At 38.1% G+C, this 60,948-nt stretch overlaps 3 protein-coding genes across 3 annotated transcripts; all 3 read left to right on the top strand.

Moving 5' to 3' along the window:
- Positions 1 to 1,894: 1,894 nt before the first annotated feature.
- LOC110201884 (olfactory receptor 6K3-like) lies at positions 1,895 to 2,827 on the top strand. Its single transcript, XM_020977754.1, has one exon. It carries the CDS (start codon positions 1,895 to 1,897, stop codon positions 2,825 to 2,827), a length of 933 nt encoding a protein of 310 aa, XP_020833413.1.
- Positions 2,828 to 24,130: 21,303 nt separating this feature from the next.
- On the top strand, positions 24,131 to 25,243 carry LOC110201885 (olfactory receptor 6K2-like). The gene is given in 3 exon segments (XM_020977755.2): positions 24,131 to 24,762; positions 24,764 to 24,885; positions 24,888 to 25,243. Coding segments are annotated over 3 exon segments (1,110 nt in total).
- A 17,934-nt stretch (positions 25,244 to 43,177) lies between these two features.
- On the top strand, positions 43,178 to 44,134 carry LOC110201888 (olfactory receptor 6K2-like). Its single transcript, XM_020977758.2, has one exon. It carries the CDS (start codon positions 43,178 to 43,180, stop codon positions 44,132 to 44,134), a length of 957 nt encoding a protein of 318 aa, XP_020833417.1.
- The last annotated feature ends 16,814 nt before the right edge of the window (positions 44,135 to 60,948 follow it).

Here is a 60,948-nt window from a genome sequence, read left to right as displayed (position 1 = left end):
TGCTAATCAAGTTCTAGGATTAGAAGACCCCTTCTAAGGGTGATTAGAAAGGGCATGATATAGGAAGTAACATTTTAGTTCAGTCTTTATGGACAGACAAGAAGGGTTGTCATGTAGGGGACAGTGAGTGAGAAAGACAGAGCCAGAAACCACCAAAAAAAAATCTTTGGTTTGGATGTTTACTCTTGTTTATTCTCCTGACTTCGTTGAGAACTGGGGATGTAATAAAAGGAAAGCCTACCTCTGTGCAAATAGACATCCTAATAGACTCCATGTGAGACGAGAACTGTTTTTCTTTGCAACTGTAGTCATCAGGGAAAAAATCCCCAATAGAGACAATTTTCTTAATCCTACTGTTTTCTGATAAAGTGCTATAATCCTCCACTGTCAGTGGGATACAAAGACATCAGCCATGCAAGGAAGCAGGAGAGGAGAAAGTGCTCATGCTACCTGGCAGAGGTGAATGTGAGTAGAACTACTGGTGAGTTTTGTCTTTAGAGGGATAGTCAGAGCCATTGGAGAGAGCTACTGTGTCAGAAAATGAAGTTTTCCTGAAGGGAGGATATTACTTGTGGGGCTAAGGTATAGAAAGCTTTAAGAAGACACAGATCAGATTATGTGGGTGGTTACAGTTAGGAGGCAATATCCTAGGTCTCTGGCTTTGGTTGATTCTGTGATTGTAAAACATATCCAGCCAAAGGACCCTTGGAGCCGAAAGAAGTTCTCTGATCAGGTTGGGGAAAGCCTTGTGAGTCATCTTGAACCTCCTATGACTAACATCTGTTCTCATTGAAAAAGCTTTGTGGCAAATGATCTCTCTGCTCTGCAGCTCATATAATTATTGGATTATTGAGATAGATGCTTACCTGTTTAACTTCCCCGGAAATTCTGCTTTTATGAATGTTTATAAATACTGATTATATTTAGAAAGTTTTCCTAAGTGTCTTGATTTCTACACCAATGCAGGTCTCAACCTCTCTACCATGCCTTTATTAAATGGTTTGATGATTGTCATTGGCCAAAAAAAATCATCAGCTGGGAATCAGCCTTCCCCATTGAGCTTCCAGCCTTAAGGATTCTTACTACCAGACAGAAGACAAGACAGTGCCCTAACAGGCCTGAATTTAATACCTCTTTTTGGTTTGTAGGACTTGCCAGGCCTTATAGTTTTCTTAGGATGTCAAGTTAAATGGACCCTTAGGAATGGTTCACCTCACCCCTTTGAGAAAGAAACTAGTGTACGGGGGAAAGAGAGCCGGACTGGGTGTTAGAAGGTATCTGAACTGATAAATCCTGCCTCTGATACTTACTAGCAGACATTTTACTTACTTGTAAACATTTCCTCATTTTCCTTATCTGTAAGCAAGGAGAGAGGGAGGAGAAATAGGAAGGGAATTAACATTTATTGTCTACTATGCTCCAGGTATTGTGGGCTAAGCACTCTACAGTAATTATTTCACTGGGTTGTAATGAGGAACAAAATGGACAATGAATAAAAAGCACTTTGTGAACCTTAAAGTGATCACAGGATCACAGGCAGCGAGGTGGCTTGGTGGATAGAGCACTGGACTTGGAGTCAGGAGCACCTGAGTTCAAATCTGACTTCAGACACTTGACACTTACTAGCTGTGTGGCTCTGGGCAAGTCACTTAATCCCGATTGCCTCACAAACAAACAAACAAACGAAAAGCAAAAGATGGAAGGGCTCATGATAATTTCTGAGATCCCTCCTAAACTCTAATTCATATGAATTTAAAGCACTGAGCAAATTGGAGGTGGGGAAGAGAAGAGGATGGCATTAATTTGTGTTTTAAGATAGACCCAAAGACTGGCATTCTGATGTGGGGAGCCATATTTGTTCTTTCTTCCCCTCACAGGTGATTCTGCCAGTGATATGGAGAAGAAGAACCAGTCAATGGTGACGGAGTTTATCTTCTCTGTATTCCCTCGGTTTCAGGAAAGGGGCTTCCTCTTCTTCATCCCTTTGCTCCTCATCTACCTGTTCATTGTCACCGGGAACCTCATGATTTTCATTGCTATCAGGCTGGATGCCCGCCTCCATAACCCCATGTACAATTTCATCAGCATCTTCTCCTTCCTAGAGATCTGGTACACCACAGCCACAATCCCTAAGATGCTCTCAAACCTGGTCAGTGACCAGAAGACCATCTCCTTCACTGGTTGCCTCCTACAGATGTATTTCTTCCATTCACTTGGAAACACTGAGGGTATCCTGCTGATGCTTATGGCCATCGACAGGTACATTGCTATCTGTAATCCCCTCAGATACCCAACCATAATGACGCCCAGGCTCTGCACTCTGTTGAACATTGGTTCTTGTGTCTTTGGCTTCCTTATCTTACTCCCTGAGATTGCATGGATCTCCACCCTACCCTTCTGTGGCTCCAATCAGATTCATCAGATCTTCTGTGACTTTGCCCCTATACTGAACTTAGCTTGCAAAGATACCTCCATGGTCCTGGTGCAAGATATAATTCATGCTATTGCCATCCTTTCTACTGCCCTAATCATCTCCCACTCCTACATTCGAATTATCACTGTGATCCTAAGGATACCCTCAACAGAGGGTCGCCAAAAGGCTTTCTCCACCTGTGCCAGCCACCTTTCTGTCTTTCTGTTGTTCTTTGGCAGCGTGGGACTCATGTATCTACGTTTTTCAGCTACTTACCCTCCATTCTGGGACACAGCCATTGCAGTGATGTTTGCTGTCTTTTCTCCCTTTTTTAACCCTATTATCTATAGTTTGAGGAACAAGGACATGAAGGAAGCCATCAAGAGACTTCTCTGCACAAAAGAAGCACAATAACATACATACATACATGCACACATGTGTACTGTCACACACATATACACACATATATAAAATGTCCACCTATATTTCATATACATGTAAATGTGTATGTGTATTTACTTATGTAGTATGTGTATGTATATATAATATATATATATATACATGTGTGTGTGTACAGACTTTTATGTACATATATACACATTCCAATTAAATCATATCTAATGCTTTACAGTTTACCAAGAACTTTATGTACCTTTTCTCTGTTGATGCTCCCTACATCCCCATAAGTTGGGTGCTTTTAAAAAATTTAAAAAGCCCAATATAATGTATATTTTTGCCCTTAATCCTGTAACTGAGGTGAGATAAGTGGAACTTTGGCCCTGGGCACTGATATTTAAGGGGCAAAAATATAGGATGATTTTTTTAAATAGGGTGCATTAAAAAAATTATGCTTTCATTTTGACTATATTTTCACCTTTTCAGCAAGTTAGAAATAACCTAGTTGCAAGTTAGCCAGAATAATTTAAACCCAGAAGCTACAAGATGGCTTCTTTTTATTTTATTATCTTATTTATTAATTGTGTTTATTTACTTTTATTTCATATGACTGGCTAAATTTCTCCTTCAGTACCCCTTGCCTTTTTCACTTTTCTAATGGCAGCTTTCCCAGTAGTGGCTTTATTCTTTCCCTCGGGGTGGAGGGATGGGGGAGGTAACTTATGAGGTCCAGTATATCAGGGTTTCTATCTTTCATTCAAAAACATTATCTTGATATATCTTATCCTGCTCAATAAAATTAATTTAAGCTGCTTTCGTATTATTTTCACAGGATAAATCACCAAATTCCTTTAAAGGCAGGTTTAAATTTGCTTGACCCTGTTACCAAAATGGCTCATTATGACTACTTTGCAAAAATGTATTTTTTTCTTCTTACTGAGTCAAATGAAAATTGACTTTCAGTATTCAGAATTTTACCCTACAACCAACTTGGTGTTGTCCATTCTGTAATCAAACAATTAATCAATTAGGAAGCATTTATTAGGTACTTAGTATGAGCTTAGAATAGTACAGACTAGGTGAGGGGACTCTGCAGCCTCAAGGCCACATGTGGTCCTCTAGGTCCTCAAGTGAAGCCCTTTGACTGGATCCCAACTTCACAGAACAAATCCCCTTAATAAAAGGATTTGTTCAGTAAAACCTGTCCTTGAGTTTGACTCTTTGACTGAGTCCAAGTTTTACAGAATAAATCCTTTTATTAAGGAGATTTGTTCTGTGAAGTTTGGATTCAGTCAAAGGGCTCCACTTGAGGACCTAGAGGACTACATGTGGTCCTCCAGGCAGCAGGTTCCCCACCCCTGGTATAGGCACTTAGGGCTACAATTACAAAAGTGAGATGTCCTTACCCTCAAAGTGCTTACATTATAGTATTTTCAGTGTGAATTATTAATATTCCAAGTTTTTGTAGCAAAATGTAAAAAAAATGGTTTTTATTCAGAGCTTATGCTGACTCAAGCAATTAAAAACAAAACAAAACAGTGCTGAGTTTCTTAAATTTACGTATGCTCTCTAGACTAACTTGAAATTTAATTATTGTTGTTGTTCAGTAGTTTAAGTCATGTTGGGGTTTCCTTGGCAAAGATACTAGAGTGGTTCACCATTTGCTTCTCTAGCTCATTTTACACAAGGCAAACAGGGTTAAGTGACTTGCCCAGGATCACACTGCTGATTAGCATCCTAGGCCAGATTTGAACTCAAGAAGACATCTTCCTAACTCCAGGCCCAGCACCCTCTCCACTCTCCACAACGACCTGATATAAAGTGTATTCCTTACCTCTCTCCCTAGGATTCAGGGGATACTTGTGAATAGGTGCATGTCATGATATTCGGAATCTGCACGATGAGCTCCTTCACACACTCACCCAGGTCCTCTATCCTTTGTTTTGGTTCCATAAAGTACACCTTTTTTTGGAGTGCAAATTATGTTTCATTCTCAAATCTCAAATGCATGGCAACACTTTGGTGTGGTGTGTTGTTTAAAAAATTAATTTCTAGTGTAGACTGTTGTCATCTTTCATTCCAAGCTCCTTTATAAACATTCCAACAAAAACACAAGTCTGTGTGAAAAGGTCAAGGCATTTCAAAGGAGTTTTAGTGTGTCACAGGGAAGTTTTTAATGAGTAATTTTAAAGCATGTTATGTAGATGCAAATAAATTAATCTTTAAAAAACCTAGTAGCCAAATATTAACCTGATTAATGGATCTGGAGTATTACAGTATGGGACTACCGAGAAGCTTACCAGTTGAACAACAGCAGGCAATCATAGGTTTCCTGTGGACTAGAGGCTATCCTCTACTGGGTATTGTCCCTTTTATTTCTGCTTTGCCATAAAATGAGAAAAGATACAGTAGCGGGACAGAGAACAAGACAGAAATTCTCATACTCGGAGCTAGTTGAGAAAGAATTAAGAAAATCAGCTGCCTTCTTTTTTTATTAAGTTGAATGCTGCCAGGTCTCTTGATAGAAATCAAAGTTCACCTTGTGTATGAAGCTATTGAAAATCTAAGAGGTATAGACAACTCTAGGACTACTCAAATTAAGGAAAGGCTTGAAGGGAATGAGAAAAATCTATATCCAATCTTAAGGGAAACTTGGGTTCTATTAAGCAATTTTGGGTTTTTTTTTTTGAACAAACAGCAAAATGGTACAGTTACAGCACTAATTATATTTAGGTGTTGTTAGGCATTCTAAATTTTTTTTCTTTAGGGAGCTAGGTGATACAGTAGATAGAGCACCAGCCCTGAAGTCAGGAGGACCAGAGTTCAAATTCAACCTCAGACCAAACACTTGACTCTTACGAGCTGTGTGACCCTGGGCAAGTCACTTAACCCCAATTGCCTAAAAATAAATTAAAAAATTAAAAAAATTTTTTTCTTTGAATCAAATACTGATTCGTAGCTTCCTCAAATACCCACATAGCATTAGAACCTCTTCTTGGGTTTGGTATGCTATTTTGGGACATGTTCTATACAAATTCCAGCTTTAAGTATCCATTCCAATGAATTTCTATGACAGATCAGATCAAATAACAATCAAAGCTTTATAGCAGGATAAATAACATGGATATAAAGCAAGCAGAAGAATTTTCAGTACCCATATCTAAATAGGAAGGGTATACATACTTATTAAGTCCTTACTATGTGCCAGACACTGCGCTAAGCACTTTACAATTTTATTTGCTCCTCATAACAACCCTGCACGGTAGATGCTACTATTTTACCTGTTTTACAGTCGAGGAAACTGAAACAGGTGGAAGTAAAGTGACTTGCCCAGGGTCACACAGCTAATTAGTGTAATATAAGCCTGATTTGAACTTGGGTCTTCCTGACTTCTGGCCCAGTATATATCTACCGTGCCACCTTGCTGCCTTAAATGACTACAAACTGATTTGCTTGATGGCTTCTTTCAATCTCAGCACTGTAGTCTAGCGAATATTTACTTTTCTGAATGCTAGCAATGGCTGAGTTAGGGGTGGTGAACCTGCAGCCTAGAGGTCATATGTGGCCCTCTAGGTCCTCAGGTGTGGTCTTTTGACCGAATCCACATTTTACGGAACAAAACCTTTTATGAAAGGGATTTGTTCTGGAAAGTTTGGATTCAGTCAAAGGGCCACACTTGAGGACTTAGAGGGCCACATGTGACCTCTAGGCTGCAGGTTCCCCACACCTGTAATATTTTCTCCTCTTGGCACTGAAGTCTGCTACTCTTGTTTGTTTGTTTGTTTCTTTGTGTTGCCATCTAGGGAACACCATTAACCTATCTTGGGAACTAGAGAAGATTTTCAGCTGTCTGTCTGTTCTGTCTGTCTCTTTCTGTCTCTCCGCCTTTCTCCCTCTCTCCTTCTCTCCCTCTCTCTGTCTTTATGTCTCTGTATCTCTGTCTCTGTCTCTATCTCTCTCTGCCTCTCTCCCTCTCTCCCTCTCTCCTTTCCTCCCTCTCTCTCTGTCTCTCATCTCTCCTCCCTCTTCCACTTTGACTCTTTTGTCTTTCTCCCCAGTAATCTTCTTGCTGTTTCTTGTCTCACCAAACCCGAGAAGAATCCAAATGCATTTTGAAACTACTTTGGATTGATACCTACAAAATCAGAGTCTGTACTGGTGAAATTAAACTCCCATATAACTTATTAGACAACATAGACATGACACTCACGTATTTTTAGTTACAAATACAAATGAGATTCTTTTTAATCTTTATGTGGAAAGCTATGGCCAAAAATTCATCACCTACTAGTCAACTTTGTATTGATGAGCCTCTCAGTACTTAGGTTTATTGATCCTCAGATGACAAATACTCTCTGTAGTTCACTTGTACTTGAACCTTTCCCAGTAATGTAATATATAATGTTTATATATTATGTATAATGATACATTTATCATATATACACATATATGATAAATTAGAGATAATCAGCAGAGAGAAATAAGGGGGATTAGGAAAAACTTCCTATAGAACATAGGATTTTAGTTGGGGCCTAAAGGAAGCCAGGAGGTACAGATGAGGAGGGAGAGCTTTCCAGGTATATCTGAGAATTAATGAAAATGTCTAGAGTCAGTAGATGAGGGGTCTTGTTTGAGGAGCAGCAAGGAAGCCAGGATCACTATATCATAGAGTATATGGTAGGGGGCTGTATTTCATGTAAAATTAGGCTTTCAACAAATGAAATTGGAAATAATGCTCTGGATTAAGCAATTCCCCTGATGAAAGAGAGTACCTTCTTGCCAGGAGATTATGAGGAATTCAAGGGAAAATTTTTAATGGAAGGAATTCAGATTTTCTCGTCAGAAATATATAGTTGCAATAATATTAGGATTTCGTTAAGATAGTCATTTGGATCAATGAGCTTAGAAACTCTTGGAGATTACAGACTTGCATAAAGCAGTGTTGGTGGACATATTCAGTATAGGGTTGAAGGAAATGAAAGCATCCATTAAGGAGGTATTTAGTTCTTACAAGATTGGATAGAGTGATAGACTTGTAATTCAACTCTGTGGTTGACTAGATGAAAGCCAAGATTTGGAATGTTGGGAAGAATCATATGTGAGGCAAGGGAGGTAGGAAATGAAGGACAGATGACTGACCTCATGTGATTAGCAATAATTAGGGATCCACATCCCTCATCTACGATAGTTCCAGGGCTAACATAGTTGAGATGAAAGACTATCAGAATTGCAAGAGGTTTTAAAAGTCATCTGATGTAACGAGTAACTAAATAAGAATGGCAAAAACAAATCAAAACAAAAAAATTGCCATGAAGATAGTAGCAGATAGTATGATATGATAATGATATGAATATAACATGATAATATCACTTGTGGAAGATGAGAACACAGAAATTCTAAAGGAATGCATTAATATTCATGATTTCAATGCAAAGTTGGGCCTAGCAGAAGATGGTAAAAGTATCTTGCGAATATGGCTCATGCGTAAGGAATGAGGTAGCACAAGGCTTATAGAAGCTTTCCACTGTATATTATGATGATTTTCTTTGTGAGAAAACTTGAGAAATTGTGGCAGGTCCATATCAAGCATCAAAGTACATCACAAAAAGTTGATTATTTTTTAATGGGCAGCAAATGACTTCTTACTGATGAGAATATTCCTGAATAAACTATCAATCACTATGCAATTAGATCACTGACTTATTAGAGTAAATATAAAAAGCAACACAAAATTAAAAGAATAAAAATGAGAAAAAGATACATATATATAATGAAAACAATGTAATCTGATTGATTTAAATAAGTCATCAGCACTAAAAATGGGAACTTATAGAAGAATGGGCACAGACATTGATTCTAATAATTTCATGTGGAAGTTTAAATCATATAAAATAATTTCTGTAATGAGGTGACCAAAAAATACTGAAATTCACATTATCCATCAAATACTTAATCTCTGCCAAGCAGAGAGAAGTGGCCACCAACGGTGATAGGAGCATAGGTTTACAAGACATTTGAAAAATCTTGTGGAGAAGGATGATGGAAGATTAAGAAAAAATATTATTTCATAAAAGAAAGAGAAAAAAGAAAAAAAGTTTTAAGAAAGTGTGTCGAGATCTAATAAAACAAAGTCATTCCAAGTGCACTTAATGGAAGAAACTGGATGGAGGACTGGACAAAAAAAGACAAAAAATTTGAGCAATCGATAAAGATTTTTGCAATAAACTCTATTTACAGCAAATCCTGCAAAGCCAACATACTGTGATTATAACATTGCAGTCCCTAATGTACTTCCTGGTATGAATGAGTAGAACTGAATAAAATAAAAATGATAAAAGCAGTCATAATAGATCAAATACTTACCCAATAAGTCCACCCTGGAAGTGGCACAAATTTGAAAGCACTGAAAAACTAATTCTTAAAACATCAGAAGCAGAGTAAGGTAAGGTATGGGAAGGAAAGGGAATAAACTTTTTTTAAAGCTCCTATTATGTGCCAGGCATGTGCTAAGCACTTTACAAGTATTATCTCATTTGATCCTCACAACCATGTGAGGTACCTACTATTATGATATCCATTTTATGGTTGAAGAAACTAAGACAGACAGAGATCAAGTAATTTGTCCAGGTTTACACAGCTAGTAGATGTCTGAGGCTGGATTTGAACTCAGGTCTTCCTGACTGTAGGTCTTGTGCTCTATTTACAACAGCAACTAGCTGCTTTAAGATAAAGTATAGGGGAAATCTCAGTCTTTATTTTGGAAAGAATGCTTTGGATCCTGACTCTACTACATATTGTTTGTGTGACTTGACCTCTCAGCTTGTTATCTATAACATGATGAGGTTGGATTAATTGACCTTTAAGGTCCTTTTTAATTCTAAATAGATAATCTTATTTTCTTATTACCAGATGACAGAGAGGTTATCAACAGCTACCAACTAATATAGGAAGTTTCCTATTTATATAATTTTATGAAAATAATCTGCAAATCCATAAGGCCGTCCTCAATGAGTAGATTAGAAAAGGAAAGGCTGCACATCACATATGAAGACAAGCTCCACGTGGATAATGGCCTAGATATAAATTGTCACATCTTAAACAAGTTAAATGAGCAGGGAAGAAATTAGCTTTTCTGTCTATGGATATAATCATCTAATTATGCAAATAAATCTAATATTGTCAAAATTAAAAGGGAAATAGGTAGCTGGTAAAAGATATTCATAATAAATTTCTCTGATAAGATATTATATCCCAGATATAAAAGTAACTGATTCAAATTTATAAGACAGTCACTAGTCAACAAATACAAGTAATCAGCTTTCAAAGGAAGATATACAAACTCCAAAAAAAATAAGAAAAATTCTCTAAGTTATTAATAATTAGAGAAAGGAACTATTAAACTAACTCTGAGGTTCTACCTCACACCTATCAGATTGACAAAGGTGATTATAAAAGAAAATGGCAAATGTTAGATGGACTGTGGAGCGGGGGAAAGGAATTATTGATGGAGCTGTGAATTGGTCTAGCCATTCTGCAAAGCAATTCGGAGCTATGGTTTAGAAGCTACTAAAACACACATAACCTTTGATTCAGCTATGAGTCCTATACCCCAAAGAAAAAGGAAAATGATCAATGTATACAAAAATATGTACAGCATAGATAGCTCTTTTCACTATAGCCCAAAAATGGAGGCTGAGGTTTCATCTCCTACAGCAAATTGAGGCTTAGCCATTATGTAATGTGATAAAATATTATTGTGCCATAAGAAATGATTAAATGGACAGTTTCATAGGAAACTGGGAAGACCTCTTTGAACTGATGTAGAGCGAAGTGAGAACATAGAGAAAAAAATCATACAATGATAAAAGCATCATAAAGAAATAAAACAATTGAAAGACTTCAGAAATCTAATTAATGATTAACTAACTAATGATAAACCACAAATCCAAAAGAATGAAGATAAAACACACCACTCACCTCCTGACATAAAGCTGATGAAGTTTAAATGCAGAAAGAGACTTGCATTTTTGGACATGTCAATGAGGGAATTGTTCGCATGACTATGCAACTGTGTACCGAAAGATTGATTATGTTTTGTTTTTTAAAATGCTCAATTGGAGGGCTAGGGGAAGAGAGAGATTAATTTTCATGGATGATAAGAAATACATAAAGGTGCTATTAAAAGTAGAACTTTTAAAAAATGTAACCAACTTTTAATTGCCCAACAGCAAGAAAATAAAACTAATGATTTTTTATTTAAATGTAACCATGCAAAGTCCTCATCTTCACCCATAATCAGAATCTCCAATATTATCCCAAAGTGAAACCCAGGATTTTGGAAAATATTGTAGAAATTTTAAATGAGTTTTAGACCTCCTTGAGGTAAGAGGAGAATAGCAAGATTACCATGGCTAAAGAGCTGTGTATACCATTCAGAATAATGTTTATTTCCCCCTCAAGAACTTAAGTTTAGTTTTGAGATTTCTCATGATTTCCAAGCTTAATTTCACAGGTTTTTGATATTGTTGTAGATGTGGAAAAGTAGCTGGTGTTCTATAGAAAGTTTTAAAATTAAGCAATTTACAATTTAGGTTTGTATTGAGTTTGATAAATTAGTTGGAGGAAAGCATTATTCAGTTAGTGTTGATCTGTGCTCTGTATGTAACTGCTGATGCTACATCTTTATAGCTGTAAGAGATAACTGATCTACCAGTTTCTGAGTTCAACTATATAGATACCAAAATTGGTGAATAAACAGAATGGTTGATTTGTAGATGTATTTAACTGGATTAATGTTATTTGACTGGTGATAAATTTTGTTTTCATATTTCACATTTTGAGCCTGTGATATTGTTTTATGTTAGTGTAATGTTTATTGCTTCTGGAATTGTGAATTCAGAAAATATTGTATAGAAGTGGTGTTGGAACAATAACTATAGTGTGATGGGTGTTTAATTCATCATTTCATATGGATATTATGATTTTAAAAATTTGAGCCATTATTTCATAAAGATTTTTGCATGGAAAAATGTGATTAAAAAGGTAAATATTCTGTGAAAAGGAATAATATAATATATTTCAAAGCAAAAAAAAGTATGTGTGGGGGGTGGGGGGAGGGGGGAGAGCAGGCAGGCTACTACTAGTAAGATTGCACATTAAACAACAGTTTTGCGATCTCTCAGTTGAGTGATAGGTATAGATAATACAAGATCATGCTTTGGTTTTGTTGTTGTTTCTGGAAGGGGGAAAAATGATTTGGCTAAGCATAATGGGCCATTTAAGACTTTTCTTCAATAGTGTGTCTTCCATCTCCTTGCCTTCTTCAATAGTTTCTCAGTCCTACCCAATTTTTTGCGATCCTATTTGGGGTTTTCTTGGCAAAGATAGTAGAGTGGTTTGTAATTTCCTTCTCCAGTTCATTTTACATATGAGTAACTAAGGCAATCAGGGTTAAGTAACTTGCCCAGGGTCACATAGCTAGAAAGTATCTGAAACCAGATTTGAACACATAAAGATGAGTCTTCCTGATTCCCCAAGCCCGGTGCTTTATCCACTGTGTCAATTAACTGCCCTGTCTTGCATACATATGTCAAAGTTATATGACTCCTTGTAAATGTGGTGGATATATAATAATAATAATGGAGGCATCAGTCTGAGCTATACAATTTATTAGTAAAACAAGCATAATAAATGGGTCAATAGACTTCCTAGTCAGTCCAGAGACCATGACTGAATACAGAGACAGCTTTTGTGTATTTAAAAAAAATCCAATAAGACTAATTAATTTAAATAAAACAATAAACCAGGATACAAAATTAGGTAATCTGATTTCTAACTGGAGAAAAGATTAGGTACTTTCCAAGTTGGGAGAGGGAGAGTGAACAGGGTCATTTACCTGAAATTCCCCTCACGTGTCTATATTCAGTCAAAGGAACACAGAAACAATAATTAATTGGCCAGTACAGAGCCAGTTTTCAGATACGGCATATTGGTTGATTGAGATGCATAATTGTGAGAAAACTCCTTGCCTCAATCTTCAGATCTGACTGGTTTTCTGATTAGCATAACCCCTAAGTCCTCAGTTAAGGGTCTCTAAGCAGCTGATGGAGGTGGTCCAGCTTCCCAGCCAAGCAGGGCTAAGTTCAAACACTGCAATAAAGTTTTCTTGTAATTCCCATAACTGAATAAAATTTTCTCACCAGACAGAAATGGGACAAGACCCATAATTGGAAAAAAAAGGGAACTGAGCTAAATCCACATTGAGCCAAAAGATGGAGTCAGTGGGATTCACTCAATTCCCACAAAAGAAATAACAACAGATATCTTTATTCATCAAACTTCTTGTTATAGTTTTTGTTTTGTTTTCATTTTTACAAATGGTTCTACTACCAACCATATCTTATAGTCACACAACTGAATGAAGGATGTAGAGAATATAAAATCCCAATGTGCTTAATGATAGAGCAAGGTACTACTTTGAAGGCTTTTCTCCAGCAATGTATCTTTCACACATATGTAAAAAGCGTATCAGATTTTTGAAAGATGTAACAACTGAGATAACTTTGTTCAATGGTTTCCTGATTATTAATACTGAGCAAGATACAAAATACAGAGCTATGTCCTTGCTAAAGATGTTTTCATAGACACAAAAGATAACTATTGTAATATCTAAATGGAATAGATTTCATATATTAATAATGTTTCATATAATAAGCCCCGTAAATTCTTAAATGGGACCCACAGTCACACAAAATAGTTTGATCTAACTACCCACACAAGTAAAACCAAATGGATGAAGAATAACTGCTGACCAAAATATGATACAATTACACAGACTTAAGAACTGCTACATCAGTTAAAAATAGCTTATATAGACACTAACTATGAAAAATGAACTGGGCTTATTTCTCAATTGATAAATGGTTGAAGACTACGAACAGATGGTTCTCAAGGGAAGAAATAAAGCTGTCTATATTCATATGAAAAATGCTCCAAATCACCAATAGAGAAAAGCAAATTAGTGTGACTTGACTCTGAAGTTCCACTTCACACTCATCAAATTGTCAAAGCAGACAAAGGGGAAATGAGAAATTTGGAAGTACTGTGGGAAAACAATCACATGAATGCATTGTTGGTGGAGCTGTGAATTGGTCTAGCCAATCTCCAAAGCAATTTGAACTCTGCCTGAAAGCTGCTAAATTCCTGCCTTGGGGGAAGGGAAGAAACCCGATTCTTTTAGCTTCCAGCACTTCTCACCTCCAGAACTCCCTAAGCACCCCTCCCAGAGCTACACCCTGAGGACAAACCTCTAAGGAAAGTGAAAACCTATCTAATCTCATTCCTCCATGATAAACAAATTCCCCAGGCATAATCTCCCCAACCCGGGGATTCTGAACTCCAAGCCATTATCATTCAAACAAGGTTCTCCAGTCCTCTCTGCCTGACCTCTTATTTCTATTTCTTTCAACTCAATCACCCCAATGTGCCACTCTAAAGCTACCCACCCTTTCCACTGTGCTTTCTAGAAAGCTTTCCAGACAGACAACAAATTTGCCTTTATCTTCATTCTTTTCCTTTCCAACTGCCTCCATCTTCTGGCATTCACCAAGACCTGCTTCTTTCCTGATGACACAACCTCTTTGGCCTCCCTTTCCAACACCTGCTTCACTTTAATTCATTCCCCACCTCACTTATTCTTCCAAAGTTTTTCTCATCTATTTGTAGTAGTTATCCTCTTTATGATTCATTTGGCACTTTGCCTATATTGCTTTCTAGCCTTATTGGTGTTTTCGTAGTCAATTCCTTTATTCTATCATTCAACTAACGTTTATGAAGCATCAACTGATTATACAACATTTTTCTTAGTATTGGGAAAGATACAATGTTGTTGTTGTTGTCGTTGTTGTTGTTATTGAGTCATTTCGGTTGTATCTGACTCTCCATGACCCCATTTGGGGTTTTCTTGGCAATGATACTGGAATATTTTCCATTTCCTTCTCCAGCTTATTTTACAGATGAGGAAACTGAGGCAAACAGGGTTAAGTGACTTGCCTAAGGTATGATGTTAGGTAATACATAATATCATCCTTCATGTAGTCTAGAAGAGAATGAGACATAAACCTCTATAACCATAGTTCTTATTGATAAATGATCACTACCATAAAGAGGTATGGAGCAAAGAAAAGAATGTCACTACCCCATCTAATATTCAGGTTCCTACCTTTTCTAAGCCCCAGTCAGTGGGGTTACCCTGCTTGCTAATCCACCCTCAGTCAGAGTTCTTTTTTCCTAGGTTACTCTACAAAGTTTCATGGAGCAGCTAACATTTGAGTTGAGCCTTAAAGGATGAGTAGACCTCTAATAGGCAAAGAGGGAGAAGAGACCTCCAGGCACAGTTGCTTGAGGTTGGGGAGGAGATGCAGTTGTGTTATCCAACTTTAAGACTGGGGCAACTTCTGAGTCACTCAGATCCTTCATCATGCGTCTTACCTACTAGATACTAAACCTGTTTGTGAATTAGAAAACTTATTTTTTGGTCAGTCTTCAAGCCTAGTTTGCCCACCAAATTTATTCCAACAGTGTCTCTTATCCGGTCAGAATAAGGACACTATGCTTCCTTTCCAAAGATCTGGGGTTGACTTAAAAGGTCTGAGAGTCTGAGAAGATAGAAACAGGGAACTGAAGTTGGGAAGCTTCTAATTACAAGGTAGAACACTTTTTTCCCCAATTAGTATCCTCATGGGAGGGATTGTTTTTCTTTGATCTTTTCACCTGAGAAGATCCCATAGGAAAGACAGCTTTTCCCTTCCCAAACCTCTTCCTCATGTCCCAACAGGAATAGCAATCATATCTACGTTTTCCTGACTGGTGGAGAAAAGAGATAATTTGGATGGAAGGACAAAGTCTAACCACTGCAGAGGAAGTGGGAAGGTGAGGCACCCTAATGTCTAAGTGTGTTTAAAGATAAAGAGGGGACACTGAAGGGTGGGAACAAGGGAAATCTCTTCTTCCAGGTCCTCTCCAACTCCTGAACCAAGGTCAATGGGTCTTGGTGAGGATGATTGCTTCACTTGGGGGAAGGCAGCTGTAGAGACTTTGCACAGAATTTGGGTTCAGTGAGTGGATAGAGGTGAGAGTGGCTTCTAGGTAAGTACTGGGCAAATAAGCCTGGACAGAGGAACCAGTGTGAGAAATGTTGACTGGGAGAACAGCTTTAGTTCCTGAGGTAAACCAAGGACATATGGGTCATTCTTCTGGGTTCAGATCTGAGGAACTTTATTTTTTCTAAGAGTCAGAGATGAGATCAGAAATTCAGACCAGTAAACAATTATTAAGCAGCTCCTATGCACAATGTACTGTCTTAAGCTAGGGAACACTTAAAGACTAAATTAGGGACTGGGAAGCAGACCTGAATGAATGAATGTTGGTTGTTGAAAGGCCACTTGGCCTACTAGGGCACTCTTTCATTTAGACAGCTCTTCAAGGGACCAAGGTGCCAGACTGATCATTTATTCAGTCAATATAGTAGAAACAAGCACTTTCTGGAGTTAGAGGTCCTGGATTTAAATCCTGTCTCTGATACTTACTATGTGTGTGGGGGTGGGGGAGGTGGGAGGGTGGCAAGTCACAAACTCCCTGGGCCTCAGTTTTCTTATCTATGCAATGAAATGGTTGAGCTTAGAAGATCTCTACTATGCCCTCAAGCTCTAGGTCTATAATTTTATAATTCTATGACTTTGGACTGAGTTTGCCATATTCTGAGTCCTGTATTGGGAATGGTAGGGAAGTACTAAAGAGGGAGAAAATTGTATGTAGGAAGATCTTCATCCAACAGGAAGTAAAAAATGCACAAAAGGAAAAGAATTATGTAAAAACTTAAAGAAAGATGATTATAGTTTAATAAATTGTACATCTATGTGTGGGCTACTTAGAAAGATGTTTACTAAGATCAGGTGGTATTAACCATAGAAAAGGTGAATATTGAGCATGGTTAGGAAGGAAGGGATGGGGTTCAATAACAAGTATGAAGAAGGAAATTTTGGGATAACAGGTTCATTAAGCTAGAAATATTGATCCATATGAGAACCATCATAATTGGTATTGGCACTTGCATAGTTAAAATTTGAAAAGTATTTCATTTGAGCCTCAATTAGAGCTGCAAGGATCATTTAGAACATTTAGTCCCAAACTTTCATTTTAAACACAAGGACATTGAGGCTTAGGAAGTTTAATGCTCAAGAGCATAGAATAGTAAATGGTAGATCCAGGCTTTGAACTCAAGACTTCACATAGAAAGAACTTCCTAGAACCACCCAGAAATGAAACAAAGCTGACTTATAAGTAATTCTTCATATCTGGAAATGTTCAGAAGAAGCTTGATATAAGGAATACAGTACAGAGGATTCAAGCTTCATGTAGGGGTTGGATTACATGACATCTGAAGCATGTCTCTGCTAACTAGGGGACTAGACAAAAGTCAGCCTGGCAGGAGTGTTCAATATATGCTCGGTTATCATAGGAGATCAACATGGTAAAATTTGGAATGAAGCAGTCTTGGAAACCAAAATAAGGATCTTAGAAATTGATACAATGAGCCAAAGGGGGCCACCATCACTTCCTGAGCAGGTTAGAACAAGATTAAGGAAATATTAGAGGAAGATAATTCTGGTGGCCAGCTAGGTGGTGGATAGAATGTGCAAGATAAAGTCAAGAGACCTGGGGATGAATTCTCTCACTCAACTTCTCTGAGTCAGTTTTCTCATCTATAAAATGGGAATACTAGCACCTACCTTTAAGGTTGTTTTGAGGATATAATAAGACAATATATGTATAAAGTTCCTTGCAAACCTTAAAGTGCTATGTAACTGTTAACTATTATCATGTGTAGCATTAAATTCAGCAAACAATGACTAAGTTCCTACTGTGCGCAAGGGATTCTTAGGCAGGAAGACAAAAATAACATAGTTCTCTACTTAAAGAGTACAGCTTGTATCCAGATTAATATAAGTGAAGGTAAAGATTGAGGAAGTCAAAGGGGATCATTCAATGTGCTCTTGAGGTACCTGAGAAGAGAGACAACTACAAAGAGAAATTAGCCCCTGAACTAAGCCTTGGACCCTTAAAGGGTGAAAGAAAGAGGCAATGAATTCCAGACATGAGGCAGGGGGATGGTTTTCCTGAATATATGAAGGCAAAAAAATGCTATGTTGAGCTCCAAAAGCATCAATAAATATAGGATTCCAAATTGGAGCAAGATTGCTGAGTGCCTTAAATAGAATAATAGCACTTACCTCACAGAGCCAGATTGCCAAGCAACTCAAACAGAATAGGGATAAGGCCTGGACCTGGGATTTCATCTCTTTCCCACTGTGGGATGTCCCCTTCTTTGTAACCTATAATCATAGTGACTTGTCTAGAGCACTGAGAGGTTAAGGAATTTACCCCAAGTCACACAGAATATGTTGGCAGCAGGACTCAAGTCTGGAGCTTCCTGACTCCAGGTCCAGCTCATTATCTACTGCAATTTGTTACTCCATTTACATGTGCCTTAAAAAGAATGAGTATAAAGACATATAGTAAAAAATATTTATTTTAGATCAAATCAGTATGTTAGACAATGAGTTACATACTCTCAAGGAATTTCCAATTCAATTGATATGATTAGTGAGATAACATTACAACAGATTAATAATACCAGGTGGTAAGAAATACTAAGAGAGATAGCAGAAAGAAACTAGACTTGGAATCAGATGACTTGTTTTTGAATCTAGACTTTGCTGTTTACAGCTGTGTGAGTCTAAGCAAGCCCTTTCAGGAGTTCAGTTTCCTCTTTGGCACAGTTAGGTTATCCCTGAAGGGTGATCTTATTAGTAAAGAGACCCTAAAAGTCCATGCAAACTGTCAGCCTGCTGTTGTTTCAAGGCTTTTGAATGACTGTATCAATTGTATCCCTTGCCCTGCTATAGTATCCTCGAGATAGATGGCTTGCACAAAACAGGTGTAATTGTTAAGGTTAGATTCTCACACCCTGAGATACTCAGTTCCTCTGGTGCCATTTCCTTAGTACTATGTTTCCTTAGTCCCCCTGTTTGGTGTCTAAAAGACTTATATCCCACTCAACCTGAATCTCCCCAGCTGGGACTGTTGGCAGTTGTTCCAGAGAGAGCTGTGTCACTGCCTATCTTTGAAAGTGATAGTTCTGGGAACTCTAGGTGACCATTATGTGGTAGAAGAAAATTCTCTCTCTCTCTCTCTTTCTCTCTCTCTCTCTCTCTCTCTCTCTCTCTTTCTTTCTCTCTCTCTTTCTCTGTCATACACACACTCACACACACACACACACACCCATATCTGTGTATGTGCATGTATGTGTATATTTTATTCATAGCTCAAAGTGTCTCTAATTATAGAAAAAAATATATGGGGTTTATGTATATGGATATATGTATACATGCATGTTTATGTATATACACATACATACATGAGTGTGTATGTTCTTTGCCTAATTGGAAAGAGCCGCTTTGAGCCATTGGTTTAAAAAAAAAGCATTCCTTCCTGCATGCTTCTTGGCTCAAACTTTTAGAACCTGAAATCCAATGTCAAGCTTGGTGGCTTGCTTTATAGATCTTGAAGCAGTCAGCACAATACTAATATCACCAGATCCACTCTTTAGAAGCTGAACCAGGGCCATGGTCTGTAAGGTCTCTTTGTAGACCTGACATGCTGTGATACTAAGAAAGAGAAACAGTGATGTGGATAAGCAGAAAGAGAAACTGAGCTCAGGGAAAAAATCACTTTCTGATAGTGCGGTCATGGAACATTCCCTAGAGGAAGCAGAATTTGAACTGAGTCATTGTGAAGGGTAATGGTTAGAGTATGGATAGGAGAGGAGATGGAAGCAGAAGAGTGCTATATTGAAAATGTTTTAGGAAGGTGGCCCTGAAGGCAAGGTGCTGGATGGACTGCAGGAGAAGCTATCATTAGACCAGTTTGGAGGCTATTGAAATAGTCTACAGGCAAGTTGATAAGGGACTGAATTAGTATGATAGCAATTCAAACAGAGAGAAAGAAACAGGGCATCAAAACATTGTAAATAAAGAAGCAGGAAGCCTTAAAATCAGGCAGATGGATTGTGGATTGATTCATGAATTTGGAGTTTGGAGGACTTGAGTTCAAGTCTTATTTTAGACACCCACTAGCTGTGTGACCATGGGGCAAGTTCCTAGACCTCTAGGTTTCCTCATCTGTAAAATGGAAGTAATGATTATATAAACTTCACAAGGTTGTTTGCTTGTTGTTGCTGTGTCTTTAAAATAAATAGCCCGTAAGAAAAGCTAATCAAATGGTAAGTGTTTAAATCAGTTGGAATACTAGTTATAGGAAGAACACGACTGGTGAGGGCTCAAGCCTGTGACAAAGAAGAGAGACTATTCATTCCCTATAAGGTACCTGAGAAGCCTGTGGGAAGAGTAAAGTATGAAGGGCCTAGCCCTCAGTTAATAAGGCCAGAGTCAACCATATCACATTATTATTAATTAGTCCCTGATTGTCAGTCAATCAGTCAATAATTATTTATTAGGCACCTACTATATGCTAAGTAATAGATATTAACATAAAGAAGAAAAAAGACAATCTCTGTTGTCAAGGAATTCACAATTTAATGGGAATGCAGGATGAAACAAAATAAGACATCTGGGAAAGGGAACCAACTTTTATTAAATGCTTCCTATGTACCAGAAACTGTGCTAAGTACTTTATAAATATTATCTTATTTGATCCTGATAGCAATTCTTTGAGGTAGATATTATTATCCCCATTTTATACACGAGTAAGTGGAGGCAAACAGAAATTAAGTAATTTCCCCAAAGTCACACAATTAGTAAGTGTCTAACACTGTATTTGAAGTCAGGTCTTTCTGATTCCAGTCCCAGAACACTATCCAATCTAGGTATCTCTGCAATTATAGGATAAATTGGAGATTAATAGAGGAAAGACAGTAACATTAAAGGGGTTTAGGAAAGGCTTCTTTTAGAAGGCGAGATTTTAGCTGGAACCTGAAGGAAGTCAAGGAAGTCAGGAGGTGGTGAGAAGAAGGAAGAGAAATCCAAGGATGGTGCTAAGCCAGTGAAAATGTCTGGAGCTGGGAGATAGGTGTTGGGTTCAAGGAATAGCCAGGAGGCCAGTGCTATTGCATCATGGAGTAGACTAGGTTGGAGTAAGGTATAAGAAGAATGGAAAGATAGAAGGAGACCAGATTGTAAAAGGCTTTGATTGCCAAACACAGAATTTTATATTTGATCCTAGAGAAGATAGAAAGCCACTGGAGTTCATTCAAAAGGGGGGCAACATGGTAAAATCTTCTCCATAGGAAATTTGGTTCAATGAGTGAGTGAAGGATGGACCATATTAGGGAGAGATTTGAGACTGGGAGACCCAACTGAAGGTTAATTGCAATAATTCCAATGTGAGGTGATGAGAGCTTGCACCAAAGATGTGGCAGTATCAGAGTAAAGAAGGTAGTAGATACCAAAGATGTTATGAAGGTAAAACTGATTGGACTTGGCAAGGGATTGGATATAGAGAGTGAGGAAGAAGGAGGAGTTGAGAATGAAATGTTAAGAGCAGATGAGTGAGTGGATGGTGCTGCCCTTAATAAAATTAGGGAAGTTCAAAATTAAGGAGAGTGAGGAATAAAAAATAAATATAAGATTTGGAATCTAGATGACTAAGAAAATGAGGTGTTATTAAAAATGAGATATTACAAAAAGAAAGAAGTCAGGATGGAAATCAAGTTTAGGCAGGCAGGATAAGTTCATTTTAAGATATATTGAGTTTATGATAAATGAGTGACCAGAATCTACAACAAATGGCTGGGATGATGGTTAAAGATGTGCAAATGGAGTTCAGGAAGATCAGGAATGAAGGTATAGATTTGGAGGTCTTCAGAGGTGATAGTTGAAGTCTAGAGGGAATGAAATCTCCCAGGAAGTGAATGTAGAGTGAGAAAATAAAGGGACTAAGAGCTGATCTGGGGGAAATTATCCACATTTCATTTCAGGAATGGAAAAGAAGGGGAGAAACAGTGAAAGGATTTGAAAAGTTGTCAAAGGGATGGCAACAGAAGTAGGACAATATAGTTTCAAGGAAGCCAAGGAAAAACACAATTTTAAGAAGACAGGGGTATCAAGAGCAGAAATGTTGTAGAGAGAGCAAGAGTAATTAAGATGGATGCAATGGATTATGATAATTAGGAATTGGTTAATGACTTTCAGTAGGATGAAAGAGTAGAAATAGACTCTAGGGATTTAAAAATAATAACAGATGTTTATGTAATGCCTTTGTTATCTCATTTCCATCTCACAAAGAACCTTGAAAGATAGGTGCCATACGTATTACCAGTTCCATTTTGCATAGGAGGAATTCAAGGTTCTGGGCTGTTAAGTGAATTAACCAATATCAAACAAAATGGTATTTGAATCCAGATCTCCCTGCCTGGAAGGCTAACACTCTATCTAGGAGGTAACACTGCCTCCTCATTAATGTCAAGGAAATGAAAACGATGACTTTACATTTCTTAGAGAAATTTGGGAGTGAAAGGAAAGAGCAAAATAAGACAGTAGCTTTATGGAACCACAGTACCAAGTAAAAATGCTCACAACAGGGAGATCTTTGTATATTTAAAGGCATATAAAAAAAGCCACTGGAGAAGGAGAAATTGAAAATTTCATAAATAGCGTGCTATAACTGATGTGACAGTGTCGGTGGATGCAAGAGAAATTGGAAGAGGATCAAAGATATAAGTGATGAGATTAACTGTTTTTTAAGAGGGACAGTTCTGATCTAGGAGGAAAGAGAGGATGTTTAGGGTTAGTGGTAAAAAGATTTTCTCAGTAAAATGGGAGTCAAATCGCCAAGAATAGAGGTACTTGGGGTGGTAATGGGAAGAGACTTAATTGATACAGTGGATAGAATTCTGGACCTTGAGTTAAGAAGATCTTAGGCCAAATTGTTCCTCTGATATTTAATAGCTGTGTGACCTCAGGCAAGTCACTTAACTCTGGAAGACACAGGGGTTCTGTTTTGGTTGGTTGGTTGATTTCTTTGAGACAGCACAACACAGAGGACAGAACATTGGACTTAGAGTTATGAAGATGAATTCAGATTCTGCCTTGGATACTTAGCGACCCTGAGCAAGTCATGTAACATGTCTATGGATCAGTTATCTCATCTGTAAAATGAAGGGACTTGACTAGATGGTGCCTAAATTCCTGCTCTACATCAATGATCCTATAACCCTAACATAGCCCTCTAAGGTTTAGAAAACACCTTACAATATTAAATCATTTTGATGTTTACAACAACTCTAGGAGGTAAGTGCTATTATTATCCTTGTTTTGTAGATGAGAAAACTGAGGCTGAGAATGATTAAGTGACTTGCCCAGAGTCAGACAGCAAGTAAGTATCTGAGGCAGAACTTGAACTCAGGTCTTTCCAACTCAAGGTCCAGCACTCTATTCACAACACCAACTACATAATATTTGAAGGTAGCAAAATGCTTTCCTTGCAGTAGCCTTTTGAAGGAAACAGGGCAAGCACTGTCAGGCTGATTTTACATGAGGAAACATGGGCTTATACAGCTCATATGACTTACTCATGGTAACACTGGTAGCAGATTTTTTTTTATTGGGGTTAAGTGACTTGCCCAGGGTCACACAGCTAGTAAATATCAAGTGTTTGGTCTGAGGCCAGATTTGAACTCAGGTCCGGTTGATTTCAGGGCCAGTGCTCTATCCACTGCACCACCTAGCCGCCCCCGGTAGCAGATTTTGTAGGAACATTTCCCACTCACTGACTTCAAATCTTGCACCCTTTCCAGCCTGCCTCACTGTCCATACAAAGAAGTTTTGGATAGAAATGGTGAATACAGCAGTAAGGAGCAATGAAACAAAGGAAAAAAGACAAGAAGATCATTGTAATCTCATCACACACGTAGACACACACACACACACACACATGCACACATACACACACAGATTTCTGGATATGGGTCTCTCAATGGTACAAGTTATGTTTTTGTTTTTAAGTTTGTTTGTTTGTTTCTTTTTTCCTCCTGTGCTTTCTCTTTGTGTGATAGTTGTTTTTTTTTTCTTTTCCCCCCTGCCCCTTCCCATTGGGAGTTTCCTCTAAACTTGTGACCTGTATCTTCTTCTTATGCATTTCTCCAAATACAGGACAAAAACCAACACTTTGAAAAAAAACAGTGTCAACTGACTACCAGCAGTCTCCTCTTAGGCAGTTCATGTGTCACTAGCAGTCACCACTCTCATGTCCTCCTTTGATGTGGAGAGCAGAAATTGGACCACTGCTCAGGAATTCATCTTTTCTGCTTTCCCCCACAACTGGGGAGATGCTGTCATCTGTTTTGTCCCATTGCTCTTCATTTATGCCTTCATCATTGTTGGAAACTTGGTCATTGTCATAGTGGTCCAGATAGATGCCCACCTCCACACCCCCATGTATTTCTTTATCAGTTCCCTCTCTTTCCTGGAGCTTTGGTATACGACATCCACTATCCCACTCATGCTTTCCAACCTGCTCAGTGAGAAAAAGAGCATTTCCTTAAATGGTTGTATGGTGCAGTTGTATTTTTTCCATTCCACAGGCATAAGTGAAGTGTGCCTTTTGACAGTTATGGCCTTTGATCGCTATTTGGCTATTTGCAGACCCCTTCATTATCCAACCATCATGACTCCCAGACTATGTGTCCAATTGACCCTGGTCTGCTGTGTCTGTGGCTTCATCACACCCCTGCCTGAGGTTGTGTGGATCTCCACACTGCCGTTCTGTGGCTCTAATCACCTGGAGCATGTCTTCTGTGATTTCCTCCCACTTCTCCGCCTGGCCTGCACAGACACCCGGGCCATTGTCATGATCCAGGTGGTTGATGTGATTCATGCTGCAGATTGTCACAGCTGTGCTCCTCATCCTCCTCTCTTATGCTGGCATTGTGGCTGTGATCTTGCGCATCCGTTCAGCTGAGGGTCGTAGAAAAGCCTTCTCCACCTGTGCTTCCCATCTCATGTCTTTGTACTGTTCTTTGGCAGTGTAGCACTCATGTACCTACGTTTCTCAGCCACATATTCCTTGTTCTGGGACACAGTAATTGCTCTGGCATTCACTGTTTTGTCCCCATTTTTCAACCCCATTATCTATAGCCTGAGGAATAAAGAGATTAAGGAGACTGTGAAAAAACACATGAGTCAGCCAAGGATCTTTTCCTGTAAAACAGATGATACATCATATTTTGATCGATGTCATCAATGTCAATATCTTTCTGTCAGAACTAATGATAACCTACCCATGTCTTCTCAACCTGTGAATCCTAACTGCAAGTCAATATCTGATTTTTTTAAAAATCAAAATTTAAACAAAACCTAAGAATCAGCAGCGTGCTGAAAAGAAATATGCTCATTTTTATAGCTTGCTTGCAGAAAGCATCTTTCACATAGATATATAAGTTCTGGCTAGGACCGCCAAAATCAAAGCTAAAAAGGAAAATAAGCAAAGAATTTTTTTTAAATGCACACTAGTAAGAAGCTCTGAATTACTTTGGTAAAAACGCCAGGTGGCTGGTCAAATATTGGCTATTTCCTTGTTGTAGATTTCACCCAGTAAGAAGTAATGTCCTGAATATAGCTGCTTTAATACTCACATGGTTTCATGACTTAATTTTAATAATAACTCACATTTACATAGTAGTTTGTGGTTTGTAAAGTGCTTTGCATACATTGATGTATTTGATACAAGCCTATGTTATTATATGACCTACTCCTACAAATTGATTTTTTCTATATGAATTATTATGATTATTTGCTGGATCCAGGATGATAATTTAGAAAGACAGAGGGTGGAAGAACATTTTTTAAAAAATGTTTATGTCATTTAAATTTCTTTTTATATTTCTCCTTTGCCCCTTTCCATCCCATATAAGAAATATTTTTTTCAAGGAGAAAAAAAAGCAGAAAAACTAATCAATACATCAAGAAACATGCTTGAAAATGTGTGTGATGTTCTAGTCTGTCAACCTTTCATTTCTGCAAAGGAAGAGAGGGATGTGTCTTCTCTTGTCTTTTTTTGGTGACTGCTCTTTCTAATTTTGTTATATTTGTTTTGATTATTAATTTTGTTCTCATTTTCATTGTTGTAGTCATTGTGTATACATACATACATACATATATATATATATATATATATATATATATATATATATATGTATGTATAGCTTTTTTTTTTGCTTAGTAGAGAATATCTGATGACCACTATGCCCTCTTTCCTTCACTGGGTGAGGAAAGCTGGCACTCACAACAGGCATCTATCCCTGCTAGAATATAAGGAAAAGATAGGGACTGTGTGTGAGGTCTCAAGTCTTGAATTCCCTATTTCTTTCAGTTGTCCTTGACACAGAGATTTCCTAGTTGTCCCTGGAAATAAGGAATAGACAATTGCCTGGATTGGAGTGAAGCTTCCTATTTGCCATAATGGTACATGGAAACTGATTCTGGGCATTAGGGAAATCTTAGTTTCGGTGACCATAAACTGACAAGGCCAAAAACTTTGTCTTTGGTGTCTGAAGCTGGAGGAGGAGGAGACAAGTCTTCCATTGCGGAGTAAATCAGACTTTGTAGCAGAGACAACCAGACACTTCATAATGGAATGTAAGGAGTGAAGAAGGTCCCAAGTATCTGTTATCATGAATTATTATTATTATTATTATTATTATTATTATTATTATTATTATTGGTGGATCCAGAGTGATAATTATGAGAGCAGCTCTAAAGATCACTATTAGATCTCAACTCCCACACTTCTTAAAACTTGTGATCTGTGGTTCAGAGCTGGCATCCTAGACACATAGGTCTTTCACATCGTTTTGTTTCTGTGATTTATAGATTAGTGGGGTTTGGAAAGTCCCTGGTCGTATCCAAAGAGCAAGGAAAGTAAGCACTGAAGGAGCTTTTTAGATATTTAGAGGTAGTGGACTCCATGAGGGAATGTTTCCCATTTTCTCTTTCATTTTTAGTATGTGCGATACATTATGGGAGCATAATATGTTGAGTGCCTATATCCTGTGAATGGCGGGGGTGTTGATTCAGATTCTGAACATAAAGGGAAGTCTCCAGATTCATCAATATCCTTTTTTGTAGTTTGGTAATATTTTTTATTATCTCCTGTTCAGAATGAGTTTATTTGCTCAGAGTTGCTGCTAAAATTGTGGCTAGGTAGACAGTAGAGTGGGGTTGGAGCAGAATAATCTAGCTATTTTGTGGCTATATGTCCTCTAGTTGCCAATGGGGATACTGCAATATTTAGCCAGCTTTATCTTGAATGAACTAGATAGGAACTGATGTAGCTATTGGCCTGGTGGTTCGACATAACAAAAATTATCAACTTCTACCAATAGGCGCATATGGCCATGAGCCATGGAAATAGCAGTGTCCCACAAGACCCTGGCCCCTGAAGCCCAAACTTTGTAGCCATCATTCTGGGGAACAAACATTAAAGAAGAGGCCAACCATACCTTACAACCACTCCTGCCATCAGCCAACCAGCTACCAGAAGGAAGCAAATAAGTCAGCCTAACTGAAGCAGCAAGGTATACTGCACGAAAAACAAGATGTGATATGTGCCCATTGAGACAAATCACCTCTACCACCTTGACCACTGTCTAATCCTAGCCTAGGACCCCAAATCTAAGCATTCCTGAAATTGTATTATCTCTTAGGCCATCAGTCCTATTTCTAGCCCAGTTCAACATCCATCTTCAGTAAAAGGAAACCTCATGGAAAATAGAACTGTCATTCTTGCCACCATTAGCACCAACTACTAATGAACTATGAACTAATGCTGATGGACAGCTAAGCCCAAAAGCCTCTGAAATAGCAATGCCCCACCCCCATCCCCAGGCCACCAGTTCTATCATCCAAAAAATAAATCTTGTTAAAATAAGACCTGGCAACTTCCTCTGCAAGTACTTCTGCTGTTTTCTCCTCAGCTATTAAAGAACTGGAAACGAAAGTTGTGGCCTCCAAAGATGGCACCTTGGCACTATTAAATAATTTAATATCAGAAGTAGATATGGCTTTATCAATTGAAATTATGTTAAAACGATTCATTACCATACGTTTTGCCACTGCACTTTAAGGACCACAACATATTTCCATGAGATTTGCAGCTAAAAATTCATTTATATTCTATCTCTCCCTATATAAGTGAATTTGAGAGTTGGAACTCTCGACTTTCTACTTGTATCCAAAGCACTCAGCACAGTGCTGTGAACATAGTAAGAGCTAAATAAATGGCTTTTCGTTCACTCATTCATTCATTTATATCAAATACTCTTGCTAGACAATTAATACAGTGACACATTGCTTTTTGTGAATTTAAGGAAGGAGCATATGAACTGATCGGGATTGCTTGCACTATGGCTGTGTTCCAAGTGTCACATGTTATATATAGAGTGCCACAACTTACTTAATTATTCCTATTTTTCAGACATGGAAACAAGGGCTCCGAGAGGTTAAATAGCTTTCACAGGGTTACGCAGCTGATACAATATGCCACACTGCCGCTTAATGATATATAGCAGCTCCTAATAAACATATATTGAATTGGATTGGATTCTTGCTTCCCCCTATTGATAAGATTGCTTTAAACAAGGCCACATTTTAGAGTGGGAGACAATGAAACATGAGATAAATGAATGGATGGATGGATGAATACATTTATTCAGTGCCTACTAGATCCTTGGTCCTGAACTGGGCACTGAGGTTACAGAGACATAAGTGGGACAGCCAATGCTCTCAAGAGCTTAAATTATAGTACAGGAAAACAATACACAAACAAGATTAGAGTAGGGAAGGGAGTCTTTTTTTTTTTTTGGTCTTGGAAATCACAAGAATGGTGAGTGGAGTCATCAAACAGACAATTGTTCATTTAATTACTGTTCCTAGAACAAGAGGTAGAAAGCAAGAGTGTATGGTATGAGGTTTTAGACTGGAGAGGAGGCTATACACATAGGGCAGTGTGAATGTCAAAATGTCCAAGATGGATTAATCTAAAGTGCTATCTAGAGCCAATTAGCGAAGGGGTGATCCATATGTTGCTATTTCAGATGGAAAGGGACTTCAACAGCAGGTCAGATGACAAGATGTCAAAGGATGTTGACATTAAAATTTCCTTTTCAAAAAGGCTATCTATGAAGGCTTAGGAGTGTGCTATATGTGAAAAGGAATAATTTTTAAATCAGTTAGTACTGATTACTTGGATTTATTTTTTATTTTTATTTTAGGATTAAGTTCTCTTCTTTAGGAAAAGTTAGCCCTAACTGCTAAGCCAAGCTAACATAGATATTCTCTTAAGTCTAGGTTACCTATAGATTTAGTGAATAGGTAGACAAGACTTTATCATTTAATAGCAGATAATTTGGAGTAAGACATATATCTTGGTAGGAATAAAATAATTATACAGGCTGGCAGCTGGAGAAGGGGGGGTGGGGTTTGACTCCTAGTTTACTGATTCTATATTCTTCTTTCCAGTCTTAGTGCATAAATTCCCCTCTTTTTTGAACTAAAGGTTACATTCCTCTTTCCCAGTTCTGTAGGCCCCTTTAAAAGTAATGCTTTTAATTGAAGAATGTTACAGCTACAGGTGCGAGATTTCTAAGGCAATCTCACTTAGACAAGTTGGTAGACGCAGGCCCTAATCCAGCAGAATATCAGATTTAATAGTGGTCCCACCCTGGTTATTCCTCCAACACGCCCACACTCCAAATGCTGTCAATGAGTTTGGGTTAAGAAAGCCCAGGAGAAGTTAACTAGTGAGATGACCTGCTTTGTCTAATTGAATTATGTTCAAAACAAGCTTCCTAAAACAGCTGTAATTTTGAATTCCTCTTTTCTGTTATAAAAATAAGTTCTGTAAATAATTTCTTTGTGTCTGATCTCTGAGGAGTCAGATGACCTGGTTTGATTGATGATGGTCAACCTCGATAATTAGATCGTTATACTTGGCTTGGACTTTTCTGTTTCAGATATTAATTTAACTTATGTCAGGAAAAGGAATATCTAAACTTGAAATCACAGATTCTTGAAGTATTGGGAGCTTGAAAAAGTGATAAGGGAACAGTGAGTGGTAATCAATGAAAAATTTTCATAGAATGGAGGATTTACTTGTGTCACTGTTGTGGGGCAATTTAAATTAATAGTATTAATACAGAGCATGAAAAGAGTTGAATGGCAGGCTGAGAAATCTGAACTTTCATAACCAATGGGGAAATCAGTCAATATGCATTTATTAGGCACCTACTATATTCCAGGCACTGAGCTAAGTTCTAGGGGTACAAAAAAAGGCAAAGACAGTATGCCCTCAAGGAGCCTACGGTCTCATGGGGATGGCAACAGGCAAGCAACTATGTACAAACAGGATACAGACAGGATAAATTAGCTAAAATCCGCAGAGAAGGAACTAGCATTAAGGGTGACCAGGAAAGGCTTCTTATAGAAGGTGAGATTTTAGTTGAGACTTGAAGGAAGCCAGGAAAGCCAGAAGGAAGAGACGAGGAGAGGAAGAATTCCAGAAATAAGGGACAACCAGTAAAAATGCCCAGTTTAATAGAAGGCATTTCTTATGTGAGGAAAAGCAAGGAGAACACCATCATTGGATCAGAGTTTGTAGGGTAACGGCGGTATAAGGTGTAAGAGACCTGGAAAGGTGAGGGGAAGGGCAGGTTATGATAGATTTTTAAAATCAAACAGGGAATAATAATATATATATATACATATATATATAATATATATATATATAATATATATATATATAACATATATATATAATATATATATATAATATATATATATATATATATACACACATATATATGTGCATATATATTAAAATTCAATACTATTTTGCTTTCAGCTTTAAATTCTGTCCCTCTCACACCTTTCTCCAATGAGAAAGCAAAAAAAGGAACATCAGAAAAACCCCCAAAAATGTTACAGACACGTAGATTAAAACAAAACATATTCCCACATTAGCCATGTCATTCATATGTGTGTGTGTATAGATATTTATATATTTGTATTATAATATATATTATCTACGTAAATTTATCCCGTCTCTATTACCTCTTTATCTGGAGAAGGGCAGCATGTTTCATCATGAGTCCTCTGGAATTGTGGTTGGCCAATGTGTTGACCAGAGTTTTTAGGTCTTTCAATATTGTTCTCCTTTAGAATTTTGCTGTTATTGTAAAAGTTGTTTTCCTGGTTCTGCTCACTTCACCCCACTTCATTTTCCCAGGTTTTTCTGTAATGATCACCTTCATCATTTCTTACAGAACAATATCATTCCATTACATTCACATACCATGACTTGTTCAGCCATTTGTCAACTGGGGTGCACTCTCTTAGTTCCCTACTCTTTGCCACAACAAAAAGAGCTGATATAAATATTTTTGTCTCTTTCAGATATTTCATCTCTTTGAGACATGAACCTATTAGTAGTATTACTGAGTCAAGGAGTATACACAGTTTATTTTTAAATTTTATCATTCATTTTTCATTCATTTTAAAAGATTTTGAATTCCAAATTTTCCCCCTCCCTTCAGCCTCACCTCCACCCATTGAAAAAGCAAGCAATGTGATTATGTATAGTGTAGTAGATTTGGGGGCATAGTTCCAAATTGATTTTCAGAATAGCTAAATCAGAGCACAGCTCCACCAAGAGTATATTAATGTACCTGTTTTCCCACATCCTCTCAAACTTTAGTCACTTTTTTTTTATCTTTTGATGGTGAGAAACAGAACCTTATAGTTGTTTTAATTTGCATTTCTCTAAGCATTAGTAATTTAGAGCATTTTTTTCCCATGTAGCCATTAATAACTTGGATTTCTTCCTCTGAAAACTGCTTATTCATATTTTGACAATTTATCATTTGAGGAATGATTCTCATTCTGTGGAGACATGATAATTAAACCAATGAGAGATGAAGTTACTGGAAAATAGAGGAAGAAGAGGGCCTACGACTAAAACTCAGGTAATATCTATAGTTAGCAGATAAAATATGGATGCTAAGCCAGCAAGCACCTTAGCTCCTTCATGTTTTCTTTCCTACCTTTATAGGAAAAGAAACTAGGTAGGAAATGGAAACTGCAAGCCAGACTATAGAGACTGAAAAGAGCTCCTCTTCTCTGGGCTCCCCAGTCTTCAGGTTCAAGTTCTTCATTCCTTTCCTTTCATCAATGTCCTCATCACTAGAATTCGAATGATTTTCATGACTTTGTCACTGGCTCTTGCTCACAGGTATTTTTCTTCCATTCACTCGGCATCTCAGAAGGAATCTTCCTGGCCATTATCACAGTAGGTAGATACCTGCCAATCTGCAATACTCTCCACTACAGAATTACTATGATTCCTCAGCTTTACACTTAGCTAACTTGTGTGTGTAGTGCTATTGTGTCTTTTACTTCATCATATGCTTCCCAGAAATTGCATGCATATCATACATTTTGCCTTTTTGCAGTCCAAATCACACTGATTTATAATGGGGATCCACTTTTCAGACTAGCCTGCATAAACACTAGAAAAGATGGCCAAGTTGGTTGAAATCATCCCGTGCAGTAGAAATCATTGGTGCCATCTTGTTGGTGACCTTCACCTATGTACAGATCTACGTAATGATATTTCAGAGTGGTATTGCCAGTTACGAAGGCCAAAGAAAATTCTTCTCCATCTGCATTCTTCATTTCATCATCTTGCTGATATTCTTCAGTGTGTGTTATTTCTGTATCTTGGTTTTTCAAAGTTCTTTTTTTTTCCTCCTGTGGAATAGTCATTAATTTATTGTATAAATTTTAACCTCCTTTCTTTAACCCTATTATTTACAGTCCCAGAAACAAGGAGATCAAAGAGGTCATAAAAAAGTTGCATGCCCCTAAAGCATTTTCATTTGTCAAATGGAAGTTAGTAAAAATTTAATAGGTACTAAATAAGTATAAATCTTCCTTCAGACCAAGTAATAAAAGCTTTATATAACTAATGTGACACTATAAAATGAATAATAATATTAATTGATTATTTATTATTCAACAAACTGAAGGAGAATTTCTTCATAATTGATTAATTTCTAATTATTTCTAATGTATCATTTCCAGAAAATAATGTCTTGTCACAAGTCCATAAATAGCATTTTTGTTCATTTCAAACCCCTTTAAAAAATACTGTATCAAAGGCCAAACCTACTTCAACATAGCTACAGGGCAAATAGTTATGGAATAACTTTAAGAATTTTATGCAGGTGCAGCTAATGGTTTACCTAATTAGGATGTGGGGGATGGATATGGAGCAAGTAATAAGCTCAGTGATGGGGAATCGTAGAGGGAGGAATCTGGTGCTTTGTAGGAGATTCCTGGCTAAGCACTGCTGATACACTGATACATCTCCCTTTCTATTTCTGTGTTTTGTTTTGTTTAGGGGTTTTGTTTTTGTTGTTTAGGTTTTTTTTTTTAAGAAATGCTACAGAGGAGTAGGGAAGAACAAGGCACACATTCTTACATGCATGCTTAATTGAAGGTCCTAGGAAGGCAATTTAATGCTTTCTGATTTATTTGAAAAAAATTCAGATCTTTCAATAGAAAATCATAGGCTTACTGCTTTTGCTGGCTGCTGTTGAAAGCCCCAGCATTCTGAACATCTCAAAGCATCTCTAACTAAAGGAAAGTGTAAAATAAATAGCCAAGTAAGACATACAAGCCCTAAGGCCAAGAAAGTTTACTGATTAGGGAGAAAAGCCTTAGGACTCTGTGTCCCAGAGGGATATACTTGAATTTTAGGTGGAATATCTTGTATAAGAAAGAATTTAGCAGGAGATACTGCCCCAGGGTTTTACTACAAGCATGACTTGAAGACACCTGCATACTTTGGAGGAGAGAAGAGAAAGGTGGCCAAGGATAGTAACAGAAGGAAGGAAGAGACCTGGTAAAGAAGTGACCAGACCAGCCATAGACAACAACCAAGGAGCCTAAAGTAGTGAGATCAGAGTCAGGAAATGAGCTGTAGCAAGTATCTATATTCTGCAATAGACAATACCCATTAGCCTATAACAAGATTTTGTAGCACCTTCCATGAGTGACAGATGTAGCCTCTTTCCACTGTGGGGGAGACTGAGTTAAATGGGAACAATTCTAGTCCTCCCTAAGAGATGCATATGGTGAAAAGAGTGGCCATATGGTGTAGCTAACAAAAGTGTGGCAGTTCAGATCAGACCCTAATTTACCTCTCTACTTTGTTTTCATTAAATGCCTTCTATTAATAATTTCATATATCAAATATAGTTTGGTTTGCAAGACAATATACTGGACAAGGGTGCAAGCCAGAGGTTGAAATGCTCATTGACCCCAAGCAGTAACCTAAAGCCAGGAAGTGAGGGACCCCAGAGTCATGGAGGGCGTGAGGACCCTATTAAAGTAACTGTAGGGTAAATTAAAAAGAAATGACCTTGAACCTTTAGGGGGCAACTAAGATGGCTCTTTGCCTTTCGACAAAATATGATGTTTTTAACTAGCAAAATATTAGTGAGGATGCAATGCAATAGCTAGGTATTTATGTTTGCTTACATCATGTTCTAAATAGAATATCATCTATCCAAAATAGCAGAGTAGCATATCAGATATTCACAGGAGAGAAATTCCAAGAAAGGAGCCAGCAATCAATTCCACAGCTTCAGAACGTCTTTATATAAAAGTGTAGAGTATGGGTGATGTAGGAGGTGTGCTAAGGATACTAATGCAGGGAGCTCACATTCTAATGATAGAGACAATATGCAAACTACTATGTACCAGGATAAATTGGAGATAATCAACAGAAGGAAAGCAGTGGAATTAAGGAGGATCATGAAGGGATTCCTGTAGAAGGTGGGATTTTATCTGGAACTTTAAGGAAGTCAGAGAAGGCAGGAAGCAGAGATGAGAAGGAAGAGCATTCTAAACATGAGGGAAGCCAATTTTCCAAGTAGTTCTTGTCAAATAGGGAATTCTTCCTTAAGGAAATTATGTTACTGAGTTTACTGAACACTGGATTGTTGAGTTCAAATTTTTTGATTCTTCCTTATCCAGTCGGTTCTAAGCGTTTAAACTTTCTTCTTTTTTAACCAGTATCAAATAGTTTTTTTTTTGTTCATTGTTTTTACTGCTTTATAATATGCTTTGAAATCTGGGGGTGATCTTCCCATTGCATTCCTACTTTTTCGTTATTTCCCAATAGCGTCCAGATCTTGGTTCATCTAGCTAAATTCTTTTTTTACTTTTTCTAGTTCTATGAAGTATTCCCTTAAAAGTCATACATACTTTTTTCCTTCAAAACATATGCCTAATTTTGCTATGCAGATGGTGCTGTAGTGAAGACCAATTTACCCCTTAGGATATTCCAGATTTTTCTGTCATTTCTTGTCTTGGATGAATAATCTTTAAGTTTCTTGATAAGTATTTTCCCTTCTGATTGAAAAATTCTCAGTTTACAGTTTCTCTAAACTGTCATCTTTACTTATATGATTTTTCAAACCTTCTTTTAATTGAGTTGATCTTTGATTTATTTCTCCTGCTTTTTCTGCCTATTTATCTTTCAGGCAACAATATTTTGGGGAAATAATTATATTTCCCATTGATTTCCTATTTGTTTTCAGATTTCCTCCCAAATTTTATGTTCTTATTTTTCTATAGCACTTGATTTATTTATTAAAAACCTAATAGCTTTTTTCAAATTCCAAATCTTCCTCAATCTGTTTCCTTTAATGTGTTCATTATCCAATTTAATGAGCTTTCTAATTGTTCAAATTTTATTTCTGGGACAGTTTTTGGTGCTCTCTTATTATTTTTTCCCTTTTAGTTACTTCTCTTCATTTTAATTTAAACCATAACATTTGTTTTCATGTTGGTGGCTTCGTCCTTCTGTTTATTTCCTTCATTATTCTTTTTCTATTTCTGAATAACTATTCTATTTTAAGATTCTTTGGCACTCCTCTATTTCTTAATTCAATCCTTCCACAATTTTTTTTTATTTTGAAGCAGTAATTTTTTTTCTTATAAGGGATATAGAAGAATGATACTACTTTATTATCTCTTACTCCACCATCTCCTAGAAAGTAGTTTGTTACCTTTTCTAGTTCTATAAAGTACCTCTTTAAAAGTCATACATACATTTCCCCCCTTCATATTATATGGCTAATTTTCCTATGCCAATGATGCAGCAATGAAGACCAATTTTTCTTTCCCTTGGATATTCCTGATTTTTCTCTCATTCCTCATCTTGGATGAATAACCTTCATTCACACAGGCATATTATGCAGAATTACCCAGTAGCCAATGTACCATAGGTATCATAATCCATGCATGACTTTGTCTCAATGTAAAGACAAATGGAAATCTGGCCTCAGCTTAAAGACTGGAAGCAAAGGAGAAGCCTATCAATAGAATGGCAGCCCAATCTTCTTATAAGTTCTAATGATTAGGATATTTTTCCTTGCCTCAAAGCTAAATCCGCAGCACTCTTGGAATGAATTTTCACACAGATTAGCTCACAGATTTGTTGATTTTTAAAAGTACCTGATGTGAATTCTATTTGTTTTCTTTTATTGGTATATAAAATTTATTTGACTTTTGAACTGTGTACTTGTGATAGCATGTGGAGCCATAAAACAAGTTTCCTAGATTTGCAAGAACAACAAAGCAGAGGGGAAACATTCTCCCAAAGTATACCTGAGGTTGTGTGTCACGTGATATCCTCTGACAAAATGATTATATAATTTTATCTATATAGTGCTATGTTTTATAGCTCCTGGCATAGGGCAGCAGTATAATTAGGTCCTCTTTCCTCTTGACATTATTACCTGTCACTAATACTATCAGCCTCTGGCCAACAATAGCCTTCTTGGGAGCTAGATCTCTTTTCCTCTAGCTTCAGGAGAGCTCCCATGTTGATGTATGGTGAGCACATCTTCATATCCTTTAACCTTCTAGTATGAAGCTATACATCTATTCAGGGACATATTCCCTGCTTTTTCAAGAAGAGAACAAGCACTTCAATTGCTTCCCCAGATAGCTGTTAGGCAAATGGGTGGGATTATTCAAATTATTACTCACAACTATCAACTACTTTTGTAAGGATCCAGTCCCACTTGCAGGTCTTAAACATATTTGCTCCTATCCCATTGTGCTGGGCATGGGGATGATATAAAGTTGAGAAGAAAAATGCTTCCTGTTGTCAAGGAGTTTCACTTATCAAGGATACACACATGCATGCATACATACATGTATGTAAGCATGTATGTGTATATATACACACAACATATATGTGCACAGTGGAACCATCAGTTAGAGAGAATGGAGAAATTTTGAACGTTGTGGATAAGTTCACTTACCTTGCCAGTTCCCGGAATGTACACATAGATGATGATGTTGATGCATGCATTGCCAGAGCTAGCTCAGTGCTTGGGAGGCTCTGAAGGAAAATGTGAGAGAAGAGTATTAGACTGCCTACCAAACTGAAGCTCTACAGAGTCATTGTGCTAACCTCATTGTTATATGCCTATGAAACCCGGACAGTACAACAGCGCCATGCCAGGAAACTGAATTGGTTCCATTTGAATTGTCTTAGGAAGATTATGAAGATTGCCTGACAAGATAAAGTACCAAATACTAAGGTCCTTCTAAAGTTGAATTGCCGAGCATTCAAACTCTACTGCAGAGAGTGCAACTGTGATAGGCTGGCCACATTATTTGAATGCTGAACATACATTTGCCTAAAAGACTATTTTATAGAGAACTCACACAAGGCAAGCACTCATGGAGGTCAGAAGAAGCATCACAAGGATGCTCTCAAGGTCTCTCTGAAGAACTTTGGAAGCAATTGTGAGACATGGTAGACACCGGCACAGGACTACCCAGAATGGCACCCCCATATCAAAGAAGGTGCTGTGTTCTATGAGCAAAGCAGATTTGCAGTAGCTCAAAAGAGGCATGAAACAAGTAAATACATTTATATCCTTTTTTTTTAAATGGGGCAATAGGGTTAAGTGACTTGCCCAGGGTCACACAGCTAGTGAGTGTCATGTGTCTGAGTCCGGGTTTGAGCTCAGGTCCTCCTGACTCCAAGGCTGGAGCTCTGTCCACTGTGCCACCTAGCTGCCCCAAGAAAAGTAAATTTAAAGCTGTCTCCACTCCAAATGTTCATGTGGACTGACTTGTGGTAGAGCCTTCTGAGCTCATATTGGTCTGATCGGCCAGGTCAGACACACTGTATCTTGATCCTGACATAGTGATGTCATTTTGGTCTTCTCTGAGAAAGAAAGATAGCCATCATGTACATATACATCTCCATATAGCCACACATATATGTATATCATGTATTTGTACATGTATGTATTATATGTACAGATATATACATGCATAATATGTATAGCACTTTGAAGTCTGAAACATACTTTTCATGTTGTCTCATTTGATCCCCACCAAAAAAACCCTAGAAGTAGATGCTATTTTCATCCCCATTTTACAGATGATGAGACTTGAAGCTAGGAGAGATTAAAATGACTTCTCTAGGGCCACACAATTATTGAGTCAAGGTTTGGACTCAGGTCTCCCTGACCACAAGTTCAGTGCTCAGTCAACTAGACCATCTAGATGCCTGAAAAGACTCAAACATAGGGAAGTCTAATATTCAATATTACAAGATAAGTGTGCAAATCAAAGTGCTATATGAGGTATGAGAGGGGAAAGTTGTTAAGGACAATTCACTCCCTTTCTCAAGTCTGCATACAGGACCTGCCCTCTTCTAAAGTCCAACACTTATTGCTAGCCCACTCAACTTGTACCCCATTTAAAATGTTATGGGAAAATTGGCTTTTGAATTGAGTTATTAAGAACAAATAAAAATTCAACAAGTTACAAGGAAAAGGGAGGGTAGTCAAGATATAGGAAGTAGTTGCCTTATTTCTCTCATTAGTTCAAAAGCCCTTTGAGGCCTTGGTCTTTTTTTCCCCTTCTTTGCATCCCATATAGTGCCTTGTACTTACCAGGCACTGGATCAGTATTCCTACATTTATGTGTTATGTTCCTTTCTCATTTTTCAGAGCCTCCAAGAATATTAGACATTCATTAGACTTTCTCAATATCAATGAAGTTCCATGACTTACCTCTAAGAGGTCAGTGATAATAATGAGATAGCTGGGATTCTTAGAAAGAAAGAACAGGGATCTGGGGCTTAGACTCTCCTAATTACTAGGCAAAAACTTTTTCTTAATTGGTTCGCTTATGGAAGGGATCACTTTCTTCTAGATCTTGAGTCATCTGTGTAAAATCCCCAAGAGAGACAATCTTTGCCTTCCTGATGTCCCCCCTGAGAACCAATAAGAATGTTTATATTTTCCTGTATGTTAGTGAAGAGAGAAAATTTGGAGGCAGAGACAGTGAAAATATTATTAAAGAAGGAAGGAAGACTCATCCTAGAATCTGAGAGAGCATAAAGATGACAGATGAGGACACCCCTGGGTATGAACAAGAAAGCATCAACTTGTAGACTTTCTTCAGCCCCTGGATCTGCTGCAATAAGGTCAGTAGGTCAGTGTAGGGATGACTGCTTCACCTTGAGGTGTGGGACAGTCACTGGGCAAAAATTATTTTCCTGCACAGAATCTAGGTCCAGTGTGTAATCAGAAGCATGAATGTGTTCGGGATAGGTACTAGATTCTGAGAAAAGAAATCTGGGCAGAAGAGCCACTGGGAGAAGAGCCAGGCTTGACAAAGGTTTTGAACCTTGAGTACCCAGAAACTGGGAAATTGTGATAGAGCCAGAGCTGAAGGAATTTTATCTCTAAAAGGAAAAGTCCAGAATGATCAAAATTCATTTCACTTCAATTCAACTAACATTTATTATGCACTTACTATATATATTTTTAGGAGTCTAGACATTATAAGATACTCAAAGATTAAGTAAGAATCATAGGTCATCTGGTCCAACCCCATCATATTAAAGATGAGAAAACTGAAACCCAGGAAAATTAAGTCACATGGGTCACCCAAGTGGTTATCAGAGGAAGGATTATTAGCTTCCACCTCATGGAGCTTAAGAAAGACAGATTGTGGGTTACATGGGCAGAGTTCAAGCAGACTACAGGTTATGTGATTATATATCATTATCATACATATTATATTTTTACATAAATAATTTGGTATAAATAGTTTAGACTGGAGTTCCTGTCCATGGACATAGTTACTCAGTAGACCTGAGACATAAGATAGAATTGGAACTAGAGCTGTTGATATGAGAAGCAGAAATAAATGTGTTCTTGTGTGAATCACCAGGAATGGTCTTTTATTTCCTTTATGTCACCCTACAACATCTGTCCAAGGGACTAAGGGGCTATATGTGGCTCTGGTCACTTAGTCAACCATGTGGGTTGTGAGTCAAGTCCTGTCTTAAGCAGAAAGGGATGATTCCAAAGATGCTAAAGTTATATCAATACATATAAAGCAATTCCAATCCAACAGGAGGCACAAGAACATAGGAATACAAGAATACTTATAGAGAAATATGGAAACAGATTAAAATAATTATAATTTAAATATACATGTGATCAGAGTAGATATAAATGCCCTGATTAGAGAAAGGTGGGGTTAATGTCAGAAGTCTTCTTGAGGAAAATGAGTTTTGAATATGATTAGAAAGAAGTCATAATTTGACTTAGCAAACATGCGGGAACATTTCAGGTAGTAGAAATCTACTCTATGAAGGTTTATAGACTAGAGAGACTAGAATCACTCAAAAGAGTACTGATTCAGAAATCAGAGGACCTTCGTTAAAATCTTAACTCTGACACTTGCTAACTGTGTGACTGTGGGCAAGTCACTTATACTCCGTGCACCTCAGTTTCATCATCTATAAAATGAGGAAGTTGGGCTAGATGGCCTCTGATCTGTTTTTCTTTTCTCACTCAGGCTGAAAGTATAGGGGTGATAACAAAACCTATCACCTTGCTTATTGACATGGAAGCTTTGACTTCTTCCCTTTCCTATTTGTGTGAGTTCATCCCTACTCAGACAACCTGGATGACTCCTGCTTCCAGGGTTCATGATACTGGTACTGGACGCCTGTGTGGTCCACCATATTAGTGTGGTGCAGCTCAGAACTGCCAATCTCATCCTCCCATATAGCAGGAGATACAGGTGTGTACCACCACACGTGGCATAGATGATTATCTTTTGAAAGAAAGATCATTTCCAGAGAATTCATTCAGGGAAAGCTTTGGGGGCTTAGCCTTGTTAGAGGGTTAAGTTTGGATACACCTGGAGGATGGTACAGGAATGATCTACTGAACATAGTGTTTCAGGAAAATTAGCTTGTGGTCATTGTTCATGTGAAACTGGAGGCAAGCCTACCAATCCTGAGGATTTTGCAATAGTCCAGGTGTGAGTTGTTAAGGGCCTAAATTAAAGGGGTAGTAGTATGAATGGAAAGAAAAAGATAGTGTCAAGACACATTGAAAATAAAGCATTAACACAAACTCATCAATAATTAGACATGGGACGCGGGAAAGGAAGAAGTGAGTTAAATGTAAGAACTGGAACCTGAAACACTGAGAGAATGGTAACAAAAATAAGACAATCTGGGTTTGAGCAGGAAACTAAGTTCACTTGAGTCACGCTGAAAGTTACATTTCTAGAATTTAGAAATATGTATTGGTCCTTAGTGGAGGGGTTAGGACTGAAGATTTATATTTGGAAGTCATCCACATAGGTGATAGCTAAAGACATAAAATATGCAATATCAATAAGGGAGTGAATGTAGAGTGAGAAAATCAACTTGCTAAAATTGAACCTTGAAGAGTGAACACATTGAAGAGACTGGAGATAGAGGAAGACAAATGGTGAAGAAGATGGAGGACTATTCAAAGGGGCAAGAGCAGGAGAGTGAAGGAAAAGAAAGTTTTATGAAGGAAGGGGTGACCAATAAATAGTATCAAAGTTACAGGGAAGTCAGATGAAATGAGTACTGAGAGAAAGCCAATTAGAGGTCATTATTTACTTTGAGGAGCCCACTCAGGAAAGTGGAGGGATCAAAATTTAGATTCCATTAGGTCGGAGAAAGAGTGAATGACGAGGAAGTGGAGGCATAGAACATGCCTTATATAATCATTGAGGCTTTCAGGGAGGTAGTTGATGGTGGGTCAGAAGGGTCAAAATGAGAAAATCCATGTATGTTTGAAGGAAGATGAGAAGCAGCTCCTAGAGAGGGAGAGATTGAAGATGTCAGAGCGAACAGGAATCATTGATGGAAAAATATATTGGAAGAAGCAAGAGAGATTGAGGAAGCAAGGACACAGATAAGAAGATTATCTTTGGAAAAGAGAAGGGAAACTTCTGCACAAGAAGGAAAGAAAGAGAAGATGGACATAGAAACAAAGACATTTAAAAGATAAGAGACGTTGATAGACTTTATCTTTTCAGTAGATTAGGAGACCAATCATCAGCTGAGAGTTGGTGTGGATCTGATTCCCTGGTTTAGGGAACACTAAAGCAGATCAGCAGCTCATCTGTAACTTATAGTATCAGAGAGTTCCCTGGAAGCATCAAGAGGTGTAGTGATTTGTCCAAGAAGAGGACTTGAACCTGGATCTTCCTGATTCCAAGGCCAACCCTTTATCCAACGTGCTACATTACCATTTACATAAATGTTCCCATTTTCCAGATAAAAAAACTGAGGTTCAGAGAGTTTGAATGACTCTCCCATAGTTAGACAGTTAAGAAATTCTATATCTGGGTTTCAGGACTACATCTCTTGACTATAAATCCAGTACTCTTTTCCTAGTACTCCAGACCCTTGTCCAAAGACAGTTTGGAACAATAGTGGAGAAGAAAGTATTATGGAGTGCATAAGCAATGACTAAGAGGGAACACTTCAATCCATTCACTATCCTCACAAAATTTATGAGTACATCTTCTTCTAGCTGCTCCTAGTCAATCTTCATGTTCATCTTTGTTTTTATTTCTCTAATTTTCAATAGAGTTTTGTACTTTCTTTATGCATGTGTATTAGATAGTTTTTCCCCATTAGAGTGTGAGCTTCCCAGAATGGAGGGCTGGGTCTTATCATTATTCTGTATTCCTCCACATAGAGTATAAGGATGATGCCATACCTGGAACTATAAATCCACTGGAACAATTTATAATGCATTTCACATAGAACATTGACTGACTGAAGGTAGCTTGCTTTCAAAAGCCCTGTATATCATCAGAACCCATTATCCTCTTGCACTTCCTTCAGATGGAGAACAGTAACTGGACCACTGCCCAAGAGTTTATCTTCTCTGCATTCCCTAGAGACTGGGGAGATGCTCTGACCTGCTTTGTCCCACTCCTCTTCATTTATGCCTTCATCCTTATTGGGAACTTGATCGTCATCACAGTTGTCCAGCTGAATGCTCACCTCCACACCCCCATGTATTTCTTTATCAGTACTCTCTCTTTCCTGGAGATCTGGTTTACCACAACCTGTATCCCACTCATGTTATCAAGCCTGCTAAGTGAGAAGAAGAACATTTCCTTAAATATCTGTATGGTGCAATTGTATTTCTTCCACTCCACAGGCATCAGTGAAATGTGCCTTTTGGGAGCCATGGCTTTTGATCGCTATTTGGCCATTTGCAAACCCCTTCATTATCCAACCATCATGACTCCCAGACTATGTGTCCAGTTGATCCTAGTCTGCTGTGTCTGTGGCTTCATCACACCCCTGCCTGAGGTTGTGTGGATCTCCACACTGCCATTCTGTGACTCTAATCGCCTGGAGCATGTCTTCTGTGACTTCTTCCCACTTCTCCGCCTGGCCTGCACAGATACCCAGGCTATTATTATGATCCAGGTGGTTGATGTGATCCATGCTATGGAGATAGTTGCAGACATATTCTTCATCCTCCTCTCCTATGCTGGCATTGTGGTAGTGGTCCTGCGCATCCGTTCAGCTGAAGGTCGCCGTAAAGCCTTCTCTACTTGTGCCTCCCACCTGATGGTTGTTTCACTATTCTTTAGTACAGTGGGACTCACATACCTCCGTTTCTCAGACACTCACTCTTTAATCTGGGACATAGCTACTGCCTTGGCATTCACAGTTTTGTGCCCATTTTTCAACCCCATTATCTACAGTTTGAGAAATAAAGAGATTAAGGAAACTATAAAAAAGTACATGAGTCAGCCAAGGATCTTTTCTCATAAGACCAGATGATATGAACTTTGAGACTTCAATGTATTCATAATCTTATCCATCTAGGCACACCTGGATCTGCATCTTCCATTACATTACTTTCCTATGAATCTCTCTATGATTTTCAAACATGGTCTACATAATGAATGGAAGGCCTTTATTAGATTATTTTTAAAATTAAGGTAATTTAAATAAACTCTAAGAATTAGAAATATTTTTTGGTGAGTCAATTGGGGTTAAATGACTTGTGTAGAGTCACACAGCTAGTGAGTGTTATGTGTCTGAGGTCAGATTTGAACTCAGGTCCTCGTGACTCCAGGACCGGTGCTATATCCACTACACCACCTAGCTGCATCCAGAAATGGGTTTTTTAAGAAGTAGTTACTTGATATCTTTTATGGCATATTTTCAGGAATCTGCCTCCACAAAAGTGCATGAGTTCTCTGTAGGATTAACAAAATTTGAAACATAAAATAAAATAAAAATTGGCCATAATAGACTAAGCAACTTACTTCTTTGGTAACTTAGTAGACAAAGTAGTGAAATACCAGCTGATGGGAAACTCTATGTTGGAATCAGGAAGATGTGCCCCAAAGACAGCTACTTGCCAATTACCCAGAGTTATGGCTTAAATACGGGCCAAAAGTCCATGTCATGAATTTCACTTGTGATGAATCAATTAGGAAAGAATGTGGATTGGATATATGGACATACTAATATCCAAATTTAAGTTAATGTCCCTTCCTCTACTATATACAGTAAAATGGAAGGTAGTAAAATTCTCTATAGAGAGACTGCAAAAACTAACTAGTAATGTATTAAAACATCTGGATTATGGAAGTGAGAGGGGGAGAAGTCTAATGGTATCCTGTGTTCTTACTCCTTTAGCCACAGAGTAAGACCTACTATCTCTTGTTTTGTTTGTCTTACAAGGTGATGCTAAACAGCATCTCTTTGTTTTTGTTGTTTTCATGGATAGAACAGGAAACGTACATAGAGGACCCCTAGAAAAGCCTAAATATCCAGGCCAGGCCTAGGGAAATTGGAGTCTCAGGAGCTTTGATGCTTCATGGAGTTTCCTCAAGAGCACCGTGACTCCCTCTGCCCTTCACCAGTCTGTTAGGGAAGGATGAGGGGGCTACATAAGGGAGATGGCATCAGACATCCTCTTTTCCCCCCATGGCTTGGGGACAGCCCTGCAGAGAAATGATTTTTAAAAAGAAGTAGGAAGTACACTTTTGAAAATGAGGAGAACTTCTGGCCTTTAGACAAAAGTCAAATGGGAAAAGACATTATTTCCTTCAATTAGAGTTAGGTGTAAGAGGGATGGGACTTGGTCCCAGGAGGGCAGAAATAGAAGCATGTGAAAAACTGATGGACTGGAAAGGGTTCTGAACTTGGAGTTGCAGAGCTAGTTTGGAATTTGAGCTCTATTATTTAGTATCTCTGTGATCTGGGGCAAGTCACCTAACCTCTTTAGACTTTAGTTTTCAAATCTGAAAAAATAAGGAATTTGGGTGAGACTACCTCTAAGATTGCATCTATATTCCTATGATCCTAAATTTCAGCTCAATGCAAAGAAAAAAATACAAAAAGAAAATCTAGCAATTAGAGTTATATAAATGGGAAATGAATAGTTTTGATGGCATCTAGGTGGTACAGTAAATAGAGTGTTGGACTTGTAGTAAGGAGGACCCGAATTCAAATCCTGCCTCAACTACTTAGTACTCATGTGTTGGGCACATCCTCAGTTTTCTCATCTATAAAACAAGGATCATAATGGCACCTTCCTCACAGGTTCATTGTGAGGTTCAAAAAAATGAAGATGTGCAAAGTGCTTACCGTAATGTGCTATATAAATGCTGTTATTTATAATCATTGTTACTACTGGAAAGAGAATGCATATGTATATATGTATAATATATGCATAAGTATATGTGTGTGTGCATGTGTAGAGTACAATCTCTAAAGCTATACTTTCAACTACCATTTACAGAATAGGGCCCCCAGAGGGGGTCTTTTCCCCTCAGGGTTCCAGGGGAATGGTAGTGATTCCTAATGCTATAGCTAATAAGCCCTCATTAGTGTGCTTCCCCCTATAATTATCAGTTGATATCAATGAGTCAATGAGATCTAATTAGTTTCTAGAAGGGAGTATTTTACAAAGATAATTTAGTATGAACAGCTGGTACAAACATCCCCCCACTCTTCCCCTACCGTTCCCCTTGCCCCCCCAAAAAAATTGTTAACACTCTTCTGTCAGTAATAAAAAGTACTGAAGAAAGTGGGCTTGTGTTTAAAGAGCACATGAGGTGAAGAGGCAACATCATTTCTGGACTCTAGAGGCCATTTTCTTTTTTTTCATGGGGTAACCACAAAGTTTCATTTAGGGATGAAGTAACCCTTCTGCTGGGCTCCTTGTGGAAACTTTAAGCTGCCTTCTTTCAGTGTCTCCTTTGTCCTTGGCTCTTGATGCTGACACCACTGCTTGGAAGCCAATGAAAAGGTTCAGATATTGTGGCCTTCTAAAGTTCAAGATTCTCCTCTGCTCAAAGGAGAAGGGAGGAGGGATGAGGCTGAGCCACTCTTCTGCCTTCCCCAACAAGCATTTCCTCCTTAGTGGGTTGGCTGGAAGGTTTTTACCTCTAAACTACCAAACATTCCAATATTGCTTCACTCCAAACTTGCTTGCTGATTTTATATAAGCTGTAATTTTTTTTATATAAATGCTGATTCCCCCAATAAATGCTAGCTTCTCAAGATCAGAGATTGTTCCATTTTTGTCTTCATATCCCTAGTGCCAGTGCAATGCCTGATACGTAGCAAGGGCTTAATAATTGCTTGTTGATTGAGCTTTATTATAGAAGAGTAGCCCAATTATTTGCAAGCAGATAGCCCTTTGGTGACCAGTGGTGATACTGCAGTCTTCAAGAAGGCTATAAAATATTTACAACAGAGAGGAATTGTGGTAGATGCTAGCATGATGGCTCAAGCAGAGCACTGCCTGGTGGGGGTTCAGCTGTCATACTCCCTCAACAATACCACAAAATGCTGCCTTTCTCTAGGCATCATGAAAACAGTACAAAAATCTGATCCAATAAACATTTATTAAATGGCTACTATGTGCCAAGCACTATGCTAGATGCTGGAGATACAAATAAGAAAAAGAAAGACAGTCCTTGGCCTCAAGGAGCTTACAATCTAATGGGGGAACCTACACCAGAAGGAGGCAGGAAAAGACTTGGGAGCAGGGAGACATCAAGGGGTATCTAGCAGAGGTGCATCTTGTTCCCTTGAATTGATAAAAAAAAAAAAAAGAAAGAAAGAAAGAAAGAAAAGAAAGCAGACAGGGCAGCAGAAGCACAGTGAAGTAAAGTCCAAAGTCCAGCTTCTGCTGTCTCTTAATGAAGGCATTCTCCAGCCCTCCAATCAGAGAGCAGAGGAGGCTGAGGAAGGTGGTTTCAGTCAAGACTTGAGTTAGCAGCTTGGTGTTAAGTTTAGAAGTGATGAGGTTAACCTGGGAGGGGCATCGTTTTGTTTCACGTAGTTGAAAAAACAAAACAAAACAAAACAAAGCAAAAACAAAACAAAACAAAACTCAGGCAAGGCAACAAGCACAGAGTGGAGATAGGGAAAAGTCCAGTGTTTACACTACTGAGTGCACTACTTTAGTGCCATAGCCATCACATGCAAGGTGCATAGCTGTCATACTTTCATATATTAAGCTCCTTTCTGCAGGAATCTGTTTCTGTATACACCTTTGTTCTCCTAAACAAGCTTCTGGGTTCCAAACACTTTCCCAGGAAGCCCATTTTCTATCACTAGCATCTTAATTTCTACTTCATAGATGCTACCAGAAATGCCATCCTTACCAGTTCTAGTGAGTAAGCCAAAAGACCATATCAGATAGGTAGCCTGGTTTGTGATATTCTTAATAGCCCAGGGCCCAGGCACAAAGAACCTTGTACAAGTTTTTCTTGTCTTGTGATTCCTCATAAAATTGCTAAAGGTTTACAGCCCTTATATGATTACTCATGTCAAGCACTATGGCTACTGTTCTTATAATGATGATAATAATTAAAATAATAGCTAATATTCACATAGTGCTTTGAGGGCTGCAAAGTACTTTACATGTATCATCTAAATCATCTTCACAACAATCATGTGAGGTAAAGTGTTGGTATTATTCCAGTTTTAGAGGTGAGATAATAGAGGCTGAGAAAAGTTAAATGAGTTGCCCAGGGTCACAAAGATAAATGTTTGAAGTAGAATTCAAACTCAGGATTTCCCAAGTCCAATACTCTGTCCACTCTGTCACCTAGCTGAAGATTGTCGATGTTGAAAGTCCTCTGACACAGGCAAGGCTTTCAAAAATAGAGAATTGAGTGAATGGTTTAAAGTATACAGTTACTGTTGACCATATGACAGAGTCATCACAGCATAGACCTTTGGGATATTCTGTGTCAAAAAATTCAGGTAGCTCACAGTGCCAACTGATGCATAAGCATTCCTAGATACATGCACAAAATAGGAGAACACAGACACAAACACAGGAGAGACTGTCAGATTCCCCAGAGCTTCAATGCTCTGCCTCACAAAAGACCCACCAAGTCATTTATTTTCTCTTCTGTCAAAACATTATCTTTAGACCCAGTATAATAGTTGGTTTACAGACACCAGCCCCGACATCTAAGCTTTCTCTGCTTCATATGTTGTTTATAGGTACCTATAGAGTGGGAAAGAGACTGATGACTTCCTTGGGCAATTAGCCAAAACTGCTTACTTCTGTTCCCATAACTCATATGCCCTGCCTCCCTGATTGTGCTAACAATTCGAAGCACATGATGAAGAATACGCTGATTCAAGAGAGGTGAAGCATAGCCACTCCCTTCAGTATCACAGATGAAACTCGGAAGTATGTGATTCCCTTTTGCAAATATAAAAAAAATGAGGATGTTATATTAAAAAGTAGGAGATTCTCAAGAGATGGAAAGATGAAAAACCACAAATGAAAAGCAAAAGTTAACATTTTCCTCATGCTCTTAAATTTTTGATGCTTATATATTACTAACAATTGCCTTTAGGAGCAAGCATTTACATTATTCAAAAGGATTAAGTGCCAAGCATTCATTTTCCAGTTTTGAATTTCACAATGATCATACCCAAAACTATTACCATTGCTACCACTCTGCTGACCACCATACAAACCAAGTATGTAATTATTACCTGTTATTTTTTTATTGAGGAGAAAGAAAATGTCAAAACATGAATTCATCAGTGTGAGAAACTTCCTACAATAATTAATGGATTAATTAACAATTTACAAGCATGACAAAAATACTATGCCCAATTTAATAATGGTAATATCTGCCTTTGTGATTGACATTTCTAAACAAATTATTATATTACATATAATATAAAATTATCATCATATACAATATTATAATATAATTCTATCATATACAATTATATAATATTGTATATATAAACATTTCTTATTTAAATAGATCTGTCAAAGGACATTGATATTGAATCTTTAAAAAAGAACTTAAATTCTTCTGAGGAACAGTGGAAAGAACTGAGAATGTTTAGCCTAGAGAGAAGACTCAGGTAGACAGGACAGCTGTCTTTATTCAGATATTTGAAGGGCTGCCAGGCTGCCATATGGAAAAAAATAAAGTTTAATCCCAAGAGTATAAATTCAAGAATAATTGGTATAACTATGAATGCAAATGAGATGAGCTCACCCATAAAATGAAAGTGGATAGGGAAAAGGATTAGAAACTAGAATTCCACAAAATGTTGTTTGAAAGAGACACACTTGAAACAGAAAGATGCACACAATGAGTTAAATTAAAGGGCTGGAACAGAATCTATTATGCTTCAGCTGAAGTTAAAAAGGCAGGGATATCAATCATAACTTCAGACAAAGCAAAAATAGAACTAATTAAAAGAGATAATTATGAGGAAAATTATGTTTTGCTGAAAAGTGCCATAGACAATGAAGTAATTAATACAAAAAAAAACCTTAATGGCAAGTTTTTCTGATAAAAACTTCATCTCTCAAATATATAGGGAACCAAGTCAAATTTATAAAAATAAGAAACATTCCCCAATTGACAAATGGTGAAAGGATATTAATAGGCAGAAGAAATTAAAGCTCTCTATAGATACATGAAAAAATACTCTAAATCAGTAATTAGAGAACTGCAAATTAAAATGACTTTGAAGAACCACCTCACTCCTATCAGAAATGGTAAGTACTGAAAGGATGAGGGGGATGATGGGAAATAGGTATACTAATAAACTATTGTTAGAGTTGTGAACTGTTCCAACCATTCTAGAGAATAATTTGAAAATATGCCCAAAGGGCTATAAATCTGTTCATACCTTTTTATCCAGTAATACCACTTCCAGGTCTGTACCTCAAAGAGATGAAAGATAAAAGAAAAGAACCTAAATGTACAAAAGTATTTATAGTAGCTCTTTTGTTGGTGGCAAAAAATCAGAAATTGAGAAGATGCTCATCAGTTGGAGAATGGCTGATTTGGATTGTGATTTCAAAGGAGTACTATTGTACTACAAGAAATAAGTAAGGGGATTATTTCAGAAAAACCTGAAACTGTTTCAAAGTGAAGTTAGCAGAACCAGGAGATGATTGCACACCATAACAGCAATGATGATAAACTGTGAAAGACTTAGCTGTTTTGATCAATGCAATGATCCAAGACAATTCCAAAGTACTCATGATGTAAAAATGCTATCCACTTCCAGAGAGAACTGATAAACTCTAAGTACATATTGAAGTATATTTTTTCCTTGTTTTTCTTGCTTTTTTTGCAATATGGCTAATGCAGAAATATATTTTGCCTGATTTTTCATGTATAAGTGATATCAGATTGCTGCCTTCTCAGTGAGTGGGAGAGGGGAGGAGGGAGGGAGAAGATTGGAAACTCAAACTTTTTTAAATGCTAAAAATAAATAAATAATATTTTCAAAGGAAAAATATAAAATAAAATAAAGAGTAGTGGATAGAAGTTTCAAAGGGGCCAATGTAGGTTTGATGTCAGGAAAACCCTCAACAGGAAACTTAAATATTCAAAAGTGATAGGCTGCCTTACCTGGGACATGGTTTCCTGTTGTTAGAGGTCACCAAACAGAAACTAAACATCCATTTGTTAGATACATTATAATGGGGAGGACTTTCAGGTGTGGGTTGGATTAAATCAGATTCTATAATTCAATCAAATCTGTCCAACAAAATAATACTAAAAAACTTTTATATTTAGTTTGTTAGAAGTATTACAATCAATTATATGAAATGCATCACTTTATGAAAGCACGATAATATTTGTTGGTCTTCCATTCAGGAGCAATATCCCAATGCTACAAAGAATGTGTGTGTGTGTGTGTGTGTGTGTGTGTGTGTGTGATTCCATCAGTGTATGGACCTTCCCATATTAGAACTCCTTGCACTGATGCACATCCAATATAACTTTAATATAACTTATGGTTTTAGAAAATTGTCTGGGGTTAAGCAATGCACCCTTGGTGATACAATTAGTTGGTATCAGAGGAGGCACTTGAACCCCTACTTTTCCAATTCCGTTATGATATAGTGTCACATAGACACATGATAAAATGATTGAATTTTATTCTATGCTTAGTAACTTCAATAAAAACATTAAAATGTACAAACTAAATTACAGTGATCACACACAAAACTGTAAATTTTATTTATTATATTACTGTAAGTTTATTTATTTAAAATATGCATATTCACTTTAACAACATGATAACAAAAAATTCTTCTCTGAGTCCATGGCTCCATGTGAGCTATTTTTCCTTTGTGCATTTTTTTAGATTTTTATTGACGTAGGGAATAGAGAGCTGGGATTGATCAGTAAGACCTGGGTTAAAATCCTTCACACACTGGCCCTGTTACTCTGGACAAGTCACTTAAGTTCTCAGTGCACTAGGCAACTCTCTAAAATTCTCAGTTGCCTACTTGAACTGGTAGAAACAGTTTTCTCATAAAAACAAAACAAAATAAAACAAAAAAAAAAAAAAACAAAAAAACCCCCCGAAATAAAACAAACAAAAAAAAAGGAAATAGTTTTCTCATCTGGGGAGTCCCTTATACTAATAAAATCACAGGTCCAGTTCCTACCCCACAGGCAGCTAGGTGGCACAGTGCCCAGAGGATTGTTCCTGGAGCCAGGAGGACCTGAGTTCAGGTATGGTCTTAGATACTTAGTAGCTGTGTGACACTGGGTATATCACTTAACCTCTGTCCGCCTCACTTTCCACAACCATAAAATGGGGATAATAATAGCCACTACCTCTTAAGGTTATTGTGAGGATCAAATGAATTAACATAGATCAAAACACTTGTTAACCTTGCTGCTGCTGCTGTTTCCCTTTCATTCTCAAAAAGGACCATGACATCAAAGAGGTGATGCCAGGATATGCAAGTGAATTGGATTTAAGTGAGGCAAGGCTGTGTAAAGTTGCCAGCCTCACTTTCTCCTCCAGAGCCATTGGAGTGATACATAAATGCTAGATATCATCATCCCTATCCCTGCTTTGCTATACCATAATTTGTTCACTGGATAAAAGTGGTTTTATCATAGTATAAATAATAATGCTTTGGATAAAACACTAGGCTTGGAATCAGGAAGACTCATGCATGAGTTCAAATCTAGCTTCAGACACTTACAAGCTGTGTGATCCTGGGCAAGTCACTTAACCCTGTTTCCCTCAGTTTCCTCATATGTAAAGTGAGCTGGAGAAGAAAATAGCAAACCATTCCAGTATCTTCGTCAAGCAAACACCAAATGGGGTCATGGAGAGTCAGATACAACCGAAATGATTCAATAATTACATAATGCTGCTATCAGTATTTTTCTATAGAGAGGGCTTTGTTTTTTCTCCCTTACCATAACATCCTTAATGTATAGTCTTGGTAGTAAAATCTGGACCAAATCATGTGTTTTTTCTGTTTTTTTTTAAAGCCCAAAATGATTTATAATGAAATTTTAACAAATCAAATTTTATTCTTTCTTCCCCTCTTCAGCAAAAGAAATTGAATAGCATTCTATTTCCTCTATTCAGAAACTTTGCTCTGACTTGCTATTTTGTTCTTCTTCAGGGAATACATTTTCCTATAAGTCTTGAGATGAATTTAGAAGTAATTTAAGCTGCCAATTCACCAGTATGCCATAAAAGAAACAAGCCCATTTCCCAGACCAAAATTAATCTCTATAGATCAGTGGACACATAGAATTCACATGGGCATAGTTATTGTATTGATAAAAAATATATACCTGTATTTTTAGGGTAGAATTCATGACAGTTCTTTACTATCTGTGAACATTAAACACATGGATGACCAGAAGAGGTGATGGGCCTGATATGTAGAAAGACAGACAGTTAATAGCTTGATAACAAAGAAAAATAAGATGAGTAGTCAAAGTACAGTGCTTGAATCCAGGAAATATTAAAAGGAACCAGAGAAAGGCCTTCAGCATGGTGGGTAATCTCCTAAAGAGGAATTACAAAAAGGTGCTATCAAGAATCAGATGAGGCAAAAATGAATGGATGATTAGCAATATGCCCCAGTGGAAGGAATAACCACATCAGTGCAACTGGAGATATATTGAAGTTTTGAAGGGTAGTGGAGACTTATTTTTATTTTTCTCTTATCTGTCTCAGCTCAATGTTTGGCTTTCCCTGACTATGCAGCAAGTTGGGGAAGCAGCCCTCGTAATTAAATACTGCCGTCCTCCTCCATTAGTATTTGGAAGGACTTCAGGAACTTGAAAGAGAGAGAGAAATTAGGGTCCTTTGTCATGTTTTTAGGCCTCTAGGACTTGTTAATAGGGACCTGAAATATGTCAACCAGTGAATGGTGGCAGAGAGGAGAAAAATCAAGTAAAACCAAGTCAGTAAGCATTGATTAAACACCTAGCGTGTGCCAAGTACTAGGCCGAGAGTGGGGAACCTGCAGCCTTGAGGCCCATGTGGCCCTCTAGGTTCTCACATGCAGTCCTTTGACTGAATCCAAACTTCACAGAACAAATCCCTGTCTAGGCCAAGTAATGGGGATACAAAGAGAGGTAAAAAAAAAAAATGATCTCTGCTCCCAAGGAGCTCACAACCTAATAATGGAAAAGACAACATGTAAATAACTGTGTACAAATGAGATAAATATGGGACAAATTAGAAATAATCTCAGAAAAAAAACATTAATGTTGATGCTTTTGCTCCTATACTATGGTAAATGAAGGTGGAGAAAATCATGCAACCATTCTGACTGGGTCTACTATGAATGTGTGTTACACAGCCTGAACTGGGCCCTCATTGTTGCTAGGCAATGGTACCATACCTCCATCATCAACTGGCTATCCCACTCTCCATAGCTTCTCTTTCAAACTTTTTCCTCCCCATCTTTAATCTCCCATTGCTCCCCCTCCTGCTGCCCTATCACCTGAAATCTTTGCCTCCTGTTTTATAGAAAAACAATTTAGGCTGTTTGCCACAAGCTCCTTCTTCTCCATCCTTCCTCTTCTCTAAACACTCAGATGCCTTCTGCCACCATCTCCTCCTTTATCCCTGTCTCATATAATGAAAGGACCTTATTCCTTAGCAAGGAAAATCCTGACAACCTAGGTGTCATCTTCAAGTGATCACTTTCTCCCACCCTGTGTCCAATAGTTGCCCAGGCCTCTGCAACCTTTATTTCACCTCTGTGACCTTGTTCAAATATGCGCCCTTCTTTCCTCTGACATGGCCACAACCCTAGTGCAGGCCCTCATAATCTCACATCTGGACAATTACAATAGCCCGCTGGTGGGCTTTCCTGCCTCAAGTCTCTCTCCAATCCAATCCATCCTTCATTCAGCCACAAAAATGATTTTCCTAATGCACAGATCTGACCATGCCACTCAATAAACTCCAGGGGCTCCCTCTTGTTCCCAGGATCAAATAAAAAATGCTTTGGTTGACATTCAAAGCTCTTCATAACATAGCCCCCTCCTACCTTTACAATCTTATTACAACTTATTCCCCAACATGTACTCTTTAATTCAGTGACCCTGGCCTCCTGGCTGTTCCACAAATAAGATACTCCATCTCTCTGCCCTGGGCACTTTTTTGGGCTGTCCCCCATTCCTGGAATGCTCTCCCTCCTCAACTCTGCAGACTGACTTGGCTTCCTTCAGGTCTCTGCCAAAATTTCATCATTTATAGGAAGCCTTTCACAAGCCCTCTTAATTCTAGTGTCTTCCTTCTGTTAATTAGTCCCTATTTATCCTGTATATAGCTTGTTTTGTCTATATTTGTCAGCACATTCTCTCCTTCATTAGATTGTAAGTTCCTTGAGGGTAGGAACTGTCTTTTTGTTTCTCCAACATTTAGCACAATGTCACACAGTAGGTACTTAATACATGTTTATTGATTGATTAATTGAAGAAGACCAGGAAAGCCTTCTTGCAGAATCTGGGATTTTAGCTGAGATGTAAAAAAAAAGCCAGGGAAGCCAGGAGTTGGAGATGAGGAGGGTAAAGAGCTCCCAGAATGAGGGAAAGCCAGTAAAAATGGACAGAGTGAGGAGACAAGAGTTCCCTATTTAAGGAATAGGAAGGAAGCCAGTGTCACTAGACTAAAGAACATACATGTGTGGCAGGAGGAGCAACAGGGGCGGGGGGGGGGGGGGGGGAGAGGGCGGTGAGGGAGTATTAAGTGTAAGAAGCCTGCAAAGTTAGGGGCACAGCTATATTTTAAAGGGTTTTGAATTCCATACAGAAGTGATAAGGATGCACTGGCGTTTACTGGGTAGAGGGGTCGTAGCATGTGGGGAAGAGGTGACATGGTCAGACTTGTGCCCACAGGAAAATGACTGACAATTGAGTAGAGAATGGATTGGAGTGGAAAGAGATTTGTAGTGAGTAGATTCACTCACAGGCAATTGCAATCATCCAGGCATGAGGTATAAGGGACTGTATAAGGTGTTGGCAGTGTTAAAGGAGAGATAGGTCATCAATGAGAAATGTCACAAAGGTAAAAAGACAAGAATTGGCAAAAGGTTGGACATGGGTTAAGAGAGAGAAAGAGAAGTTGAAGATGAAACCTAGGTTGCAAGCCTGTTTGAGAGGAAGGATGGTACCCTTGAAAATAAAGAGTTTAAGAAGAGGAGAGGATTTGGGGGGGAAAGGTAATGTGATGAATGGAAAACCCTGAGAATAGAGTTTCTGGGTAATTAATAAATGACTTATTAATTAGGCTAACTAACAATCAATAAATTGATGATCAGTGGTTTCACTCAGAAAACCAAAAAAATCCACTTGGAGACACTGAATGCTTTAAATACCTTTGTAAAAAGGGATGCTCCTGGCAAGTGAAAATCAACTTTGATTGGTGGACATTTAAAGAGAAGTTGGGCTAGGAGTCTTCAGCTCCTCTTGCTGAGAATGTGGTTTGATCTTGAGATTCAGCTGCCTCCAGCAATTTGGACAGGGCAATCCATCTTCACCCAGATCACTCTGGTTGGCTTTCTCTTTCTGAGCTGGGTCACACTAAATTCTAAGAGAGGGTTGCAAGGACAGGAGCTCATTTCCTGGGGCAAGAACTTGTCTAGATTGGATTCTGTTTACACTTTAAACAGAAGTAAGTTCTCCTAATTGAGTGGGGACTGGAGGACCATGTTACCTGAGGGTTAAGGATAATTTCATCAATCAATCATGTCCTTCAGAGAATGACTGACCTTCTGCAGGGCTGGGCCCTAAATAAAGAAATAAAAGGAGAAAAGTCTAGATCCTAATTTAACAATTGGTTATTAATACAATAGCAAATAATACTTTCTCTTGGGTAATGAATTCAGTTTTAAACATATTGAGTTTAAGATGTCTAGAGGACATCCAATTCAAAGTGGATGTCCAAAACAGTTGGAAACGTGAAAATGGATGTGAGAAAAGAAGTTTGGGTTGAGTAATGATTTGAGCATAGAGATGAAGATTGAATCTATGCCAGCTGATGAGGTCACAAAGCAAATAGTATAGATTGAGAAGATAAGAGGACCCAGGACAGAAGCTTGGGAGACATCCACAGTTAGCCAATATTACTAGATGAAGATATAGCAAAGAGAATTGAGAAGGAATGGTCAAATTGTAGGACTAGAAGCAGGAGAGAGCAGTACCATGAAAACTGTTCTGTTCCTGTCCTTGCCCTTGACACTCTGGACTTCAGAACTATGTCTTCTCTACTGCTGGCTTGTGTTGGAACTTTCTTCAGTTCCTGGGGCCTCTGTTCCCTGTAATAGCCTACAGCCTGCTCACCCTGGAGTGTTCTTCCACAAGATCTCTGGCCTTCCCCTGCCCATTATCTCATTGGTGAGTTCTTTGTGGAGGAAGAGGAAGGTCTTAGGCCAGTATGTCTTCATTTTCTTCCTGACTCTGTCCTAAGTTTCTGGATTTTAAAACTATGTCCCATACCAAGTTACTTTCTACTCACCCAGTCTCCCTTCTTTTCTGTTACTTTTTGTGTGTTGTTCTTCCCTCATAAGAATTAGCCTCCTTGAAGATAGAGACTATATTTCTTTTTGTTTATATTTATATTCTTAGCAGTTAGCATAGTGCCTGGCCCATAGTAGGTACTTAATTAACACCTTTTTCTTCCTCCTTCCTGCCTTCTCTTCTTCCCTCTTTCCTTCCCTCCTTCCTTCCTTCTTCCCTCTTTCCTTCCCTCCTTCCTTCCTTCTTCTTTCCTTCCTTCCTCTCTCCCTCCCATTCTTATTCCCTTTCCCTCCCTCCCTCTCTCTCCCTCCTTCTTCCTTCTTTTCTTTTCTTTCTTTCTTTCTTTCTTTCTTTCTTCTTTCTTTCTTTCTTTCTTTCTTTCCTTCCTTCCTTCATTCCAGAGAGTCAGGGAGAGGCTGATCAACAGTATCAAAGGCTGAAGTAAAGTGAATAAGAATGAGAACTCAGAAAAGGCCACTAAATTTGGCAATTAGAGATGGTTAGTAATTTTGGAAAGAGAATTTTCAGTTGAATGAAAAAGTCAGAAATCAGATTGTAAATGGTTAGAAGAATGAGAGGCAAGGAAATGGAGGTACCAATATGAGTGGCCTTCTCAAAGAATTTAGTTACAAAAGGGAGGAATAAGGATATGGAAGGATAGCTAGTGGGAATGAATGGATCAGGTGAGGGATTTTTGAGGCTTGGGGAGACATGGGCATGTTTGTAGGCTTTAGGGAAGGAGAGAACAGAGAGATTGATGATAAGAGAGGGGGGATGATAGAGAGGACAATCTGCTGGAGCAGACAGGGTGAAATGGGATCACTTGTGCATGTAGAGGGGTTTACCTTGGCACAGATAAGGCCCATTTCTTTTTCCCATTTATATGAGCCAAGGATAAAGGAAGATAAAGTGATAGAAAATATCTAAAGAGTATGAGATGAGGGGGAAGAGAGAAGAGAGAGCTCATGGAGAATGGCCCCAATTTTTTTTTCACTAAAATATGCAACCAAGTTCTCACCTGAGTGTAGGGTGAGGATATGCCATGAGAGACATGAAAAGGTTAGGAAAAGGCACTGTGTTGAGTGGGATGGTGAAGTGATTAGTGAAGTATAAAAGGGTTCCCTTGCCTCATTGAAGGCCCAATGAGATCATGTAACACAAATTTGTAATGGATCCAGTCAGCATGGTTTCAAGGTTTTTTTTCCTCGAGCTTTGTTTAGCATCAAGCATGTAGAAGTGAAGACAGAGGATGGTGAGGCTGAGGTTTGACAGAATAAGATTTTAAGTAGGACAGAAAAAAAAGTCAAGAATTGAACTTATTCACCAGGGAGTCAATAGGGAAGAAAGAAGAGGATAGCAGACTATGGATTCACCCAAACCATCCCTAACATCAATGACAGAAACCAGTGGAAAGTTGCGAGGGGGCAGATTTGTGTTCCTGAGGGTTGGGAAAACATTTATGACACTGGAGGACAGTGGGAACTAGAACAGGAAGGCGAGGCTTTGGATCAGAAGCACCTTAATCTGCTCCAGTGTTTGAGCTGGAATGTTTATATGTCAGGGAAATGGTGAAGTAGCCCTTCTACATATCAACATGAGGTCCTCCTCCAGAAAGGCTATGGTACCTGTTGGGAGCCACAAAGAACCATAGGCAGAGCAACAGATCAGAGCTAACTAAGAAGTGAATAGCACACAGAGTGACAATCCACATTGCCAGCTCGAAAGTGATAGGGAAATAACAAATGTTGCCTGCTACAGACCATGGAGAGCTCTAAGAGGAGCTGAGCCTTTCTTGGAGTATGATTACTGAGTCTATCCAGGTCTCTGGGGATAGATTCCTCATCAATAGGTGTTATTATATTCCATAGGTTCAAATAAAAGTGCTCTTTATTTTCTTTGACCTTTAAATAAACTTTTCTTCTTTAAGCTTTCTGTACTGCCTGTTTGTAAAGAGAGATGGTGACAATACCTTGTTTGGCTTCAGATTAGAAAGTGGCACATAAGAACTTCTGACACAAGGTTTCCAGAAGTATACATGGTGAAATAAATAAACGCGTACATACACACATTACCAAATTGGTACACATGCTGACTGATAATAAATACACATTTAAGACCTCTAGAGCAAAAAAAAAAAATTCTTTAAATTATATGTTACTTATTCCAAGAGAGGGTACCAAATGCTAGCAGTATGCCTACTTTGCCTTCCTTAGCAGTATCATAATTATCAGCTGACAAGGTTTATATTCTAGTTTTGGAATGTGTGTGTGTGTGTGTGTGAGGGAAGGGGGCACAATTACTTGTCTCTCTCACACTTAAATCCATCCAAAGTCCTAGGTCTCAGGACATTGGTCCCTAAGATGTAATGTGAATGAATTGAGATGTTAACTTTCTGTTGTGAATACGGTTGGACTTCTGTTCATCCAAAATGACTTGTTCTTTTAAAAGGGAGGATACCTGCAATGATCGTAATGTCTAGCATAGAGTTTAGGAATATATATCAACAACATTTAGAATGAGGAGCAGTAAGAATGGAGACTCTAGGACAAAACCTGAAAAATTGACTGTTTTGAAAGCAATAGGAAAGCTGTAAAGACCATCAGTGGCAGAGCTCTGTGTGAGAAACTTCCCCGGAAGTCCAGTGGCATCCTCAAGGGATTTCAATTTCACCTTTGCAATATTTCTTGAATACCCCCCCCCTTCTATCCTGTGACACTGCTACAGCTCTGGTGCAGTCCCTTGTTACCTCATGCCTGGACTGTTTCAATAGCCTGCTGAGCTATTACAATAGATTTTTACTTTCCCTTCTGACCTAACCTGCTGGGCAGAAGAGCGTAAAGCAGGTTTTTTGTTCTTCTCTCTATCTATCTGTCTCTGCCTCACTCTGCCTCCATCTGCTTGAGTGTCTCTGTCTTTGTCACTCTCTCTCAGACCTCCCCACCCCCATACCTCCTATAGAAAATAGGGAAATGGTATGGCAGCCCAAATAGTTACACTGAAGGAAGATGTAAATGAATTCTACCTTTAGGGTTACTAGGGTTAAGGGTTATATTCCCTATATGTAGAAGTCATTTTGATGAATTAGTATACTTGTTATTAAGCTAGAAGCTCCTTTGAAAATATATTTGTGTGCTAGTTCTCATTTCTTCACTAAATACTTATTAGCTATTTTTGAAAAGATCTGAGGCAAGGAGACCACTGGCCCTTAATGGATTAGGTAGAGAAACTTGGGTTGTACTTGACACATTTATGGATAGAGGCAATGTGAGCATAGAATTTTAAAGTAATGAAAGGAGTGATCTCAATATAAGTCCTATAGGCAAA

This window comes from Phascolarctos cinereus, unplaced genomic scaffold, assembly GCF_003287225.1.
Source record: "Phascolarctos cinereus isolate Bilbo 61053 unplaced genomic scaffold, phaCin_HiC Scaffold_5;HRSCAF=322, whole genome shotgun sequence".
Lineage (NCBI taxonomy): Eukaryota > Metazoa > Chordata > Mammalia > Diprotodontia > Phascolarctidae > Phascolarctos > Phascolarctos cinereus.
The sequence above is the reverse complement of the archived record's forward strand: the minus strand, read 5'-3'. Positions and strand labels throughout refer to the sequence as shown.

Excerpts from the sequence above, each read along its gene's own strand:
- LOC110201888 (XM_020977758.2), top strand. The coding sequence starts at position 43,178 with ATGGAGAACAGTAACTGGACCACTGCCCAAGAGTTTATCTTCTCTGCA.
- LOC110201884 (XM_020977754.1), top strand. The coding sequence starts at position 1,895 with ATGGAGAAGAAGAACCAGTCAATGGTGACGGAGTTTATCTTCTCTGTA.